At 35.3% G+C, this 71796-nt stretch overlaps 6 protein-coding genes across 9 annotated transcripts; 1 reads left to right on the forward strand and 5 right to left on the reverse strand.

The window, feature by feature from the left end:
• Nucleotides 1-1986: 1986 nt before the first annotated feature.
• On the reverse strand, nucleotides 1987-10550 carry LOC112028350 (long chain base biosynthesis protein 1). Its single transcript, XM_065773460.1, is given in 15 exon segments — nucleotides 1987-2391; nucleotides 2468-2595; nucleotides 3081-3222; nucleotides 3405-3500; nucleotides 3589-3729; nucleotides 4403-4577; nucleotides 5475-5607; nucleotides 5727-5799; nucleotides 5889-5982; nucleotides 6390-6481; nucleotides 7721-7737; nucleotides 7740-7814; nucleotides 7917-8147; nucleotides 9933-10013; nucleotides 10161-10550. Coding segments are annotated over 13 exon segments (1491 nt in total). The 5' UTR covers nucleotides 8071-8147; nucleotides 9933-10013; nucleotides 10161-10550; the 3' UTR covers nucleotides 1987-2220.
• An 11622-nt stretch (nucleotides 10551-22172) lies between these two features.
• LOC112028332 (kinesin-like protein KIN-4A) lies at nucleotides 22173-34327 on the forward strand. 3 transcript variants are annotated; one of them, XM_065773461.1, is made up of 26 exons: nucleotides 22173-22614; nucleotides 23794-23940; nucleotides 24018-24167; nucleotides 24651-24904; nucleotides 25335-25522; nucleotides 25610-25734; nucleotides 26065-26101; nucleotides 26921-27012; nucleotides 27144-27254; nucleotides 27524-27637; nucleotides 27882-27975; nucleotides 28140-28291; nucleotides 28642-28740; nucleotides 28820-28933; nucleotides 29035-29151; nucleotides 29236-29316; nucleotides 30460-30531; nucleotides 30809-30902; nucleotides 31141-31172; nucleotides 31263-31360; nucleotides 31444-31542; nucleotides 31723-31944; nucleotides 32114-32276; nucleotides 32663-32833; nucleotides 32914-33222; nucleotides 33799-34327. In XM_065773461.1, exons 1-25 carry the CDS (start codon nucleotides 22495-22497, stop codon nucleotides 33124-33126), a joined length of 3159 nt encoding a protein of 1052 aa, XP_065629533.1. In that variant the 5' UTR covers nucleotides 22173-22494; the 3' UTR covers nucleotides 33127-33222; nucleotides 33799-34327. The 3 variants fall into 3 exon arrangements, with proteins under 3 accessions (XP_065629533.1, XP_023916767.2, XP_023916768.2); XM_024060999.2 differs by having other exon boundaries at nucleotides 22174-22614; nucleotides 28176-28291; XM_024061000.2 differs by having other exon boundaries at nucleotides 22175-22614; nucleotides 28179-28291.
• Nucleotides 34328-34680: 353 nt separating this feature from the next.
• On the reverse strand, nucleotides 34681-42369 carry LOC112028401 (uncharacterized). Of its 2 annotated transcripts, XM_065773463.1 has the most exons (3): nucleotides 38808-39203; nucleotides 38083-38461; nucleotides 34681-35065 (listed from the first exon to the last, which is right to left on the reverse strand). In XM_065773463.1, exons 1-2 carry the CDS (start codon nucleotides 39054-39056, stop codon nucleotides 38090-38092), a joined length of 621 nt encoding a protein of 206 aa, XP_065629535.1. In that variant the 5' UTR covers nucleotides 39057-39203; the 3' UTR covers nucleotides 34681-35065; nucleotides 38083-38089. The 2 variants fall into 2 exon arrangements, with proteins under 2 accessions (XP_065629535.1, XP_023916854.1); XM_024061086.2 differs by lacking the exons at nucleotides 34681-35065; nucleotides 38808-39203 and adding an exon at nucleotides 42037-42369 and having other exon boundaries at nucleotides 37700-38461.
• Nucleotides 42370-44090: 1721 nt separating this feature from the next.
• LOC136067513 (uncharacterized) lies at nucleotides 44091-45873 on the reverse strand. The gene is made up of 3 exons (XM_065773491.1): nucleotides 45298-45873; nucleotides 45026-45215; nucleotides 44091-44899 (listed from the first exon to the last, which is right to left on the reverse strand). The coding sequence occupies exons 1-3, from the start codon at nucleotides 45871-45873 to the stop codon at nucleotides 44091-44093; spliced, it is 1575 nt and encodes a 524-aa protein (XP_065629563.1).
• Nucleotides 45874-51735: 5862 nt separating this feature from the next.
• On the reverse strand, nucleotides 51736-57376 carry LOC112028400 (probable inactive receptor kinase At5g67200). The gene is made up of 2 exons (XM_024061085.2): nucleotides 55499-57376; nucleotides 51736-52429 (listed from the first exon to the last, which is right to left on the reverse strand). The coding sequence occupies exons 1-2, from the start codon at nucleotides 56913-56915 to the stop codon at nucleotides 51861-51863; spliced, it is 1986 nt and encodes a 661-aa protein (XP_023916853.2). The 5' UTR covers nucleotides 56916-57376; the 3' UTR covers nucleotides 51736-51860.
• A 6533-nt stretch (nucleotides 57377-63909) lies between these two features.
• Nucleotides 63910-65828, reverse strand: LOC112028407 (uncharacterized protein At4g06744). Its single transcript, XM_024061097.2, has one exon. It carries the CDS (start codon nucleotides 65567-65569, stop codon nucleotides 64250-64252), a length of 1320 nt encoding a protein of 439 aa, XP_023916865.2. The 5' UTR covers nucleotides 65570-65828; the 3' UTR covers nucleotides 63910-64249.
• Between the last annotated feature and the right edge of the window lie 5968 nt (nucleotides 65829-71796).

The following is a 71796-nucleotide window of genomic DNA, read 5'->3' on the forward strand; positions in this document are numbered from 1 at the left end:
TTAATCTCTTTCTTTAATCACACAGTAAAATGAGCATAATTAAATTTACCTCGTTAGGAGTCAATGGGATTTGGTTGATTCTATCCCTTGTTTTTATAAATTTTCTTTTTTTGAATCTGAGAAAAACCAATGAAAGAAAAAATTCAAGTAGAAGAATAAGAAGAAGAAGAAGAAGAATCAGTTGCCCTAATAGTCATATTTTTTCTCTCATACTATTATATCAACTAATATTCAAATAAGATAGAGAAATAATAGAGAATCTATTGAAAAGTGTATTTGAAAAAGTAGGTAGGTAAAACGTAAATGTAACTGTTTATTCTCCAAACAATACAAAAATTTAGAGAATCTACTAGAAATACTCTTATTATTTTTTTATAATTTTTATTAGATAATTTTATAATCACGATGGTGGTGGTGTGATTTGAACATTGGACATCTTTATTAGAAATATTAAGAGGTGCATGTTGAGCTACAAAGCCTAACGATAAAATAGCTTCTAACGTGACAGCACACTGTCATTGGGCCCTCCAATGCACCATAATAACAATTTTGCCATTGAAACTCAAATTTCATGACTTGAAAACACTAAAATGGTGTTCCCGATTTTCATCGCTCTAACCCAATTTTTTTTGAGTTTTGAGTGATGAGAACATAACTCAATAATTATGTCAAACAACTGTTTGTGTTGTGGATCTTACATGTTTTGAGTTTTAGATGATGAAAACTAAGTTATATAACGTAGTTTTCACCAATTCAAACACCATATTAGTCATTAGATGTTTGGTCCAATTCCATAAGAAACCAAGAAAAGAGTTTGCACTTTGCATAGAGGAACTCGTAAGTCGTAACTCGTAACCAAGTATCCCAAAACCCACCCATAAATATTCCTTTACTAATAAGACCACATTCTAGGCATGATCATGATGAACATTTGCAGTGATGCACATGTTCTATCTCTACTCTCCACCAGACTCTCTTCCATCTCTATCTCCTCCATACAAATATCAAATCCAAACAAATCATCAAAATCATCAAACAAATCCTAGATCTAGATCTTAACTCATCAAACCCATATAGTTTTCTTAAATCTAAATCTCAAACCCATTTACAAAACCATATCATCAAACCCATATACGAATCTATGTGAATCATCAAAGAAGAAGAAGAAGTGATCAAGACGAAAAAGAAGCAGCGGCTATAGCAGTAGAAAAAAAAAAAAAAAAACCCTGGAACCTTGGAGGAACAGAGCAACACCAACGCTGCTCCAAACCCAAACCCAAACATGAGAGCTGTTGAGGAAGAAGAAGATGATGAGCTTGAAGAGCGAGAGATCACTGTTGGGGAATTGTGTTTTTTTTTTTTTGTTGATTGTTTACATGTTTGATAGGAATGAATTAGCTGAAGATTTGTGGGTGTGGATGAATATTTTATTTGAATAAATGTGCATAATAGACAAACTGATGTAGGTATTTTGTAAAAATGAAAGTGTAAAAAAGAAAAATAAGTTTTAGATGTGTAAATTTACAAAATTTTTGCATCTACTAATGCAGATGCTCTTACTAATGAATTTTTCCACCATCCATTATAAGATTCAATCAACTTCAAACACTATATTAAGCCTAGTTGAATTTTTTCTCGCCATGTATTGATTACCCAAAAAAGAAAAACGCCGCCATCATACACAGGCCTTTCCTTTTCAGAACATCAGTGAAGTTGCTAATTGGTAACAAAGCATTTTGAAGACGGGTCCCAGCATGACCCGTCTTCAAAATGCTTCCAGAGGTGACGCTTATATCATCTTTTCCTTATCTTGAATAAAGCAGTTAGAGAGGTTCAGAAGAATAAATATTTAATCTCTACAATTTTTACATCCCAAAAATGTCCACAGTACAGTGAACAAACACTCAATTTTTTTTCCCTTTGATAGGTAGATAATGGAGACAGGTGGAGTTTGAACTACAAACATGTGACAAGACACCCAAAGGATGCTATTAAAACTATGGCTTATATTAAAAGTACTCAAAAGTTGCATGAACAAAATTTGCCATTCTAAAAATAATTGCACAGGATTTACTACATAAATTATCAACAATGACAGGCCGTAGCCTACATTACAAAAATTGTCTTAAAATATGAAGGGCATCTAAAAGAAACCTGATGAGGTCCAGCAAGAGCGGACAGAGTAGAGATTTGACATGCACCACTCAGTTTTAACTAGTTTTAACTCTTGAGCACCAATGCTGTAACTCTTTTCAATGATTCGGCTGCCTTCTGCAGATCAGATTCTGAATGGGCCGCAGAAACAAACAATCTGATACCAACGGGCAAACGGCACTTATCAAGTGTTGATCTTTTGGAAGCCACCACAAATACGGAGTCTTCCTTCAACACCTGAAATCATACAACAATTAGGAAATAAAAATTGCAAAAGGTATGAATAGAAAATGGATAAAGCTATTTTACTTACACGGTCAGCAATGTCCTCAAGAAGACTTAAGTCATTTTTCATTGATCCTGTTGACTTCTCTAATTTGAGAAAAACAATGGGTGATTCAGGATTACTTGCTATCGAGAGGCCAGGTATATCTGACAGTCCTGCAGTCACCGAATATATTTTGAACTAAACAGTATGAAAGCAGCTTTAAGCAAGCATATCTATATTTATTAATTAATTTTTGGTTGACTTCATAAGTTTTAACAAGAAGGTAGGAACATAAAAAATTGGATTTTGATAGATTAAACAATTGTGTTTTCAATGGCTGGATGCAGCACCATGTATTCAAGGCATATATCTAAAGTAAGCAGACTTGTTTTAAAAGGTATAATTCAGAGGTAAATACATAAAAATATTACACATGGCCATGCAGCCTAAAGCAACCAACTTTAAGCAACGGACAATAATGCCCTATCAATAGTTGTTTCTTGCACCTATGCCTATAATGATTAAAAAAAAAGGGATAAATGGTACTATTATAAAGCATTACTGAACATAAAATTCTTCAGCTCCCAATGTATGGTATTTTTATTCTTTCCAAATATATCCAACATCAGTTAGCAGCGAGGTAGAATTTAGAACCAACCTTTCCATAAGAGAGCAGTGTTTGCCTTCAGCTTCGTTATCAGACCAGGATTTTCCTCCAGGACATCAATAGCGGTTATTGCAGCACTCGCAAGATATGGGGGCAAAGAAGCAGAAAAAACGTATCCGGAACTGCTCAATCGCTGCCAAAAATTAGCGCACAGACAGACATTAGCACTTAAAACACTGGACAAGAAATCTATTATTATAAAATAAGCATTACCATCTAGAATAGAATAGTATAAAACTTTTGAATTGTGTATACATCCAATCAGCAAAATTGTTCATTTTACTAGGTCATTCTTATAATTTACTATTTACATACTTGGTGATCAATAACTCTAGCACTTCCAGTGCAGAATCCTCCTTCCGTGGCTAATGCATGTCCCATTGCAGCAGTTACAATATCTATCTTGTCAATCTGCATACCGTATCACCATCAATCACAAACAGAAACTGGGAAATTTATTTAGAAGAAAAAGGGGTTCGGATAAGTTTTCATAACATACTGGAACCCCACAGTACTCAGTGAGACCTCTTCCAGAACTGCCAAGCACTCCAAATGAGTTGCTCTCATCCAATAAAACACGAAACCGATGTTTCTCCTTCAATCTAATGATCTCATCTAAGGGAGCAATTTGGCCAGAATTCTGCAAATTTTAGAAACAGATATCCAGTGCTTTATAAAAAAGGTGGCAGTGGCAAATATGGCAAAATTAGTAGAAAGAATCAGTGTGGATACCATTAACAATGCAAAGCCATCATGGTGTACCATTAAAATTATCATAGTCAATTCTTTTTTTTATTATTATAAATTTGATAGTTACAATGGGGGGAGGCAATTTGAACCCTAGATGTCTACGTTGAAAACACTAAAACGTGCCAGTTGAGCTAAAAGGCTCTTGGCCCAAATGTACAACCCTCTACCCTGAGAAATAAATTAAACAAATCTAATGGGAAGAGAAGAAATTGGCTTCGGAAACAGAAAAGAATAAAACAGCTTAATAGTCTATTACAACTCTCCCAATTCTCTGTGGAACTGGAGAAAAATGGCAAACACCAATTAGAGAGATTGCAACACTTAAGAATATGCTACTGTATTTGCAATTGCCCATCTTTCTTCTACTGACTACTGCCAGAATGTATAGCAGTAATTCATGGAGAAACTTAACAACTACTGCAACATGCAACATAAAGACAATAGTTCAGGGTGCCTCCTATGTTTGTTCACGATGTCTAAGCACATGAGCCAAGTTAATGTGTGAGATGTACACAAATGAAGCAAAGGTGGATTTTTTAAATATATAAAGCACAAAAATTTACCTGGTATACAGCTTCCACAACAATGTAGCGCCGCAATTTCTTAGCCCGTTGATTCTCTGCAGTGAATTTCTCCAGAGTATTTCTTAGAGATTCCACATCATTGTGTTTGAAATACACAATTGTGCTTCTAGAAAGGTAAAGGCCATTTTGTATTCCCCAGTGGACTCCCTCATCCCTGAACAGGAACGACAAGAACCAAATTAAAGTACAGAAACAAATTTACAGCAGAAAACCTATTTTAACAGCCAAAACTCCTAATTTATGCTGAAATCTAGAAGGCACAAGGATATATGTCAAAATTGGCTAAGGTAGGCTAGCAAGCTAATAAGGCTGGTTGCATCAACGTTCTTACATCAACAAAAGAAGGCCAAGCAACGATCACATTTGTAGTTACCTTCTTTTGAAATTCTATCTCACTACGGTCATTTTTAATCATGATTTTTTTTTTTTTTTGGGGGGGGGGGGGGGGGGTGGGGTGGGAATCCATTTAATTCAGAAGTAAAAATTTACACCCACCTTCATAAAATATCTCTTCAACAGAGTTGTGTTTCAATATAATTATATAAACTATATTTCTATTTCCAAAGTAGAAAAATAGTTTTTCCTCCAACAATTGTGCATGGTTTTCTTATAAGGAAAAAGGAAAATTTATTTCTTTAAAAACACCATCTGATGCAGAAGCAAAAATTAAGCAATAATTGGATACATTCACTCTCCTCATTATGTTATTTACACCCACATTAGAGCTAACACTCTTGTCACCCAATTACCACCCCCAGTCATTGCTACTGTCTACAACATTCATCCCATCACAAGCAACTTGCCCCCTCTGAATCCAACCCATCATCATTGATATTTTTCTCACCCCCACAAAGAAGAGCACCTTATGATTGCCCACATAGCCACCAACATGTCTTCAAAAGTGTCTCTTAACAAATTCACAAACATGATTTTCCTCTTAGAATTGATTTTAACACAGTATAATTATTTCCTTTGATTATAAATACATACACAGAAAGAAATCCTAAAGGAACCTAACTTTTATACTACAATCAAGATTATGTATACTCACACCACAACAACGTCTCCTTTTTTGCAGAATGCTGGAATTGCACTGAACATGGTAGAGAGTCCATAAGAATAGAGAATTGAATCAGGAGTTCCCAAAAACTTTGCTATTCTTGCCTCACAATCAAGGTGTACATCTAGTAAGAGGGAAAAATATATAAGTAATCATCAAAAATAAAATATTTTCCATGTGAAAACTTTTTTTTTTGGGGGGGGGGGGGGTGCTCTTGATGGTAGTTTCAAGATTAACTCTTACCAATTGTTCCATAGAACCCACGAGGACCACAAGACCCAACACCATATTTCTCCAATGCAGACGTACATGACTCCTAAGAAAAAATATTGTTATAAATGCTCCATCCCAACAAAGAATCGTAAATGAAAAACAAAATATATAATAGGAACCACATTTCCTTACAAGTAACTTCTCATGTCCTATCAATCCAAGATAATTTGCTGAAGCAAAATTGACAACTTCTTTGCCATTGATTATTGTATGCACCCCTGCAGCACTGCCAGAAGGAGAAGACACAACTCATGAGCAACAATACCTCTTTTTTGTGGTTGATAAGTGCTCATGAGTAACAATACTTTAGACTTTTTTAAAACACTTTTTAGTTCTTATTCAGAACCCTAATGTTTAACTTATGAATAATTAAAAGTCCATAAACACAATTATTTGTCCATATAATAAAACACACAAAAACGAAAGAAAATAGCAATAAAATGTAGTGCTAGGGAAGAAACTTTCTATAGAGGAGAAAAAATATGCATGAAACTCATAACTAGAAAAATATTTCCTCTTAAAGTTCAAGTGGAAAAAAAGAAAAAAGAAAAAAAAGAACAAAACATATAGGTAGAGGAATTATTCTGACACAAATCAAGGAATCCTCTACATAGAGATCGCAACTATACTCACCTTTCCAACACGGGAGGTTCACTCTGCATCTCTTCTGTAATAGGAGGAATGAGAGATTCTGGGACCCATTCATCACATAGCTCATCTATTTCCTATCAACATCAGGAAAAGCTTCAGTGCCAGCCCTCAGTGAAACAGAATTAAGTAAAATCACAAAAGCACACAATAGACATACAGAACCCAGTGACAATTTCAATCCTATGCATTCAACTCTAACGATGATTTCATATGTCACCATAATTCAAAATTCAGCCAGGATTTCAAGCAGTGTCAAGAGTTAAGGTGTAAGTTTAATGATAATGACTTTCCAACATTGGCTAAATTGATATTTTTACTTTTCTTTTTATGAAAAAAAAAAAAAATTCCTTATATTGACTTTAGCAACAAAGATCCAGAGGGTGAAAGAAAGAGACAAAACTCCTGCACCAAAATAAACTAGCTTTAAGCAGCAGTACAACCTTCATCTATGCCAACTACGATAGAGCAGAAACATTGCTAAGCCACATAACATTAAGAGCACTACACATAGGCCCAATCCACTGCAGAAGCCATAATACCACCCTCCCTTCTCCCTTTCCCAACACCCCCCCCCCCCCAACCCCCAAAACAATTAAAAATAAGAAGAAAAATAACACCATATACACCCACCAATAGTTATCCAAAAGAGATTGCAAGACATTGGCAGAATATTAAAAATTATTTTGGCAAACCAATCATCATTAGGGAGAAGTTTTCTACATTTATACCAAAAATGTTCTGAAACACTCTGTTCCACAGAACATGATCAGCAGAATTTTGTGACAAAAAATTTCTTTCAATTTGTAAAGCATACTAATGTGGGAGACCAAGAAGATTTTTATTTAGTATTATTTATGTTTGCAATCAATTGTATTTTTATGTATTAGGTCCTAGTAATTTATTAGGATAATATATTTTAATTTGGAAGAAGGTTATTTTTGTAATAAGGCAATAAGGGCTTCCTAAGCAATTAAAATAGGGTTTAGCAATCCTTTATAAGCAACCTATTGTACTCCCTGAGAAGATAGTTGATATTTTGATGAATTAAAAAAATGGCCATTGGTCTCTCTTTGGTCTGGTGCTTACTCCAGGTCCACCCTAGGTGCTGATTCTTAGTGCTTGGTGTTGACTCTAAGCTAGGTTTAGGTGTTGATCCTAAGTCATATCCACTTATTTTCCTATTGTTTTTAATTGTGTTCTGGTTGTCCTGTCACATTGCTAATCATATCACAGCCATCAACACTCAACACATCTCACTTAAGTATTTTAAAGAAACAAAAAGTTCAAGTATACATCAGAACTGTCACACAAACCTTCTTTGTTAAAGGCTCTTAGGGGGCTTGTAACTTTTCTGGGAAAGTAGGAAAAGGATGACCACTAGAAGAAGAACTTCCACAAATAAATGCCCTTCAACCAGAAGATCAAGGGAAAAAAAAAGAATCAGTTAACCAAACAATTATCAGACAGATGAGGACAAAGACATTTTGTTTTTAAGATTTAAGAAATTACCGCCAATATGCACTCCAAAAACAACAGCTCGAGCAGAAGGAGCATCTAACGCCAAGGTCACCCAATCTAAAGTAGTATTAACTATTTTCAGAACAGCTGATGCCATTTTACTTGATATCTCAAATTGAGGGTTCATAGAGGCTTCATTCATCATTCACATAGACAAGGATAGTAATGTAAGTATAATGTCTTGACACTCGTCACCGCAGCAAGTGGCTTAGAGACCAGAATCTGCATGTAGTTACGATTGTTGTCCCATTGTTATGGCAGTCAAAAGTATTACACAATCAAAAGCAAAATATTATTAACAGAAAAGATGAATAGTATTAAAATCAAAGATGCATACAATGCTACATGGGTATATCATATATGACTGCATATATTGCAACATTTTAGAAGTAACAATCATTTAAAGGTAGATATCTTATATCATCAAAAGTGGTCATGAACCAGCAAACCTTAACAAGGGCGCCATCCAGTTCAAACAAATTTCAAATGATTCTATTCCTCACCCAAAATTCAAATTCCATTTCTTTATCATAAGACAATATTGATTAAAGTTAGAAAACGCAAACAAGTTCCAGTTTCCTAATTTCTGCTCTATCAGACTGCTCAGTTTTCTGCTGGAATGAAAATATAAAGTATTTATTTCCCTTATTTAACAAATAACCTAATCACATCCACAATTATATATTTTCAAGACAAACAATCAACAAGAAACTTGGCAAAATTTTAGACTCCAATTAAACATGCTTCCACAAATCAAAGCAGTATTGTTATAATTCTCCAGTTCCTGCTTCTAATGGTAAAAAAGACAATTTAAAATGACCTGAAACCCAAATGCCTCATTTCATGTTTAATTCTTCTATGATATACATATGAATAAGTGCTTGCATAATACGTAGTCTACTTTCCACCAATCAAAAATAAGTCAGTCCTACTTACAACAATATCCAAAATGATAAGAACTTAAAGCAAGAGCAATTAAAACTCTCCAAAATGATAACCCCCTCCTACCGCATAAAGTTCGCTTCCAGATTCCAAACTTCAGCCTACTTATAATAACTCAGGAACCAAACCTAATGACGACATGAGATAAACCAATATTGAGGTCTCTCAAAACCGCCCACTAATCGCTAATCACCCTTAATTAGCCAAGCCATCAAAATAATGTTTTAGAGGGATAAGAGCCTCCAACTGCTCCTATGGTACATCTTCACAATCCTTAATTCCCTAAGCCAAAACAATAAATCTAGAGAAATGAGTTAAATAACATCTTTCATAACAACTTTTTTCACAATAGCTGTGCATAATAATAAAAATGGTGTCAGTGGTGGACTCAGATGAAAGTAATGTTGTTCCTATCACAACATGCCAAATATTGTATCCCTAACATCCAGGGCCGGCCCTTCCCTTAGGCGAGTTAGGCAATTGCCAAAATTTTAGAAAAGAACCGGGTAGTTTCAAATGAATTACAAAAATAATCTGGCACATCCTTTTAACCAAAAAAACAAAAATTTTGGTAAATCCTATTAAACATTGGTTCTAAACAAAATCATTGACCAAAAATCAACCAGATAAACTACAAATCCGGTCTAAGAGATTAACCACAAAACAAAACAAATAAATCCACTCAAAGCCCTAAAAATTTTACCTTGCTCTCTACTCTCTGCTCTCCGCCTCTCTCTAGTCTCCAGTCTCCACCGTTCAGTCTGTTCTCATCTGCTCAACAGACAANATTAAAAAAAAAAAAAAAAAAAAAAAAAAAAAAAACATTGTTATTCCCAAATCAAGCTGAGATTCTCAATTTAACATCCTCTTTTTTTCAATTTGTTTCGAAGTAAGTTTCTATATTAAGTTTTTGAATTACCAAAGATCTAAAAGACATAAACAACAATATAGTCGAAAGTTTGGGGATACGAACCAAATCCAATCAATTTTAACGCTAATCAATGGGATGGCACATGGAAATGAGTGAAGAGAGATTGAGATTGTGGAGAGAGAGAGAGAGAGAACCTGGTAATAGAGTCGGTTGAGCACGGCACTGACTATTCAGAGCAGCTGATTCTTCCTATTCTTCTACTTGTATTTTTTTTCCTTCATTAGTTTTTCTCGGATTCAGAAAAAAATAAATAAATAAAAACGAGGGATAGGGTCAACCAAATCCCATTGACTCCTAAAGAGGTAAATTTAATTATGCTCGTTTTACTGTGTGATTAAAGAAAGAGATTAAAATTTTATAACCTCCAATACTAGGACGCCACCTGAGCATGTCAAGTTGAATTTCGACGTAGCGGTGTTCAACTCACTGAATATGGCTAGAGACTGGAACGGAGCTGTGAATGTGATTGGAGCCCATTTCCCTCTCCCAAACAGTGAACGAAATGGAGGCAATGGCATGCCGGAAAGCGGTTCAGTTTGCTGGATCTTCAGAAAGTGGTTATCGAAGGCGACTCGCTGGTGGTGATCAACGCCCTTTCACAAGGGCCTGGCTGTCTCTCGTCATATGGGAATGTCATTGATGACATCTTAGTCCTTGCTGGTGATTTTCAGTTGTGTGAGTTTAATCATGTTACAAAAGAATATGTAATGTGGTAGCTGATTTGTTAGCCAAAAAAGCTAAGGATTTGTTGGGGGTTCGGGTTTGCTTGGATGACCTCCCTGAAGACATTCAACCCCTAGTCTTGCTCGATGTTCATTGATTTTGTTTTCCTTCTTCAATAAAAGCCCAGGCTAAACTAAACTATATGGACTCAAGCCCAACGAAATTTGCTGTTGGTCTAGTTTTGCTACTCGGGGCCAGCATTAGAGAAAGCACATATCCGTTTGGGCCTGGCTCACTACAGAGTTTTAGCTTCATGTTTTTGTTTGGTAAAATAGGATCACATACAAAATTAAGATCTTAGAGACCTAAAGATAATAAGTTCCTTTATGATATACATATTTTATATATTTTCAGTTAGTTTAAATGGTAAAATTTTCTACCACTGTTACCTATTGCAATGAAAATGTAAAGACAACTTTCTTGAACCACATTTATCAATTTATTATTAGAGCATCTCCAACAGCATATATAAAAGCAAAATAATCTCTACAATAGAGAAAGAAACCAAAAGAATAAGAGAAATTATAAGATCCACATGGTGAACAAGTGATGTGATTCACCATTCCACTAAAAAATTGCCACTTGTTTAAAATTGTTAGTTAGAAATTTTTTTTTAAACAGAAATTAATTATTGACTCAGCAATTTTAAACAAGTGGAAGTTCTTTAGTGGAATGGTGGACAAGTGACATGATCCACCAGAGGACTTTATAATTTCTCAAGAATGGTCTCCAATGGTTTCTCTAAATCACAAATTCTTTTTTTGCTCATTCATCAAGTCTGATGGGCTACTGTACATTAGTAATTGGATTTTTTTTATTAAAAAATTACAACAACTACTATTATATCAATTCTTTCTCTTTCTTCTTGATTTCTTTTTTCTCTCATACTATTATATCAACTAATATTCAAATGAGATAAAGAAAGAATAGAGAATCTATTGAAAAGTGTATTTGAAAAAGTAGGTAGGTAAATATAATTGTTCACTCTCCAAATAATACAAAAATTTAAAGAATCTACTGGAAATGCTCTTTATTATCTTTTTATAATTTTTATTAGATAATTTTATAATCACAATGGGGATGAGGTAATTTGAATATTAAATGTATCTATTAAAAATATTAAGAGTTGCATTTTGAGCTACAAAGCCTAACGGTATAATAGCTTCTGACATGACAACACACTGCCATTGGGCCCACCAATGCACCGTAATAACAATTTTGCTATTGAAACTCAAATTTCATGACTTAAAAACACCAAAACAGTGTTCCCGGATTTCATCACTCAAACTCAATTTCTTTTTGAGTTTTGCGTGATTAGAACATAACTCAAAAATTATGTCAAACATCCATTTCTGTTGCGAGTCTTACATGTTTTGAGTTTTGGATGATAAAAACTGAGTTATATAACTCAATTTTCACCAATTCATACACCCTCTTAGTCATTAGATGTTGGGGCCAATCCCATAAGAAACCAAGAAAAGAGTTTGCACTTTGCATAGAGGAACTCATAAGTCGTAACTCGTAACCAAGTATCCCAAAACCCACCCATAAATATTCCGATACTAATAAGACCACATTCGAGGCATGTTCATTATGAACATTTGCACTGATGCACATGCTCTGTCTCCGCTCTCCTAAGCTTTTAAGCTTAGAGCTCGGGATAAGGGATTGTAGCAGAGCTTTAGAGGGGCTTGCAGTTGTTATCCAAGACAGGATATGATGGAAGACAAAACTAAAAAGAAGCACAATTAGATTGCCTAGTGGACAGGAGGACCGCATTGATAATCATACCATCAGAATCATATCTCCTCTATGACACTATAATTTTATGTTTTAATGTTCTTAAAATGAGTGCACTGACTAAGAAAACTGCCGCTATTGGACCATAAGATAGTCCAAGTTAGTTATAATTATAGTATCAATAATTATGGTAAATAAAGAAGGATTTGCTTGAGAGAATGATAGAACAAAAGGGGACAGAAAGATGGGAGCTTGGATAAAGAGGACGATTGAGAATAATTTCGTGATGTAAAGGAGGTGGGAGCATGTGATGCAAAGCTCCCCATGGGTAAAAAGTGCTAGGGAAAAAGGTTGTGTGAGAGGGAGTGTTGGAGAGAATAAACTATGAAAGAAAAGCACTGCCATCCACACAAGTAGTAGCATCTCTGAACCTGAGGAATACTTATACAACATTACTTTAGAAATAATCTTTTTGCCAAATTTCATGGTTGCCCTCATGGTCTAATGAGAGTTTGTGTTGGATTACAGTGAATATAAGCAAGTATTGGATGGCCGAAAGCTGATTACACTGTTTCACCATACATTAAAATAAGACTAAAACTAAAAAAAAACGCATATATAAAATGGGAAAAGTTGCCTTATTGATGAACATTGGCAGATTGAGTAATTGACTCTGCAACATAGAAGAAAAACCATTTTACTTTTAGTACGATTCTGTACAATAATGGCTGAAACTAGTTCAAGTTCCGTGCCACGGAGGACACAGGTTGGACATATGTAGAAGGAGCATTTTCAATTCGTTGGTTGGACATATTTACGGAACATAAGGTCATTTCCATCTTAGCACTTTAGTTAAACGACAAAATTTACACACAATCAAGATCTCAAAGAGCTGCCTTTGTAGTTTGTATTCAAAATTTTAATCATTATTTATTGAAACAACATATTAACATTGTTTTAGACCCTTTATTAAGGTTTTCTAAGGCAAATTCAAATTAACTACTCAATTATTTACAGGGGGCAATCTTACCTACTTCCTTAGGTGATTTTTCAATTAAATTCATCCATGTAGTTAGATCGACTGTTCCGTGTAAAAGTATTACATTTAAGGATAACTCAATTCAATCATATGGATGACAAATGTAGTCCATTGATTTGCCATATAGTTGAATTTGATTAGAAAACTTAATGCACAATGTCCAAATCTAAAGAACTGTAGCTATATTTTGTCTATTGCAAAACTGCATTGTCATAAGAAACTTAATACGGAAAATTTTAAAGCGGGGCCTATCAGTGGTTGCTTGGCCTGCATCCAAGCTAACGGTCGGAACATTGAAATCCAATGAAGAGGGAGTTAGGTTGGGGAAAAGGGAACTTGGGGTTGGGATCATTTTTATTAGGTTTTCTTCAGATCTCCCAGCTCTTCCTTCTGACTGAAGGAGTAGTAGAATTGCAGAAAGAATTGGCATGTGGACTAGTGGAGCAGTTTGCTTAACTTGTAGTCTACCACTTCAAGAAAAAGATGCATCAATAAAGGAATGTTTATTTTTATCAAAATAAATAAAAATTTAAAAAAAAAAAAAATGTCAATCACTTGTCCAATGGGAACCACAACTTGAAATAAGTCAGATTATTTTGATGGTCTTATTATTGTAAAATTATTAAATATTGATTATTGGGCTTTCACCCTTGTCTTAAGAAAAAAAAACAAAAACAATGACAGTATGATTTGATACGCATACAATGGTATTTGATAGGAAATGTTTTGTTTTTATTTTTTTCCCTCAATTTTGGGGTGATGATAGTTTTCCATGGTTACTACTAAGTTGGCATTGTGACATGACATTCAGACCAAAACAAATAAGAACAATGATATTTCAGCTGTGACCCACTTAAAAAAGTTTGGCACGCTCCATAATATGGTGGAGTATTGGATTATTGAGTGGGTCTGATCTCCTATAGACATACACCTTTAGTCATGGATTTGTAATGAGTGGGGCTATCTTGCTTGAGCTCCTGTGTATACGCCTTACCTCGTATAAATATGGATAGCATAATTGTATGAAGTGAATAGCATGATTAAACTTTGTATGCTTCTATAGTCCTATGATTAGGACCTCCAACATGCAGCATGTAACCAAAGCAGGCTTGAAATGCAAGCCTACAATGACATAAGCTAATGACACAAAATTCACTCTTACTTTAAACGTCATTGATAGACAGTGCTTGAGCCTACAGATAATGACATTTCGGGCAAAATGTGTTGATTCACTCTTTACTTGAAATGCCATTGATGAATTGAAAGTCCTTGTTTAACCACTTTGCTCGATAGTCCTTGCTTATCTACTATGATCATTTCTTTGAATCCTCTTAATGATCCAACAACTCAACAACCAGCAACGGCTTGCGCTAATAATATATGTACTTAGGGGTGTGGGCTATTGCTCCAATGCCGACTTAACACACACCATGTGCTACTTAAGTTCAGAGTACATGTTGAAGACTTTTACATTCAGTTGGGCACCTCTAGCTTCATTTAAGTTTCTTCTGGTGTGATGTGTGTTGGTGTTGCTCTCTAGTCTCTAGTCATTTTAAATAAAAGTAGGATGGTATACAGGTGTGAATGGAAGTCTCGAACGGAGGGAAAAAAAACATATGAAACTTAAGAAATTAATATAATATAATTAAGTCTAATGAAACTTTTGAATTAAGTAATATCTAATATGGTACTAGAGTTAATGGTGGTGTGTGGTAAAGGTAATCAAGATCCTTTTGTAATCCGAGAGGCCCAAAAAATTAAAAGTTTAGCTTACTTTTAGTACTTTTTTAACTAGATATGCCATTTTGTTTTAAATATATAATGGCAAGTGGTAGTGAATTTTAATCCCTACCTTTTATTTAGTTAGTAAATGATGTGACAATCTTTCATTAAAATAAAAGGAGATTCTTTCTTAAAAAGTACTGGAAATAAGCCAAACCCAAAGATTAATTTTGCCATAATGTTAGTGTTAGATACCCACCAAAGCCTCAATCGGAGGATGCTGGGTTCCTATGTGGATTAAATGGTATATTAAGAGCACCTTTGGTACGCTAGAATATATTTTGTAATAAAATAGGTATTTGTCCCATAAATTGAAAGATAACTATTCCTTTGTAAAATAATTGTAATAGTTATTTCTTAATGCACATAATAACTCTAAAAATTACGATATCTGAAAACATAAACACTCTTTAACTATGTACATATAACATAATAATTATAAAAAATCCTCAAAACATAGAATCTTTCTCATGACAAATTATTCTTTTTTTTAAAAACAATCTTTCACACTCTTTGATACTTAAATAGTTTTGATAAATTCAATAGTTATAATAATTTGAAAGGGAAGAGGATTTGAACCATGGACATTTTTGTTAAAAATACTAGAAGGTGCTCATTAAACTACAAAACTCTTAGTTATACGTAAATAGTTATCATAATCCATCTCTCGTATAGTCACACTATCCATCTCCATCATAATTATGATTTATCCAACGATATCTACCCCCAAATTGTAATGTTATCCATCTCTAAAGCTCCATCAGCAACCACAATTTTAACAACTATTTGAAACATCAACTTTTTTTTTTACCATTTGAAACCCTCCATTTTAGTTTCCAAATCACACACATGCTCAGTTACCAAAAGAGTTAATCTCCATTTCTCATACCGTCATATTGTCCCTCTCCATCATAATTATGATTTAAACAATGACGTCTGCCCCATAGACTGCCGCCATGTTATCCATCTCTCTAAACCTCCATCATCAATCACAATCTCAACGACTATCTAAAACATCAACCTTTCCTAATTTTGTGTTTACGCAATTGGGATACAATTTTTTTTTTTCCAAGTTGATATACGTATTGGTTTAAAAAATGGACAATGTGGTAAAGATTAAAATTATTCAATTTTTAAGATAATTGAACCATAGAACAAGAATAAATATAATTGCATAAGCAAGAATTTTAGAAATGCAATTTATGAAATATGGATTTGATGTTTTATTTCAATTTTACAATCAAATGTACAATTAGAAAAAGTTATTTCATTACAATTTTTTTTATTTGTTTGTTTATTTATGGGTTTATTACATGTTTAGTCCCTAACCTTTATGCTATATGTCAATTTGGTCACTAACCTTTAAAATGTGTCAAAATGATCCTTATTGTTAAGTAATGAATGGAAAATGCTGACATGTCTAACAACCAAAATAAAATATTATGATTTTTGCCGCATAAACTGCCATGTCAGCATAACCTTAAATAATCATTGAAAGATAAAATAAAAACAATTCCCAAATAAGTGAGTAAAAGTAACACAGGATGTGAAGCAAAATTTGGGATAAAAAATTCAAAATCCCTAACCCACAATTGTAGAACAATTGGTTTGCTTTATGTTTTGGTCCAAAGATTAGATAACGGTCAGGCTCGACTGTATAATCTCTCTCTCTCTCTCTCTCTCTCTCTCTCTCTCTCGGTGTAATCTCTCTCTCAGGCTTTTATCTCTTCAGTTTGAGTTGGTATTTTGATTTTTGGTATAACTTTTTCAATTTTCTCGATCAAATGCTTTAATTTCAACTAATTCCTTTTTCTTCCTGTTGGGTTTAGAGATTGTATAAACTTGGGCTGAACATGCCCTTGAATCATTATAATTTCTTTTACGGTCTCCTTTTTCTTGCCATAGACACAGAACGACTTGGTATATTGCAAACTATCATTGTTCTTATTAATTATTATGCGATTCTTATAAATCTTAGTGCTAAAAATGGTTAAGCAATGTATAGGATGTAATTTGTGGTATAAACAAACTTCATTAACCCTTCACTGGTAGAACTTAACACGAGTAAAGATTAATGGTTGTTTATCATGAATCTTTACTTCTTTAGCGCCATGATTTATTCTTCATAATGCGTGAAACCAATAAATCTACAAAATTAATACTATAGATTTGCCTAGAAGTTTAAAACTACAACAAAAAACAATACCAGCTCAAACTAAGAGGGAGATATTATACTAGCAGATCGGTGACATCGTCAGCCCTTGGCTCTAGTTTTCGCAATCGGTCATCGCTATCAGGCATCACCCTCAGCGTCACTGGTCACCGTCGAGCTTCACTGTTATCCCTAGACCAAAATGTAAAGCAAACCAGTTTTTCTACAATTACAGGTTAGGGATTTTGAATTTTTTATCCCAAATTTTGCTTCACATTCTGTGTTACTTTTCTCACTTAACTGGGAATTGTTTTTCTTTTATCATTCAATGATTATTTAAGGTTATGCTGACATGGCAGTCTATATGGCAAAAATATTAATATTTTATTTTGATCGTTAGACATATCAGTATTTTCCATCGATCATTTAACAGTAAGAATCATTTTGACATAATATCAAAATGGTAGAGACCAAATTGACACATTTGAAAGGTCAATGACCAAATCGACATATAGTGTAAAGGTTAGGGATCAAATATATAGTTTATCCTCTATTTATTTATTGCTAAATAATTAAGGAGAATGATAGGAGTAGGAAAACATTTCTCACTTAATTTGGAGAGAAATTATTCAAATTTCTCATATATCTTTTTATTGAATGTGAACTTTGAAAATATAGGGGGTGTTTAGTAGAGGAGTTTGAGTAATGTTGTTTAAGTGTTTTTGATATACGTGTGGGTAAAAAAATGTGTGAAAATATGTGTAAATGTGTTTAAAATGCATAAAAGTGTGCTTGAAATGCCCTACGAAACGGGCTGATAACCGTTAGATTGTATGTTTTCTTGTAAAATTTCAAAAAGATCAAAGATCAATAACAAAGTCATCAATCAAATATTTAAATTTTAAATTTTTCTGGTCTAAAATCATGCATTAAAATTAAGTATATATTAATCGAATAGTAAATAATATCTGATTTAAATGAAATTTTACATGCATGTTAAGAATATAGAGAACATGTCATCCAACAGTTAAATTTTCAAAATTTCACATCCAATAACAAAGATATATGGAGAGTTTGAAGAATTTTCCTCCAAACTAATTTGGAGAGAAACCTTGTCTGATAAAAGTAGATGTAGTCTAAAAGATACCTAAGTTACCTTGAGAGTTTTGGGATGGGCTTGAGACTTACACGATTACACCTATAAAACCGTAATCTACTCCCCTCATTCTTCTTAATTACTTAGCAAAAGAAAATGAAACATTTTATAGAAAGTTTAATAGTGACTTTATAAATCTCTAAACAACCTCTTTTATGTTTATTTATTTATTTTATAATCTCCTTTAAATCTAGTACTCCCTCCATCCCAATTTGTTTGTTATGTTTAAAAAGTCAAACTTTTTAAAGGAATATCATTTATTATCTTGTTTGCCTTATAAAAATGTATATGGATAATTACAGTAAACCCACCTAAGGTTTGGCCCATTTGCGCTTTGCCTACCCGTAGTTCAAAACTTATCACTTTGCCCACCTGAGGTGCCTTATGTTAGAGATCTGTTACCCACCTCTCCCTTTGCCATTAGAAAAACACATTTTTAGAGAAAAACAAACATAACAAAGATCAAAAAGTTAGGGTTTTTTATTGCTTAAGAACTTCTTTGAGAACATGGGCCTAGGCTTTTGCTTCTGCCGCCGCACCGTTCCTCTTCGGCTCTTCAGGGTTTGCTTTCGAAGGTTTAGGTTTTTCTTATAGATATAAAAGAAATGCCTTTGTACTGAAAGGTGGGTAAAGACTAAAGATACCTCATCCCAAGGGTTCTACAAGCTAGGCTATATAAGATAGGTAAGATGGGCGAGGAATGAACTACAAACCAACAAGAGTTGAACTGAAAGCCGTACAGAATCCAATCTTTCTTGTATGGGGGGACCTTAGATTTGAATAGATTAGTTAGATTGTCACTTGCTTCTTTCCTTTGGCAGTGGGATCTAACTACGAGGGGTTCGGTAATGTAAGAGCTAAGGCAAGGGTTTGAATTCCCTATCTCCATGTAACCTCAACTCAATAAAGTTTCAATCTTTAACTGAAACATTTTCAAAAACTAATTGGGATATCTGATTCTGTTTTGTTCTATAGCTTCACTATAATATCAATGAAACGAAACTAGAAACTTTATGCTCTATTTGTTTTGGCTGCAGAGTTTGCATTAAATTTTTTTATCTGGGTTTTTATTCTATTTAGTTTTAGTGTTTGATTCAGAGTTATATGCTTGTTTACTTCTTAGGTTTTGAGCTCTTGCTTTCCTTTGGCTGAAAATTTTGCAGTAGATTTTGATAAGGATGAGTTTTTACTGATCTTGAATCAGTTTCTTGAGAAAATTAGGGACAAAGTTGGTGTTTCCATTGGGATTGAATCTTCTGAAAGTGGATATACTCGAGCTTGGATTGAACGGCTAGGGTCTTTGATGGGTAAAGATGTTGCTGGTTTGGTTTTGGATGGGTGTGTGGATTTTGAAATTTGGGATTTGGTCGAGTTTTTGATTATTAATGGGGTTAGTGATCATTCTTGTTATTCGAATTTGGTCAATAGACTTGTGGCGAAGAAGAGGTTAGACTTGTTATGTCTTTGTATTAAGCATGCATCGGATTTGAGGGCATATGAATTACTTGCCATTTTGAAGTATTTTCTTTGTCCAGCTAAGCATTAGCATGGTGGATCTGAGGAAAGAAACAACTCAGAGTACAGATTCAAACTAATACATGTTTGAATAACCCATTGGACAAGAGAATAGTAATACTGTTGATTTGTGTTTTGTTCTCAAAGAAGTTCTTAAACAATAAAAAGCCCTAACTTTTTTATCTTTGTTATGTTTGTTTTTCTCTAAAAATGTGTTTTCCTAATGGCAAAGAGAGAGGTGGGTAACAGATCTCTAACGAAAGGCACCTCAGGTGGGCAAAGTGATAAGTTTTGAACCACAGGTAGGCAAAACGCAAACAGTCCAAACATCAGGTGGGTTTGCTATAATTTTCCCAAATGTATAAGTTCACAAAACTACATTTAAATAAATTTATCAGCTTTTAAAAAAAAAAAGTTATTCTTAATGAAGCAACTAAAAAGGTGCCCCAATTAAATTGATTTTTTTAAATATTAGTTAGTTTTCTTTTCAAATAGTTTTGAAAATAAAGTAGGGGTATAATAGAAACATTAGTAAACTAATAATTTTTATTTTTAGAAACAAGACAATATTTTGGAACATCCAAAAATAGAATAGAGGACAAACAAACTAGGACGGAGGTAGTAATACATATTTTCATTCCTAACATATTTTTATCCAATGACAAAATTTATGTACAGTACTTTAGTTGCTCTTTTTTAGATTTCTCTATTAAAATTCAATCATGTAACTATTTAACTAAAAAAAATATTTTTTCATTTTATGAAAAAAATATCACATGACAGAATTTTAAGCAGAAACTTAAAAGAACAATAGTGCCTAAATTTTGCCCTTTCTGCAATTTTTCAAGACTCGTCCCACGGTGGACCAACGTAAGTCCTTTCATATTAAACGTTATCTTTACATGTTAGTATGAAATGTTTGATACATTTAACGTGTGTAGACTTAGAGTCTCCCCACATGATGAGGTACTTCTGATTAAATTTATGTTACGCTACTGAAAGCTGCAAAATACAAGGAGCCTATTTATTATAACAGCCACAATATCTGTAAAACGTGGGCCATCCAAAAGTTCTGACCGAGTTATTGTGGGGTCCACCTTGTTGTAGACACTAAAACACCATGTGATGAGAAGAGACCACCAGCTGGCTATGTCTACTGTGTGGGTCTCTCTCCATCTCTCTCTCTCTCTCTCTCTCTCGCTTTACTTCTCTTCCTCTAGCAGCTACCTTCCCCTCCTTTCACTTTACAATGCTACACGATAGACATTCCCGAGTGCAAGGTAGTGTGCCCCCAACCCAATTCCCTTTCCCACCACATCTACAACCATCTTTAAAACAATAATTTCTATATACTAAAATCTATTTAAAGGTGGTAATAAGTACTTTTGATAACTAATATTTCTTAATCTTTTTCAACCAGATTTTTAGATTTCAAATTTACTTTTCTCATGTGTACATCACGTAACCCACTCTTTTATTCACTAAACAAAGAATACAATATTTGTCATTTTTTTTCAATTATCAATATAATCTATTGTAATTGATGCATCAGAACAACAGTGATGAACTTTGATAAAGGTAATATTACTAGGCAATTACAACAAATCTGCAAACTGTTATGAGGAAAAATTGTGTTTTCATTATTTGATAATTCAATAGTTGAAAAATGGAAGATTTGTATCCGGACATTTCTATAAGAAACACCACCTATTGTCAATTGAACAGCCATTCATTTGACAAAAAATATCATGTATTTGACATTTACTCGGAAGAATCACAATTATTAATCATGACAGTGCTTATCAAAAAAAAAAAAAAATCATGACAGTGTATCTTGCTCGTGCCGTGAACATCTCCGTAATCCTATTCGATTCCTCATCACGTGCCTTATGTGCTGTGCTGCTAATCCTTCTTTATTTTATTTTATAAACTAATAAGCACCATTAAACCAAAAAAAGAGAGAGAAATATGAAAAGGAAATTAAAAGGGGTAAGATGGTAAAAACGGCGGGAAGGAGGGGACTAAGTGGGAAAGGCAAGAGAAAGAGAGAGAGAGACAGAGAGAGAGAGCCGTTGTGAAAGGAAGGACAATTTCGGAAAGAGGTGTCATAAAAGTGTCACAAACGCAACCGTCAGGGCTGGTGTGTAGTGAAGCTTAAGGAAAATGATAGTGGTTGTTGTCTTTGCAGTTACCTCCTGATTACCCCAACTACCCCTCTCTCTTTCTCTCTAACTATTTTTACTTTCTTTCTCTACTCCTACTTCTACTAGCTTTGTAATGTAACAAACTCTCTCTCTTTCTCTCACTCTTTCTCATACACACAGTTTTCTCTTTCTCTCTCTCTTTCTCTCCTTCTCTTCTTTATTATATTTCTTTGCTTCTTTTTCTTTCTTTCGCTCACTAGTTACTGCATCGCTTTCTATTCTTTCTGAGAATTCAGAGAGAATTCTCAGACAATGAGAACGGTTTTCCACGGGAATTAAAATTCCTTCAGGAACTTTATTTATTTCTACTTCTTTTTCTCTCTCACTCATTTTTCCAAATTCTCTCTAAAATTTCTTTTTCTGTCTCTCTCTCGCTTAGCTTCCTATGGAAGCTGGAGGAGAAGATTGTTGCGTGAAAGTCGCGGTTCACATCAGACCGCTCATCGGCGATGAGAAACTCCAAGGCTGTAAAGACTGTGTCACTGTTGTGTCTAACAAACCACAGGTACACAGAGACACACTCTCACACATTCAGTGTGTTTTTTCTCAGTTTAAATTGAAACGGTTGCGAATTCAGTGCTTGTCAATGAATTTTGGTTATTTAGCAGAGAATTCAGGAGGAGTAAATCTAGGGAGATCTGGATCCATATATAGTAGACTTTGCATGCGTTTCTTTGATTTGAAGTCTTTGTGCTCTATATTCTGATTTTGGATCGGAGCTAAAAAGTTAATTGAGTAGTACTTTACCATTGCAATTTGTTTGGATTTTCTGAAAGCTTTTGAGTAGTATCATGTTCTAGTGGCAATTTGGTAAATCAAGGTAGTGTCATGCGCACACTTTTTTGCATTTTTGGCTTATCCTGGCTTTAGAGTTTGAGGTTATAACTGGTAATGAATTTCTGTGAGGAACAGTAAGAATACAAGGAAAGTTAATTCTTTGATTTTATGGGGGGCTACATAGATTCTGCTCTGCTTGCTAGCTATGTCACTTGTGTATTTTTATTTTTTGCAATCAATAATTTCTCAATTTGGATAAAAAATTTGCAAATATTCTTTTCTTCTGCTAATTCTGTAGTATATGACGAGACGAATGAGCTCCAGCTCAAATTGCATCTCCTTTGTAGGTTCAAGACCCACTGGGTGTGTGTTTAACTTAGTAAAAAAAAATGCAAATCATATATTACTATTAAGGGATCTGAGACGTGATTGGTAGGCAGCCTTACCTTCTTCTTTTTTTTTTTCCTTTTTCTTTTTTAAGTCCAAGAGTCGAACCTGCAACATATTGCATTTGGTGGAAGGCACTGTCACACCAAACCTAACCTCTAAATCGAATACTATGAATATCTCAGCTTATATCTTTAAAAATAAATAAATAAAATGAACAGCAAAAATATACTATCTTGTTTCTTGTTCCTTGTGGATTTCTATTTGTTGGTTCAAGTTGATATGCATTCTTTTGTATGATAAGTACGGACTTGATTGGTTGGATAAACAAAAGAATTTTAACTGTTGGTAAATGGGAAATTGCAAGGAAGATAATTGATAATTATGTATTATGTTTTATCTACATGACTACCTGAGACATACATGGCTAATATAGAATTTGGTACATCTATGGTAAGACTGCACTTTTCATAAATGTATTTTGACGCGGGATTAAATGCCGGTTGTGGATGTGGTGCAGGTACAGATTGGCACACATTCCTTTACCTTTGATCATGTCTATGGAAGCACGGGTTCTCCCTCATCTGCCATGTTTGAAGAATGTATTGCTCCACTAGTTGATGGTCTGTTCCAAGGATATAATGCTACGGTTCTTGCTTATGGTCAGGTAAAGCTTGCTCAAGCAACACTCATATGCTTTTCCATCACCTTTACTTTGTGGTTGACATTTTCTATCTGATGCAGACGGGTTCTGGTAAAACATATACCATGGGCACAGGCTTCAGAGATGGTTGCCAAACAGGAATAATCCCTCAAGTTATGAATGTTCTGTTCAGCAAGATTGAAACTCTAAAGCATCAAACTGAATTTCAATTGCATGTTTCCTTTATTGAGGTCTGTTGAAGTACTTGTTTCCTTGTTTGTCTTAATTAATTTGAAATTCCATAAGTTATGATCAGTAACATTTCCTCTCTGAGAGAGAGAGAGAGATATATATATATATATAATATTTTTTTTTTTTTGTATTTGCTGCAGATGTATTTGTCCACTACTTGTGTTGTACTAGAAAACTATATGATATTAAAATAACAATAAAAGATTTCACATTATTGGGCTTAGTTTATGTAATGCACCAATGAAATTCCACCTCTTTTTTTTTTTTTTTCCAATTAGATAGGTTTTAAGGTCTCTTCTCTAATTTTCTATTCCTATACATCTTATAGTGCAACTTTCTCAAACAAGTTTCAAAGAACCTTATCAATTTTTAATTTTTTTTAAAATGCTATGAAATGGCCTATCATTTTCCTGAATGTAACTTCTGAAGCTATTGTGCCTTCTTAAAGCAAGCATCTGACTAAAAGATTTCAATGTGAAAAGATTCTAAAAGAAGAAGTACGAGACTTGCTGGATTCCACTTCTTTGAGCAAACCAGAGACTGCAAATGGGCATGCAGGGAAAGTACCTGTTCCTGGGAAACCACCCATACAAATTCGTGAATCATCAAATGGTGTGATTACACTGGCAGGTTCTACTGAACTCAGTGTAAGTACATTAAAGGAAATGGCTACTTGCCTCGAACAAGGATCATTGAGCAGGGCAACTGGGAGTACAAATATGAACAACCAGTCAAGGTTAGTTAAGCATCTCCCTTCTTTCTAAATTATGTTTTCACAAGTTCACCTGTATTTGAGGGGGAAACAGAAAACCGGTATGACCTTAAGTGTTCATCAGTAAAACCTGTTACATGGCAAGTTTCTCTGGACATCTTAATATAATAAAACATCAATTACAAAATATAGTTGGAGAAAGAAAATGCCTAGTTTCACTCAATGAAGTCTTATTCACAGGAGTCAGAAATTTAGGTTTACTATACACATATTGGGACATATCTAGATCTTTTTTTCCTCTTATATTTTGCCCTTTTGGCCAACTATTCAATATTTCAATTCAGCCTACCAACCTGGATTTTAGGGCCGCATTGCATGTAAAACTCTTTTTGTTCAATCTGCAGTCTACACGATTGGTTTAGTGACTTTTTTCATTATTTGGTTGTCTTTAAAGCCGTTCTCATGCCATCTTCACCATCACATTAGAGCAAATGCGCAAGTTCAATCCAGCTATCTCTAGTGATAGCAGTCTTGATGAGACTCTGAATGAAGAATATCTATGTGCCAAATTGCATTTAGTAGATCTTGCTGGATCAGAGCGAGCTAAAAGAACCGGTTCTGATGGTCTACGTTTTAAGGAAGGTATGTGACAATGTACTTGACATGTTTAATCGAGATGTGCCTTCTGGTCATCACAAAATCACATCAATACTTCCATCTTTCAAACAGGTGTTCACATTAACAAGGGCCTTCTTGCCCTTGGTAATGTTATCAGTGCACTTGGTGATGAGAAAAAGCGCAAAGAGGGTGTTCATGTTCCATACAGGGACAGTAAGCTTACTCGGCTTTTGCAGGTTCGATGTGTTTAAATGTGCAACTGTCATTTATTATAATAAAGGACATTAAAGATGTGAAGAATTGGACTTTGATGCCTTTGTTTTGCTAGATGAATCTCATAGCAACTCCTTAGTCTGATTGCTAGTCATTAATTTCGAAGAGAGCATATGAGATCCATTGATTTATTGCGCTATTAGTTATCACTTTGAAAATAAAATGTATGAATATGTATCTGAGTGAATGTGCAGCGTATTAGATCATTTCTGGTTTTATTATGCTTTGATTTTATATATGTTCCTTGTTTATTTCTTTTTATTTAATTTTACTTAGCTAATGCATTTTGACAGGATTCACTTGGTGGTAACAGCAGAACTGTTATGATAGGTAAGTTGCTTATTGTTCATTTATTTGATTTCTCATGGGCAATATCTTGCTTTTGGCAATGATGGTGACCTTATTCTCTTTCATAGCAGTTGCCTGAATGTGATTTTGTTTTATATGTATAAAAAGAAAATGAAGGTATAAGGGTACAATATAAACATGATAAAATAAATTTTTTTTTTTTTTTTTAATTTGATTTCTCATGGGCAATATCTTGCTTTTGGCAATGATGGTGACCTTATTCTCTTTCATAGCAGTTGCCTGAATGTGATTTTGTTTTATATGTATAAAAAGAAAATGAAGGTATAAGGGTACAATATAAACATGATAAAATAAATTTTTTTTTTTTTTTTTGTTTCTTATGAAAGTTTCCCCTCAATAAAATCTGTATATTGGTGCAATAATTGGTCTACGTATATCAGTACATTATATTAACTTTCTCTCATCCTATTCCCAAAGTGTGACCTCCAAAACCTCACAGACATGTCATGTTTCCAAGTAGCTAGATATAAAGATTTATCCTTCACATCTCTGGCATTGCTCATGCCCAAACAATCAATGACACTTCAGTTTAAAACTCTAGTGTGTGCACTCTGGCATCACTTTTGTTATGTCCAGAAAATGCTTTTCAGCATCTATTAGATGGTTGTCAGGTTTTCAGCATCATTAATAAGATACTATAAAATAACTACTGTCTGTATGTTGCATTTTTGTGTGTTCTAGTTTTCTTATATCTCTTATATTTCCCTTCACTTTCCTTCCAAAACAGTATCTCTGGGTATCATGTTTTCCTCATATCATCAAAATTTCATCCTTTTTCAGCCTGCATTAGTCCTGCTGATATCAATGCTGAAGAAACCCTTAACACTTTAAAGTATGCAAATCGTGCTCGCAACATCCAAAATAAGCCTGTTGTAAGTCTTTCAGATTGATTCTTTCTTTCTTCGTTCTTTCTGTTTTTCCCCCTCTTTATGAAATTTAGATACATGTTTGTTACCATTGCATAAGTGCAATCATTTCTCTTCTGTGTTTTATCATCGAGCAGATCAATAGAGATCCTATGTCCAATGAGATGCTAAAAATGCGTCAACAACTAGAGTATTTGCAGGCTGAGCTTTGTGCTCGTACAGGAGGATCCTCTTCTGATGAAGTACAGGTACTTTGCATCTTATATTTTGATTAATTGTTGATTACTACAATTCAATGACCACGTTTTTCAAATATATTCTCAAAGATAGTTGATAATTAATGGAAATTAGTTCATAAAAATAATCATGAGGTTTTTAACAAAAAATGTTACTTGGCTTAGTTTGACTTATATTTGTGATCTCTTGTTGATCCTAGAATGAACTTTACTATTCTTTCTTCCATCTGCCCTTGGAGACAATGTATATTTCACTAAAGTGAAGTTACGTTATTGTGTAGGTTCTCAAGGAAAGGATTACTTGGCTTGAAGCTGCTAATGAGGATCTCTGTCGGGAACTTCATGAATGCCGCAGCAGATGCACAGTTGGAGAACAATATGAAACAGATGTTCAAGTACGTTCTAGAAACTCCTATTAATATTTTTTTTTTGTGACTTCTAGTCTTTCTCTACTGTCATTTATGTCTCTGAGATGTGACTATAATAATAATAATAATAATAATTATTATTATTATTATTATTATTATTATTATTATTAACACTGCACCCTAATGTTTTGGTTATGAATAATTGTTACTACAAGACTGGGCTTTATATATCATCTGGATACATATGTGAACCTAAAACTTCATCTTCCAGGATGGTAATACTTGCCCTATAAAAAGTGATGGTCTTAAAAGGGGCTTGCATAGCATGGAGTCATCTGATTATCAAATGGGTGAAACACTAACAGGTATGAGTCTTCTCTAGTGTGAGATCTTTTATCAGCTCAAATTAAGTTTAAACTTCATTTCTGGTTTGTTGTATTTGTTTTACTAGCTATTTTATCATCGATCTCTTCCCCTCTCCATCTTGTTCTCTCTTTCTTCTTTTTTGACATAGTTTAAGTTTGCTCAGTTGGAACCATTTCATCTAGGCTAAGTTGCCAATTAGCAGGTGATTCAAGGGAAATTGATGAAGAAGTAGCAAAAGAATGGGAGCACACACTTCTGCAAAATACTATGGACAAAGAATTACATGAATTAAATAAACGTTTAGAACAGAAAGAGGTATGCATTTTGTTGTTATAGTTACATGTTCAGCATTAAAGTGTCCTCTGATTCTCCCATATGGATTCATCTTTTATGGATAAGTGTAAAAGAGAGGAGAAAAACATGATTGTAGCATTCGCCTCTATTTTTTACTGAAAATTTTATGCAGGGGAAAAGCATATATGAAATTTCTCCCTTATATTGATTGGCATTCTCTTTTTATTAGATGAGATAAACACACACACACACACACACTTACTACTACGAATCTGCGTCTATATTGCTTTATTTAAGCATGCAGATGGAACAGATTTCACATGACATGTTCTTGTAGTTTATGTGTCTCTTTGGGATCTATGTCTGTGCAGTCAGAGATGAAACTTTTTGGAGAGTTTGACACTGTGGCCCTCAAGCAGCACTTTGGAAAGAAAATCATGGAACTTGAGGATGAGAAGAAAACAGTGCAGGTCAAATAGAACTTTTTAGAATATGCATGGTTTTTTTAGAAAACCAATATTTACTTGTTCACATGCTATATTACTGCAGAAAGAGAGGGATCGTTTGTTGGCTGAAGTTGAAAATCTTGCTGCTAATTCAGATGGACAAACACAGAAATTGCAAGATATCCATGCCCATAAATTAAAATCACTTGAGTCTCAGGTGAAGATCGATCGATCTCTCTCTCACTAATGCCATTTCTTTTAGAAGTTACTCCTCATAACTAAAATTGTAAACATCTTTTTACAAATCATAAACACCAGATTCTGGATCTCAAGAAGAAACAGGAGAGCCAGGTTCAGCTTTTAAAGCAAAAGCAAAAAAGTGATGAAGCGGCAAAGCGATTGCAAGATGAAATTCAGTCCATAAAGGCACAAAAGGTTGAATCTCATTTTGGTCTTGATTAACTTTACATTCTTTATCCTATTATTTCTACTATATTGGGCTACTTTTTTAACTTCTAGGTTCAATTACAACAAAGGATAAAACAAGAGGCAGAACAATTTCGGCAGTGGAAGGCTTCTCGAGAGAAGGAGCTGCTGCAGGTACTTCTTCTTACCTTTTAAAAAACAAATGTGTTTAATTTATCAAAGAGACACGCTAGTCCACCAACTCTTGTGCTGTTTCCAGAAAATTCTTTTTGGAGCCAGAGGTGTGGTCTATGAAGCTTTATTGTTGCTTTCAAGGAAGAAAAATTGAGCGTGTGGTATTTGAACTCATATGTGACAGAACTTGCAATTTTATTTGTGTTTTATGTCATAATTGAAATACAATTTATAACACACATGACAGTTTTTGCTACTGAATTGGTAGATGTGGCAGATTAAAAGTGTTATTCTCATACTATTAAAGTCTACCAGCTAGTTATGAGCATAAGTTCTCATTCTAGATTCAGCTATTATAAATTTCATGTACTTATCAAAAAAAAAGCTATTATAAACTTCATGTTCATGCAGCCTTGTTATTAGCCTGCAATTAAATACACTCATGATGATTTAAGTGTGGATGGTTTCAGTTAAATGCTGCTAGAATTGAATTATAGAGTTACACCACATCGTTGTTGGAAAATTTTATTTCTCATGTTGATGGCGCATGATGATGACAACAAACTTGAAGCACACAATGCTGGCCTCCTGTGTGTGTTGCTTGGTGGGTGGGTGGCTTTTCATGAAAACAGTGATGAAATGATAGTTTTAATGTAAAGTAGATATATTTTGCTTACTTGTGGACTGTGGGAACCCTTAACAATTGAAAAGGGAAGAGTAAATCTTAGGTTGATGTGAGATGAGGGTTATTCTACTGTAAGACAAAAAAATTCTGTGGCAATATCAATAAATAGAACTATTGGTTAAAGCATCCGTTTTTTTTTAACTGCCACTGAAGATTTTTTGGAAAATCCCAAATGACACCTCTACCTCCCATGAGAATGGGTTGTGGACAAGGTCATGGGTTCACAACCCATGGAATGTGTGAGTTGCTTGCCAACTAAAGAACAATCCCTATAGTAGAATAGAAGTTTATATGAATTTTTCTACAATGCCTTCTTTATGACATTCTTTTCCCCTTTAAACGTACAGGTTTCCATTTGAGTATGCTTTCAGATTGTAATGATATATAAATTTTATTGCATTGACTATGTTATTATTATTATATACATCCTTGTGCTTATGATACATTTGCAAATTCAGTTACGTAAGGAGGGAAGGAGAAATGAGTATGAAAGGCATAAGCTTCAAGCTTTAAATCAGCGCCAGAAAATGGTGAGTATTTTGCTGTTGCTAGCTTGTTATTTATTTAATCATGCATCTCTAACAAAAAATCCCATTTAACATTTGGTAAAAAACTTCCATAAAATTGTGCTCCTATGGATATCAATTAGTTCAAGTAGTCACTCCCATAAGGGAAAAGGCAAATGTGAAACAACACCCGCAAGTAGTTTTCCTATTGTGTCTGTAACATACATATGTAGCAAAGTTAATTTCTTCTATTTCTATTTTTAAGGGTTGATAAAAACCTTATGTGTGCGTGTCTGTTCAGGTTCTTCAAAGAAAGACGGAAGAGGCTGCCATGGCCACCAAGAGGCTAAAAGAATTACTAGAAGCTCGAAAGTCTTCTGTTCGTGACAGCTCAGGTATGTTTTATTTTAATTGATGACAAATTATATCTTTATATAGAGGCCCCTTATTTTTAAATTTTTTTGAAAAAATGTGCAACTCCTCTATGTAACATTAAAATGTCAGCTTTACCCTTTATCAGAGCATATGCATTCAATAGTTAAGAGTAAAGCCTTGAAGGTGCGTGTGTGGGGTTTTTAAACCATGGACCGTCCCTTTTTTATTCCAATTTTCTAATTGTGTATCTTCTTCCAGTTATTGCCAATGGAAATGGAACAAATGGGCAGGTAATGATCTTTGTTTTCTCGCTTCTTGGGATATGCATTTGAGGCTATCCTATGATATAAAACCATCCTAATATAAAGTTGCATCTTTAGAGCAATGAGAAAGCCTTGCAACGTTGGCTTGATCACGAGCTAGAAGTCATGGTGAATGTGCAAGAAGTTCGTTATGAGTATGAGAAGCAAAGTCAAGTGTAAGAAGAATATATATTTTCAGTTAATAATTATATGTAATATGTAGTGATGGCCTATATAATAATTATGCTGCAATCTCCAGGCGAGCTGCACTGGCAGAAGAGTTAGCCATGCTGAAGCAAGCGGATGAGTTTGCCTCAAAAGGTCTTAGTCCTCCGAGAGGAAAGAATGGAATTTCTAGGTAAATTTTGTGCAATGAGTTAGTTTAATTACTCCTGAATTTTTTTTCTTTGGTATAATATGGAATTTAATAAACAAGATAGTATGAAATATATAGAACAGAAAATCCTTAAAATCTCTCTCTCTCTCTCTCTCTCTCTCTCTCTTCTGGTGTTTTTATTGCTCATTCTTTCTTGTTCAGAGCATCCTCCATGTCACCAAATGCGAGAATGGCCAGAATTTCTTCACTTGAGAACATGTTGAGTATATCCTCCAATTCACTTGTAGCTATGGCCTCGCAACTTTCAGAGGCAGAAGAGCGGGAGCGTGCCTTTACTAACCGTGGACGTTGGACTCAATTGCGCTCAATGGGAGATGCAAAGAATTTGCTTCAATATATGTTCAATTCTCTTGCAGACTCTAGGTACTTTCTTTAACATATTAATGTTCTCAATATTTTCAATTTATCATCATTCACTCTAATTGTATAATGAATGTAATAGTAATATGGGTAATTTTTTTGAATAATGGTGTTTAGGCAGAATTTCATTTCCTTATCTAAATTTTAAGTATAAGTTTGCACGTTTCTACAGATGCCAATTATGGGAGAAGGATATGGAAATCAAGGAAATAAAAGAACAACTTAAAGAACTAGTAGGACTATTGCGGCAGAGTGAGACACGAAGAAAGGAAGTTGAGAAGGAACTAAAATTGAGAGAGCAAGCTGTTGCAATTGCATTGGCTACATCAGCATCGGTGAGATTATCTGTTGTTGCGTCTAAGTTTTCTTCACGCATGAATGTAATGACTTTACAGCCTAATTGTTGCTTAGAACTGAAGTTTGAGAAGTGAATGATTTTGAATTTGTAATATTGACACCCATATGCATCATCATAAATTGGTTAAGTAATCTTGGAGGACGTTGGTTAAGTGACTTTTAAGCAGCCTTTGGAGTTCTAAATTTAGCTTTACTACTAAAGTAATATATTATTAATTGACACGTAAGATTTTGGGTCCTTTCTACTGTTTATGAAGCTATTGTTGATGTTCTCATGGTTTCCTTAGCCTTTGCTGCCTACAGTTTATGAACCTAATCTTGAATGCTTTTTTTATTGATATAATCATTTTTATTATCTCTTCAGGCTGGGCTTGAACAGGTGAACTCACAGAATTCCTTGAAACAATTTGCTGATGACATGAGTGGTCCCTTGTCGCCAATGTCTGTACCAGCACAGAAACAGCTCAAATATACACCAGGCATTGCTAATGGCTCGGTCAGAGAATCAGCAGCATTTATAGATCAGACGAGAAAGGTTAATGTTCTGACCCTTTAATTGTAAATTGCAATCTGCTTTCCTTTTGGCTAAGAAAGTTGAATTTGTTGTTAGTACAGATGGTTCCAATTGGGCAGTTGTCAATGAAAAAATTGGCAGTTGTGGGACAAGCTGGGAGGCTCTGGAGGTGGAAGAGAAGTCATCACCAATGGCTAGTACAATTTAAATGGAAGTGGCAGAAGCCATGGAGACTTTCAGAATTGATTAGGCACAGTGATGAAACAATCATAAGGTCAAGGCCTCGTCCCCAAGCTCTACAAGATACAATGTAATGCTAAGGTCACCGGCTTTTGGTTGCCAGTATTCATCTTTGACCTATAACTATGATCCAACACATAGCACGGGGATAGCATACAAATAAAGTGCAGGTAATCTTTCTCAAACTAGCACATCTTTGTGAAATATCTACAAATCCACATCTATAAAATTTACCATTTTGGAAAAAATAAAAGTGATTAGAACAAATTATTCAAAAACACTAATACCCAAGTGTATAACACTTCTAGGTCCCATAGACATAATTGTGTCATATTTTTTATGAAAAAAAAACACACACACACACACACAATTATGTCCTTGGGACCTAGAAATCCTTGGGACATGATTATGTCATTACAATAGTTAATAGTAACAAGCACGGTAGCTATGGTAATGATCACATCACTGTAGTTTTAAAAAGTGCCAATAAATATTAGTCTTAGCTGTCGAATTGGAGAATGGAGACCAGCTTGTTCAATGAAATGGCCAACTGGAAATTTAATATGCTTCCAGGAAAGGTTAGGTAGATTTCCAAATTTACTGCTGGTCATCAACATGTGTGTCCAGGTCAAGTTTGAAGGAAGGTTGAAAGATTGTTTATATTTTATTTTTTTGGATAAAGAAGTTGAAAGATGATGGCATCAATAAAACTTAATATTTTTTTTTGTTGGTGTCTATGGGTGCAGTGTGCTGTAAGTGGTTGTCAAGGGATATCTGCTTATAGCAAGTCTTGGATGAGTTGATTTTGAAAAAAGTTAGCTTTGTAGTATTGAATTCTTTTGCGGTGGGAGCATCTTGTAAAGCTGTGTTGATGCTACCAATAATACCCAGATAGTTAAAAAAGTAAAAGACACCAAAAGCTGAGATGGTCCAAATGTTTGACGCATTGGTGAAAGGGTATTTTGCTCGAGGTGTCGCCAGTGTTTTGGTAAAAATTTCTCTACATAACAACCATACTTCAAGGAAGGAAAAATTCTTTGATCAAGTTATATAAATGTGTATTAAGGCTTTCTTTTTTCTTTTCTTTTTTTTCTTTTTTTATTGTAATTTACTGGCTAATTTGTGTTTTCTTTTTTTATTGTAATTTACTGGCTAATTTGTGTTAGTGCTTAACTGTTTAGTGTGTTTGTATGTAAGCACAATATTGATATTGTTGGAAAGAATTGAACTCCGTCGAATTTCTACTACATCACAGCAAAAGGAATTCTTTATACAGATTTTTTCCCAGTTCTTGTCTAAAGTTTATAGTCAATTTTATTAAAAGTCATTGAACCGTCCACGCAATTTGTACTAGAAAAAGAGGAAATTATTGGCTGAAATTATTATGCTTCTTTTGCCTTTTTGCTTAGACTTTAAATTATTTAATTCGCTTTCTTTTCTTAATCAAATTTTGTGCGAATTTATTAGTTCCCTTCAGCTGTTGGGGGCCAAATCAAAAACCGAAACTCAAATCAAACCCATCCTGCAGTAAGACCAATCTCAAATGTTGTATTCCATTAGTTTATTCGCCAATGCACCTTCCATGTGTATAGTTTTCCAAGATCACATGATTAAATTTAATCCAAATATAAAGTCCACAACGAAGCTGTATTTAATTTAATTGAAGAATTCAAGATACAACATTTAAAGAAACATAAGTTTTGCCCAACCCACAGTCAACAGCACTGTCAAACTGAAGGCAAGATACACATGGGTTCAAAAGGCAAGATATGGGACCTGTTGCTATCCACAAAGTTACGCATTTTTATTCTACACGCACTTTAATAATCTTTTTCTGGAAAACACATCAAGCCCGTAGACCCCGCTTGCAAAATCCAGGTCCTTAATTAATTATTTAATTGTCACTTCCTACCCGAAACAGATGGGCTACTCGGTTATTATAATTTCAGTTCTTCTCTGCGTTAAATTGTATTGAGTTGTATAACCATTGTCCATCCTTCCAATTTGTGTAGACTGCAAAATTGAAAAGTTATTTCCTTTCTATTACAAAGTCCAAAAGACATATGCACGTTGAAATGATTTAATTATCATTCGTTTTAATTTAGAGAGATACTCAAGGTATTATCAATTGTGAAACTAATATGCCAACTTTTAAACACAAAACAGAATACAACTAAAAAACCAATAAGTTTAAGGAAACGATATTAACTTGGGCCAGATGGAGATTGGCCCTCGAGTTCAAAGGATTGAAGAACTGTATAAACCATCTTAGCATTGGTATCTTATACCGGGAAATCATTGATACCAAAATTTACTTTTTAAGTTACCAATGTAGCACAATTTCGATAACTTCCCAAGTTAGTTTGAAACAAGGTTATTGATTTCACTCGATTCCGACCGAAAAAGATTTGTACTAGTAAGTTAACCGATACGAAACACCCCCCTCCCTCCCTCCCCACAAACCCCGCATGCAGCATGCCTAAATTTCGATCTGTTCCAACCATTCCAATCATTTTTGAGTAAGTTTGAGTAGTATTTAAGATTCTACTGGTGCGCATTTAAGGTCTACTTCACTTACGTTCCTTTTTTTCCCCCTCTTTCAAATCTAATCTCTCTCTCTCTCTCTTCTCTCTCACAAGAGACTTGTGAGGAAGACCCATCACCATTGCCCTTCACCGTCATCATGAGGGAGACCTAGCCTTAAAGACCCATTATGTCGTTGTGAGAAGTCTCTCTCTCTATTGCAACTTGGTTTTTGGTGATTTTAGGAGGTAAGTTTCATATCCTAGTTTCGATTGAGCTATTGAGATTTGAGTGTTGATTAATATGTTATTGATTTATGGTTTGGATTTTGGGTTTTGATTTTTGAGCTTGATTCTATTGAGATTTGAGTGTTGATTAATGTGTTATTGATTTATGGTTTTGATTTTGGGTTTTGATTTTTGAGCTTGATTTGATTGTTTTTTAGGGTTTGGTATTTCACTATTTGTGGTTTTTCTCATAGTTAAATAAATAGTCCATACAATGTGATAAAATATGGATGTTTTTTTTTAGTTAAACTTAATGATAACCTAAAACAACATGTTGAAATAAATTGGTATTGAAATAATCTGTTCCAGCAGGCAAATCAAAACAGTCACTAAAACGAAAATTTTTTTTTTCACTAAAACGAAATTGATAACTTAAATTTGAGAAACCTGTAGCAAAACTGACGGAATCCTTAACATTTTCCTTCCATTTACTGGGAGTAATTTAATTAGTAATAACAAACTTTTGGACTATTCAAATCACTCAGCAGTGCACCAAACCATTCTAACAACAATTATACCCGCTTCTAGTTCCTAGAAAAATTGGGACCCTAAAAACTGATCTCCCACCCACCAAAGATGTTTCCCACCTCGATTCATGGAAATTAACTTGGATGGTACTTGGCTGGTACCATCCAAATAACATGAGGACAAGGGTCTCCAGATTTGAGAATTATAATTATCTAAGCTTGAATTGGTACGGTTCCTTTAGCCAAAAAAAAAAATAGTATGGTTCAGCAATGGGTTAATAATAACATGAGTTGAGATGAATAGGAAGCAGAGACCAACTGCAGTGACAAGGATTTTGAGGAAATCTCGAAACAACATGGATCAATTTTTCTCCCAGGTGAAAAATATATATGATTCACTTAGTCAAGGCTAAAATTGTTGTAGTAATTTTACTCGAATGCACAAATTAATAATCGGCTTACATATTAGCTAAGAGTCTTGTCAATCAATTGGTTGGCACCTCCTGATGTTTCAATGGAGACATCCCGGTTCAAATCAATTGAATTATCATAAAAATAATCAGCTTACAAATTACAAGTAATCAACGAAACTAAAAACTGATCTCCCACCCACCAAAGATGTTTCCCACCTCGATTCATGGAAATTAACTTGGATGGTACTTGGCTGGTACCATCCAAATAACATGAGGACAAGGGTCTCCAGATTTGAGAATTATAATTATCTAAGCTTGAATTGGTACGGTTCCTTTAGCCAAAAAAAAAAATAGTATGGTTCAGCAATGGGTTAATAATAACATGAGTTGAGATGAATAGGAAGCAGAGACCAACTGCAGTGACAAGGATTTTGAGGAAATCTCGAAACAACATGGATCAATTTTTCTCCCAGGTGAAAAATATATATGATTCACTTAGTCAAGGCTAAAATTGTTGTAGTAATTTTACTCGAATGCACAAATTAATAATCGGCTTACATATTAGCTAAGAGTCTTGTCAATCAATTGGTTGGCACCTCCTGATGTTTCAATGGAGACATCCCGGTTCAAATCAATTGAATTATCATAAAAATAATCAGCTTACAAATTACAAGTAATCAACGAAATTATGCACAAGTGCTAATGGCCTGTAGACCAACTGACATGCCTACCCCCTTGTGTACGCCATGTGGGGTGGGGAATCCCCCAGCCCCTTTACTAGGATGGAGAAGAGAATCTTTTTGTTGTTTTGGGGGGGGGGGAGGAGGAGAAGAACAGATGTACAAGCGATAATGAGACATTTGACAAATTTGCGATACTTAGTTTCAAGTAATTGTCATGTGTACTTGATAATTGGAATAACAAGTAAAATAACCACGACCAAAAAAGAGGAGAAAGTAGAACACTGCCAGCCCTTATGGTTTGGCCATCGCTGCCCTTTATCTTAAATGTCAAAATACATATAGATACACTAACCTCACATATCACCTTGGCCAAAATTATTTATAAAGGACAATTTAATGATTACAGAATTACAAGATTCTGGACAACTCTTACAGGGAAAGAAGTTTTAGCAATTCACTCATCAACTGATGTATGACTTCTAAATCCTAGATCAGGCATTGAATGTTTTGCATGTAAATGACCACCGCCTAGCATATGTGGCCATCAAAAGAGCAGAGATCAAAACCTAATACAACATTAAGTACAAGAGAAGTAGGACACCCATATGGCATTCAGAGCATCAAATCGAATAAGCACAAAATACCCATTCCACATACCTGGGCATCAGGTTTGGCAACACCAATAGGCATAGTGCTCGTCTTTGCGATGGTTACTAACAAGACCCCCACATTGTAAACAAATGAAGCTGCTCCCATCTGAGAATGCATCCAGAACCACTTGCATTCTGCCACTTTCTGCCAGAATCGAAGTCCCCTGAGCATCTGGAGAAATTGATGGCCCACCCACATTGGTTATAGTTACTGATGGTTCAATTTTTAAAGGCTGGGCCTCAGCAATTGCACACTCAGCAAACAAACAAGCCAGTTGATCAGCAGCAGCATTTTCTTGCAGCCTATTTCTATAAAGTTCACGAGCACGATGCAGAGACTGAAATACAGCCTCATCACCCCCTTTGGTTCTCATTGCCATTATGACCTGTTCCAGAGACTAGATAAGTACTAGATACTGAAAATTATCTGAGGCCATTATTATGCCTGACATAAAAATATTTCTGTCTGCCTTTTATTGTATTAATTGCCATCATCAAATATTTTAACATATAACACTAGGTATCAATTAAACAAGCAAAACAAATAAATAATAGCAACTGTACAAACTATCCAAGATAAGAACCATACAAGGCTATGAAAACAAGAGTCTCACCAACTTTCAAAAAGAATCAATATAGTATTGTGACAAGAAAATTGGATGCATTCATACAAAAATATATATTCCTTCTCCATATCATCCAGTTTGGTAATGCATGAAGTTTCTCACATACCCCAAACAAAGGTGAAAGAATTACTTTGCCACCTGATACACATGCACTGCATTTTAGACCTTTGCTGGCCACTGGCCCATAAGTGGTCAAGGTGAGAAATGAGTGAAGCATAACCAAGGACATGATAGATCTTGACAAACTCCAGAATATTATCCTTGATAAGAAACATAAACAAGTAAAGAACACCCCCCAACCACCACCACTACCAAAAAAAAAAAAAAAAAAAACCTCATATTTTGACTTTGCCATTTTAAACAGTCTATTACAAGGTAATGTAACAAGAATGCTACTATCTTTTGTCACGTCAAACGGCTCAGATGCAAGTTATCCGCGCTTAGTAATGTTTGGAGAGGCCAGAGTCAGAAAATTCAGTATCCCACCAAGCATTGAGATTGATGTCTGTCTTCTGCCATGAAGTGGATGTAAAACATGGTTATAATTTCTTCATAATCAATTCACAGACGGGTGGAAAACTTGCTGACTAAGTAATTTGGAAGAAACAAGTTAATTAAAAACTCCTGATTAATTGATTTGTTAGGAGACAACTGACAGATCAAGACGAGATCAAGATATACTCTTATCAACAATTTGATGGTCTAAAATAAAATTGTGAATTTGTGATCCTCTTGAAGTAATGGTTTATAAATTTATGCAGGAAAAAAAATTTCTCCAAGATATTCATGGACAAAGATAGTTGAAACCACATTTTAAAGAGAGGAAAGGGGAGGGGAAGTATGAAGAGTAAGATTGTAGCACCATCTTAGCATAGAAGCTCTTCGACTTCTAAGATCTTTAGATGCCAAAATGAACTTGGCTGTTTTTAGACCTGAATGGTGGGGGACAAAGTGTTGACCCTCAAAGCTTTACCTTGGCAACCATCTAAGATTTCTGCAAACATCATGGAACCTATATTACCCCATAGTGTTGAACAAATTCATGCATCAAGCATAGATACAAACAAAATCATCCTACAATGATTTAACCTTTAACGTTCGCATTTATATGGTCCTTGACATGTAGCCATTGTAAGTGAATACAATAAAGGGCCTAACCACCAACATTGTAACCATAACCCTACCACTGCACAATTCACCATTGACCACTGAATATTTACCGTAACACATAGGAAAATTATTGCCAAATTGCACGTAAATTTGTTTTAGTACGACACTCCTTTCAACCATTTATATAAGTGTCTTCTGCTAATGCAGGTGCTTCTTCTAGATGCATCTATTTTTAGGGCAAAGTGTGTTGGTGTGTGTTCCAAACAATTGGTTCTCCTTGGCTTCCACGTGTGCTCCTACTTGCCTTTATATATTCATGTGGGCTTTGACTGGTACCTTTAGATATACGGCCTAGTATGGAGCTTGGGCTTTATATCACACATGCATGTCCTAGCCCACCCAGTCTCGTCTCGTGCACATGAATCCAATTGAGCTTTGCTTCGGTCCACTTTATTTTCTTCCTTTTGAAAACCTTTTAGTTTGGGCCTATCATTCTTAGGTTTAACTAGCCACTTGTTACCATTGGAGGCCTTTGGCCCTGTTTAATATTTGCTTGACCAATTCAATAGCTTTTCTAACACACGTCCAAACACACCATCAAACAACTTTACTCTGCCTTTCTCTACACGCACGTTCTGTTCTCCCCCAACAAATTCTTTCTCTCTCTTTCTTGTGGAAAGAAAAGGCTGTTATAAAAGGTTGATCTTGAATCTTTGTGTGTGAAAGTGCATCCAACATGAAGATAGACACTATAGTTTAATCCTAAAGGTTGTTTGGCCAAGAAAAATTGTTTCAAACTGAATTTTACTTCATAAAATTGGCTGTTACCATGCGCGTCTGCGCATAACTAAAAAAAGCAATAAATGGGTGAACGCAGGGGTTTCCCCTGGAGGCACGAATCAACCTTTAAAGACAACGCTTTTGCATGATTCTAGATTGTTCCAAAACTTTGACTTCAGTTTTTGTTCTTCTTGTTAATTTTTTTTTTTTTTTTAAATTTAAATTCATTTCTTTGCTAAAGAATTTGTGTTCTCAGAAAATATTTCAACAAATTGCACATTCCTCTTTAACTATGGTGCAGTTGCAAAGTCCTCATAAACCATACGACAAAGAAATTTCCCCCTTTAAATATTGATAATTAGGACTGCTCAGAGACCTGGTCCACCTGACCAGACCAATCTAATCTGAAGGAATTTGGGCATTTTCGACCATGAAAGAATAACAAGTGTGAGGGTTTAATTTTCTTGGGTTGCAAGTCGGACCTCACTCAGCTAACCCGACTTGCCTGACACCCATTACCAACCCCCCTCCAATTTCCAATTTTCCCCTTCTTCCTTTCTCTCGTCCAAGACCTCTAGTCCTCCTCGACTCCTCACATTCACCATCAACAAACAGAGGGAGATCTATGGTTTCTGTTTTTTCAAGTTTTAAAATTCGTTTATTCTATTATTGATTTGATAGATTTATGCAATTTTTGTAACTGATAGTCTACCACAGTATATTTCCTGTATACCTGGGTGGCTCATTTTTTCTGATTTATATAATCTTATTACTTATCAATATATATATAATTTGTTTAACCACCACCAGTTTGGCTCCTGATCACTAAGTCAGAAACAAAGTGCCAGACGGCTGCAACAGCCAACAGGGTTACTGTCGACAATGGGTGAAAGAAAAGCTTGCTGAATAGGTAGGTCTAGCGGTGAGTTGACACCAACCCCAATCCTACTCAACCAATGAACACCCCTATAAAAAATTTTTATTTTTTATTGGAGTTGCTTTTCAATTTTTGTATTAAATTTCAAAAAAAAAAAAAAATCTATGGATACATTGGTCAATTTTAAAGTCTACGGATACATTGCAACTGCACCATAGCTAAGCAGGGAAATTGCAATTAACCCCAAATTTTTATTACATACATCCAGATTTTGTTATGGTACACTCTAAACTTGGACCTTTCATGCTTCAATCGATTAATGGATTACAAAATTGCTAGATGCACCACACAGAAACCTAAATAAAACCTAAGTTAAAAGATATATATCCAAAATTACTTTTTAAACTATCAGTATAATCACAAACATAGTTAGTTGAATGACATCTAATTAATAAAAATAAAAATAAATCAATCAATCAATCAGAGAAGAAAAAAGAAACAGCAAATAATAATTTAAAGCAAGTTCTGCTCTATAAATCTGAAATAGCTAAAAAAAAAATTATATTACCGCCTGGAGAGCCTGGGAAGGTTTTCCTTGATCGATGAGCTGGCGAGCCAATGTGAGAAAGTCTATAACAGCGATGTCGTTTTGTGCAGTACTACTACTAGTGTTGTTGTTCTGCATGGTGGTGGCGCTACTCTCTCCTGTTTCCATCATCTCTGTGTCCTTGCGCTCCATTGCGCTCGGCATTTAAAGAGTGAGATTTGGGGAATTTTAATTTTAAATATAGATGGATAGATAGATAGTAGACTAATAGACTATATTCATTAATTATATAGTATGACTATCTGGATGATTCTAGGAATTTCTTTGCCCCTTTACCTTTTCTGCTCTGTTTTCTCTTTTTTCTTTTTTTTTTTTTTTTCTTTTTTAATTCTTTCTTTCTTTCTTTCTGGCAATTTCCTCAGCTTACTGATGAAACGTGGATTGTGGTGTTTGCTTGGGTTTGGAAATTTGGAATCTGGGCTTGATTACGAGATTTCTAGTGGGCTTAAGGCTCAACCTATTACATCTTTATATATGTTACAGTCGGCTAATTTTGGGCTTTTCGGGTTGTTCTATTCTGTTCCCTTTTTAAGATGAGCTGGAGCAGGAATTAATATTGCCAATGGGTTTACAGCCCAATGGCCCGTTACCCTTCTTCTTCTTCTTCTTCTTTTCTCATTTATTTATTTATTTTTATGTATTGATTTACTCTATCATAGGTTTGGTTTTTCTCAATCACCATGAAAATTTATAGCTTTCTTTTTTCACCAAAATAAAATTTTAAATAATAAGAGACGATATATAATTTAAATTTATAATTTATATATATATATATAATACAGATTATATAAAAAAAAAAAAAAATATTTACCTTCTTCATTTAAAATCTAATGGATAGTGTTTTTTCTTCTTCTTTGGCTCACAGCAAGCCACAATAGTGGATGGCTACAACCAGTATTAACGGCATTAGTGACCTCTTGATAGTATCGTCAGAGGTTGGTTGTGGTGGTGGGGATGTATTAAGAAATTTAATTTTTTTTTAAGATAACTGAAATAAAAATGGATGTAGAATCTATAATTTATATAAAACCGAAAATGCTAGACTTATAGTTGGCATCATAGTATTTTGCTAACTAAACTTTTAAGACCTCGGAATTTACAAGTCATTCTCCCATATATATATATATATATGTAGGGTTAGGATTTGTGGCCCAAGCCCAAAAACAATGAATTTGTAGAGCGTGGATGATAAAGCTAGGTTGGTTACGGAATTAACAATGATTGATTAAAACCCCTAAGTATAAACCAGCAGAAAGATACACATAAAAACAAAATGAACTGGAGTCTGAAGAGGTTTTATGATAAATTCAGTAGTGATTACAGTTCTTAGAGTTACAATAAAGCTTCTCTCTCTTTTTTCTCATCCCTTTTCTCCCTCTTCCTTACCAGGAGCCCTTCTTCTTTATATAGCATCCTCCCCTATCATCTCTATCATCTATTTGTTCTTTATCTAGGTCCCTACTTGAGTGTATGTCATGTCAGGTATCTTCCTTAGATTTTTGTGAGTGGCAGTAGCTGAAGTTATACTGTTTAGGGGTCTTCTCCACATAAATGTGGCCAGAAAAGTTGTTGCAGTGCATTTAATACGGTGGTGGCAACTTTTCCTTTTAGATATTTCTCCATTCTTCTTTTCTCCAAGTGTGTCCAAAGCTTATCCAGACTGCTGAAATCATTAGTAAACTCATTCGAACCCCCCCCAGATATTTATATGACCAAGAATCTTTACATCCAAGGAGAATGATCTCTTCGGAACGCTGATGCTCTCTTCGGACGGATCTTCTTCGCTCCTAAGTATCCTTCTTTCGTGCGAAGTACCCCTTAATAATTTTAGCCTCTTCGAACATGCAGTAACCTTCACATTGGGCTCTAGGCCCACTACATAAGGTTAGGCTTTTCCCCCTACAATATATATATATATATATACACATATATAATTGGTTTTAAATTTTATTCTATATTTAAACTCTCCATTAAAATCTTGTCACACCATATTTTCTTTAAATAGTACTATAGTTTTATATACNAGCCCCTGAAGTGATACGATATGACCCTTCCCAATTGGGTCCTAACTTCCCCCAAACTGGGTTTTTTGCAGTGCCCACAACTTTCCTGAATACCAAATTACTAAGTTCTAGAGGCCTTAGCTTTACGTTGGCATCATAGCCTTGCCTGAGCTTTTGTTGGTAATGTGCTAATCGAACCATTGCATTTTCTCTCCTTTCCTCAATCAAATCCAAGCTTCTTTCTAGCAGCTCATTATTGCTTGTCAGACTGAACGAGCTAGTTTTCAGAGTTGGGAATCTAGTCTCCAGATGGATGACAGCTTCAACCCCATAAGTCATTGAGAAGGAGATTTCTCCAGTAGATCTGTGAGGCGTAGTTCTGTAAGCCCAAAGTACGTGTGGCAATTCTTTCACCCACTTACCCTTCGCATCATCTAATCTCTTCTTTAGTCCATTAACTATGACTTTGTTGACTGCTTCCGCTTGTCCATTCCCCTGGGGGTAGGCAGGGGTGGAGTATCTGTTTGTGATTCTCAGTTCGCTACAATAATTTCGGAATGCTTTGCTATCGAACTGTAGGCCATTGTCCGAGATGAGGGTATGAGGAACTCTGAAACGAGTAATAATATTCTTCCATACAAATTTCTGCACATCTACATCTCGAATGTTGGCTAGAGGTTCAACTTCAACCCATTTGGTGAAATAGTCTGTGCCGACCAGAAGGTATTTCCTGTTTCTTACGGCTTTTAGGAATAGACCCACTATATCTAAGCCCCATTGAGCAAACGGCCATGGACTAGATAGTAGGTTGAGGACTCCACCTAGTTGGTGTATGTTTGGCGCAAATCATTGACATTGATCGCACTTCTTAACATACTCATGTGCTTCTTTTTGCATGTTCGGCCACCAATAACCTTGAGTAACGACTCGGTGAGCTAAAGACCTACCTCCAGTGTGACTCCCACAGATTCTTTCATGCAATTCCTCTAGTAGCAATTTAGCCGCTTCAGGATGCATGGATAACAGGTACGGTCCTGAATAGGAGCGTTTGTATAATTTCTGATCCTCGGATAGCCAAAATCTGGTTGCATTCCTCCGTAATTTTGTCAGCTTCCCCCTTCTCTTTAGGAAGAATATCTTCTTTCAAGAATTTAACTATCGGATTCATCCAGCAGAGCCCGGTTCTAATTTGGTGAACTTGGATTACATCTCTTCTTACCTCGGTAGGCCCATGCAAGTCCTCGACGAGGATAACTCTCGGTAAATTTTGCGCCGAAGAGGTAGCGAGTGTGGCCAGAGAGTCAGCATGTGCATTACCACTTCTGGGGATGTGCAGCAAACTAAAAAATTCAAACTCCGATTGCAGACATTTAACTCGACTCAAGTATCCCTGCATTCTCTCATCCTTCGCCTCAAACTCACCCTGTACTTGACGCACGACTAACCTTGAGTTCGAGAACAACTCTACTGCCTTTCCTCCTATTCTTTGGACCATAGCCATTTCCATCAATAGGGCTTCATACTCCGCCTCATTATTTGTTGCCAAGAAATCGAGCCTTAACAACTTTTCAATGATGATTCTCTCGGGGGATATCAATACTAGCCCCACTCCAGAACCTTTATGGTTTGCTGCGCCGTCTACATATACTTCCCAATGGGAGGGGCCTTGTTGAGAAATCATGCCAATCGATTTTCTATCCATGTCCTTCTCTGCCGTTACTTCTTTTAAACTAGGTTCCGTGAACTCGGCCACCAGATCTGCAAGGATCTGCCCCTTGACTGAAGTGCAAGGCATGTCTTTGATAGCAAAAGCCCCTAGGATAATGCCTCATTTAGCTATTCTTCCTGTGTAGTCAGCACTTCGAAGTATAGATTTAAGCAGGAGTTGTGTAAGCACGATAACCGTATGTGCTTGGAAGTAATAAGGCAATTTTCGTGTTTCGAGTACTACTGCCAAGATAGCTTTTTCTAGCGGCAAGTACCTGATCTCAACCTCATGTAAAGATTTACTCACATAGTAAACTGGCCTTTGCACGCCTTGATCCACTCGTATCAGTACTAGACTTACGGCATAAGGTACCACAGCAATGTAGGCAAATAGGACTTCATCTGGTTCAGGACGGGGCATGATTGGTGGCCGAGCCAAGTAGTCTTTGAGTTGTTGAAAGTCCGAAGCACATTCTTCAGTCCATTCGAACCCTTTCCACTTGTTGATCAGTGAGAAGAAAGGTTTACACCTATCTGCAGACCGAGAGATGAACCGATTCAGGGCAGCTGTCATTCTTGTTAATTTTTGAACCTCTTTCGGATTCCGAGGAGGCTGTAGATTTTGAATAGCTTTTATCTGATTGGGGTTAACCTCAATTCCCCTATGTGTCAACATGTACCCCAATAATTTGCCTGACCCTACACCAAATGTGCATTTGGAAGCGTTAAGACGGAGCTTGTGCCTTCTTAGGATTTCAAAAGTGTTATCAAGGTCCTTCACATGCTCGGAAACGACTTTGCTTTTCACCACCATGTCATTTATATAAACCTCAATACTTTTGCCCAGCTGTGACTCAAACATCCTTGTCATCATTCGTTGGTAAGTAGAGCCTGCATTTTTCAAATCGAATGGCATCACGTTATAATGGTAATTACCAATAGGGGTAATAAAAGCAGTCTTCTGCTGGTCATCTGGGGCTAATGGTATTTGGTGGTAGTCTTGGAAGGCATCCAAGAAACTCATCCGAGGATGGCCGACAGTGGCATCTACTAGTTGATCAATTTTCGGCATAGGGAAGGGGTCCTTAGGACAAGCCTTATTTAAGTAGGTGAAATCTACACAGACTCGCCATTTCCCACTCTTTTTCTTCACCACCACAGTATTTGCTAACCACTCGGGGTAAAAAACTTCTTTAATAGCTCTAGCCTGTTTGAGCTTCATTACCTCTTCCTTGACCGCTTCCGCATGTTCCTTAGATGGATGCCGAGGAGGCTGCTTCTTGGGGACAATCAGTGGGTTGACCTTCAGATGGTGGCAAATAAATTTCAAATCCACTCTTGGGGCTTCGTAAGCACTCCAGGCAAATACGTCAAGATTTCTCTTAAGGAACTCAATTAGCTTTTCCTTTTCTGGTAGAGGCATTTGAGATCCGACTCAAAAGTACCTTTCGGGATTGTCCCCAATTACGACTTTTATTAAATCCTCACATCTAACGCCTTCATCCAGATCTTCGACGGGCAATACCCGACTTTTTAACTGCTATAAATCTCTCTCGGCCCTGGCTGATGACTCAATTTCGGGCTTGTGCTGGATGGCAGCCACCAAGCATTGTCTGGCCGAGGATTGATCCCTACAGATTTCACAAACTCGCCCTTCGGATGGATATTTAACTTTTTGATACAAAGTAGAAGAAACAAACCCTAGCGTATGTAGCCAAAGCTTGGCTTCAATTGCCGTATAAGGGGAATACATATCTACAACAATGAAGTCCACCTCCACTACTTCTGAGCCAGGCTGTATAGGCAGTCGTATCTGGCCCTTCGAGGTGATGATTCTTCTCGCGAAGCTAACTAGGGGAGAACTATATGGTGTTAAGTCATCAGGTGTTAGGTTCAGCCCCCTATAGAGGTCAGGGTACATTATCTCCACCACACTACCCTGGTCCACCATCACCCTCTTCACATCATACCCTCAAATTTTGAGGGTGACTACCAAAGCGTCATCATGAGGTTGGATGGTTCCAATCTTATCTTCGTCCGAAAAGCCTAAAACCGATTGAATATCCGATTTAGCTCTCCTCGGATCTTGGCCAAAGTCTTCCACCGGTAATCGAGCTACTGACATAACCTTAGATGGTCAGGACCCTGTTCTCCCTGGTGCGGTGAAGATGACGTTGATAATTCCCAATGGAAGCTTTGAAGAATCATTCCTTTAGGGCTCAGAATTCATCAGACCTCCTCGGCCGCTGGAGTGATGTAAGAGGTGTCTCAACTTACCTTCGCGGACCAATTGGTCCAAATGATCCTACAGACTTCCGCACTCTTCTGTGGTATGCCTATGATCTTGGTGGTATTGGTAATAGAGATTGTGGTTACGCCTTTCAGGGTTCCCAACCATCTTGTTTGGCCACTTGAAGAAGGGTTCATTCTTAACTTTTTTCAAAACCTAATGCACTGGTTCTTTGAATACAATATTGACTGCTTGGGCATTTGCTGATCTTAACTGCCTAGCAAAATCTCTCCGTGGCTTGTTGTTATTGTAACAATCCGACCTGAAATCCCTCCTCTCCTGGGGGATAACCTTGTGCTTACCCTTCTCTTGTTGTTGATCTTCTTCAACTCTTTTATATTTTTCAATACAGTCCATGAGCTGACGCATGTTAGTAACGGGTTTACCAGACAAGGACGTCCTTAAACCATGGTCAGTAGGGAGGCCGAGCTTGAACGTGTCAAGGGCCATTGCATCAAAGTTGCCCTCTATATCATTAAACACCTCCTAGTACCTGTCCGAATACGCCTTCAGGGTCTCACCCTCCTGCATGCTTAAAGATAGCAGAGAAGACAAAGGTCTGGCCACTCTTCGACATGTGACAAAACGTGAACCAAATGCTTGAGTGAGCTCTTTGAAGGAATTGATGGAATCTACTTTCAGATTATTGAACCACCTCATTGCAACCGATCCAAGACTGGAGGGGAAGACCTTATACATCAGAGCTTCATCTCTGGAGTAGACAGCCATCCTTTGATTAAAGTGGCTCACATACTCCACAGGGTCCGTTTTTTCATTATAAATGGTAAAGGATGGCTGGTTAAAACGCCGAGGAAGTCTCGCTCCTTCGATCCTGTGCGTGAAGGGTGGCCTAGAGATTTGATTCAAGGCTTTGCTCATAGCGTCGTTCCCTACACCTCCTCGTGATGGGCTTCGAGGTTGCCTTTTGTGACGATGCTCCTCTTCGTAAGAAAAGGATTCGCTGATTGGTGCCTAAGATCTATACTCGTAAGTGACATCTTGCTCGTCACCCCAATCCTCATCAGAATGCAAAGAAATACGTTTTCTCTTTGCATGGCGCAACTCCCTCTTTAGCCTCTCAATTTCCAGTTGCATGTTGTTCTTCTTTGCATGAAACACGTGACTTCCTCCATGCGGTTGACTTCGCTTAGGATGCGTAGTGTGTACGCTGCCTTCACGATCTTGTCTCTGCTCTAAATTGAGAAACGGGTCTATGTGTTGGGACGCCCCAGATTCTGTTGGTTGTTGCCCTGGTTCAGCCATTATCAATTGTTGCTTCCACTTCTGCTCAAGCTCTCTCCACAGACGGCACCAATTGTAGGGTTAGGATTTGTGGCCCAAGCCCAAAAACAATGAATTTGTAGAGCGTGGATGATAAATAGGTTGGTTACGGAATTAACAATGATTGATTAAAACCCCTAAGTATAAACCAGCAGAAAGATACACATAAAAACAAAATGAACTGGAGTCTGAAGAGGTTTTATGATAAATTCAGTAGTGATTACAGTTCTTAGAGTTACAATAAAGCTTCTCTCTCTTTTTTCTCATCCCTTTTCTCCCTCTTCCTTACCAGGAGCCCTTCTTCTTTATATAGCATCCTCCCCTATCATCTCTATCATCTATTTGTTCTTTATCTAGGTCCCTACTTGAGTGTATGTCATGTCAGGTATCTTCCTTAGATTTTTGTGAGTGGCAGTAGCTGAAGTTATACTGTTTAGGGGTCTTCTCCACATAAATGTGGCCAGAAAAGTTGTTGCAGTGCATTTAATACGGTGGTGGCAACTTTTCCTTTTAGATATTTCTCCATTCTTCTTTTCTCCAAGTGTGTCCAAAGCTTATCCAGACTGCTGAAATCATTAGTAAACTCATTCGAACCCCCCCAGATATTTATATGACCAAGAATCTTTACATCCAAGGAGAATGATCTCTTCGGAACGCTGATGCTCTCTTCGGACGGATCTTCTTCGCTCCTAAGTATCCTTCTTTCGTGCGAAGTACCCCTTAATAATTTTAGCCTCTTCGAACATGCAGTAACCTTCACATTGGGCTCTAGGCCCACTACGTAAGGTTAGGCTTTTCCCCCTACAATATATATATATATATATACACATATATAATTGGTTTTAAATTTTATTCTATATTTAAACTCTCCATTAAAATCTTGTCACACCATATTTTCTTTAAATAGTACTATAGTTTTATATACACACTGTCATAATAGTTTCCTATTAATGATTATTATAATTAACAAAATTCATATTTACAAAATATATACATATACATATATATATATATATATATGTAGGGTCTCAAGTTGTAGCCCAAGCCCAAAAGATATGGGATATGAGCCTAACAAGCGTAATACAATGAATTTGTAGAGAGTATGTGAAAGAGCTAGACTGATAGTGATTTAAGCAACGTCTAATACAGGTTCTAAATGATGAACAAGTATAAAAACACACTTGAAATTCAAATAAACTGATGTTCGAAAAGATAAATTAGTGTTTGAAAGGCTAATACAATTCTTAGAGCTACAGTGACTATTTCTTTTCTTCTTCTTCTTCTTTTTTATTTTTTTTATTTTTTATTTTTTTTATCGTCCTCCCCTCTGTAAGAGGACTTTTACACTTATATAGTTTTCTTCTAGACTATCCTAATCGTTCATTTGTTTTTCATCTAAACATTTACTTGAGTATATGTCCCGTCAGGTATCTTCGTCAGTTCTCCATGAGTGGTGGTAGTTGAAACTGCACTGTTCAGGGGTCTTCTCCACATTAATGCTACCAGAAAAGTTGCTGCAGTGCATTTAATGTGGTAGTAGCAGTTTTTCCTTTAGATATTTCTTTGTTCTTATCATATTTATACGTGCCTGAAATTCATCCCTATCATTGGAATTGCCAGAAAAGTCACTCAAACCTCTCAGGTACTTGCTTGGTCGATATGCTTCATATCCGAGGAGGACACACTCTTCGGACTATATTCTTTAATCATTTCCATGCATATTTATCCCACCTAAGATCCTTCTCAATCATTTACTCCTCTTTGGACATACCTCAGTCTTCAAATAAGGCCCTAGGCCCAAGACATAAATTTGGACAATATACATACACATATATATATATATATATATAAATTTATATTGTTTAACTTTCTCATGTATTGTATGGGTTACTAACTTGTTAGGATTAATTAAATAGATAGACATATGGTGAGTTCTTATTTGTAAAGCATAAAGTGGAGTAAAAAGAGTGACATAGAAGATTTAGATTTATAATACTACAACTTCAATGAAAGTAGAATCCTCAATTTCATTCCAAGTATTCCACTTTGTGCTCTATTAATCATACCATGCCATATAACTAATTTATTATTATTATTTTATTTTATTTTATTTTAAACTTGGGTTAGTTTATAAAGAAAGAAAAAATAGATGTATTATAGGTTATTATTGGTTGAATATAAAGTGGGATAAAAGATTTTCATTACCGTTAGATTTATGCATGACTGCTAACTATGTTCATACCTTTACCAAACCTTATTTTTTCTTCTTTTCAATTTTTTAATTTAATTTTTTTCTTTAGAAGTAACAATAATGGAAGTAGTCTACGGAAGAAAAAACGTGCTCCTCAACAACGATGATTTGAAAGGCAAGATAGGGAATGAACACAGAAAATAAGTAAGTATATGTGGTAGAAAAATGCAAGGAAAAGTAGCATTGCATTTGTTGTTATCTATATCTTTTATCTCTATGCATGACTCATCTATTGTACGTAGAAACAATAAAACTAGGACATGGCAGTAGGCGGGTCCAATAATTCACTATCCTCCATTAATACAGTCTCTTTAATCTCCTGTAACATCTTCAATACCTGCCACATAGTGGGCCTCTGCTCGGGTGAGGTTAGGCTACAAGCTATAGCCACCTCAAGAAGCATTTCCATACTATTGTCTTCCCCTCCATCTTCCCTTGTGGACCTAACCCAATTTACCATATCATTGGGCACCAAAAATGGATGCTGTGATGGAGGTTTGCCTGTGAGAAGCTCTAGCAACAAAATTCCAAACGAGTAGACATCGGATTTTGAGGTTGCTTGGTGATTGGAATTGCGAGTTTCGGGGGCTTTATATGCAGTGTTGTCTTGGTCATCATCGGCGGCTGGGTTGGCAAGGATGGAGAGGCAGTAGTCCGTGACACATGCCTCGAAGTCGGGGCCAAGGAGGACATTGGAGGACTTGAGATTGCCATGGACAAGCCTCCATGCTTGGTGGATGTAGGAGAGGCCTTGTGCTACATCCTCTGCTATTTTTAAGCATGATGTCCAATGAAGTGGCTTTGCCCTAGTTGATTTTGAACCTGCACATGCAATTTTTAAACGTACTACATCAAAGAGGATTTTATTACTAAAAATAAAATCAAAGACAAATTTACACATTTTAATGCAATTCATAGTCTCAACTAACAACTCTATGCATTAATTCTAATTAGCTTAATTGATAAAATCTTTTATCACAAAACAAAGGACCTAAACTTGAATCCAATTATACAATAAAATCAATTAGTGTCTTGATCTAACCACAAAGAGCAATCACCATAAAGCAAATGTTATAGATTGAGTTTTTATACATATAATTTTAATCTCAATTTCATATGTTGAAGTAACACAACATATACATAAAATTTTAAGTTGAACCATAATTAAAAAATATTTCAAATTATAATAATATGAAAAATAAACATATGTTTTGTACATTGCTTGAAAGTCAGTTAAAATCTGAGAAAATATACACAAATTGCACAATATTTAATATTCCAAATTTGTTGCCAATATCTTATGAAATTATATTGATACGACATAACTATGCCATTCAGTTGGAACATAGTTTTTTTTTTTTTAATCTAATATGTACAGCCATACTTTTTAGGTTTTTGTCCTCAATTTCTCAATCAATTTGTAATATACTTGTGCATATTTTTATTTATATATCCTTAATCAAATGAATCTTATTTATAGTGCAAGTACATTTCTTTTTTTTGAGGAACATTTATTAGTGCAAGTACTAAAACCTCGGCCGTAAATTATTCCAGGTTAGCCTATGGTTAGTTACTATATAAATCATGCATGGGCTCTATTGTAATATGAACCGTTCATATAGTACATATGTAACTGTCAAATGTTTTCTATTATGAGTATAGGTCATATCTCTCTCAAAAAAAAGAATATAGATCATCTGTCCAAACAATGTTAATTCTTACTACTAAACATTGTTAATTCTTATTTTTGCTCTTTATTCATACTCTATTCTTTCTCACACATAATCACAATTAACAATTTTAACACTCATGAAAGAGTGTTCCATCAACAGTTAAGATTGGCCTTTATAAACCCGGTTTAAAACACAAATATTACTATTTTCATTTGTATATTCTAATAAATATTACTGTTTACTAAAAAAAAAATAATAATAAAAAATAAGATTGGCCTTCAATATTTAGAAAGCCTTATTTAGAAGATATTAAATTTTGTAAGGATGTGGTATAGAACTCATGTTTTATCCCTCCAATCCCAACATACTACATCATCTTATTACATATCTACTAATAAGCACAACTACACTCAATCAATTCTAATACACATATAAATCCAACCAAATTAGGAGTTTATTAAGATATTACTAGGTATGGTAAGATGTAATGAATTTTAAGTAAAATATTGATATGACAATTTTTTATTGAATAGTATGAAACATAGGTTTTATACCCTATTCTTACCAAATTGAGACTCAAAAAAGTTTAGCTGTACCACTAGGAACGGAGGGAGCCCATTACAGATCACCTAGATTATCAAATGAGATCCGCTTTGCTATAAATGAATGTTAGAGCATCCCGATCAAAGCTCTCAAAAATTTTAGTAATTAGTATCTTAAAAAGCCACTCTATCAATTTTAACAACTTATTTTACAATATATCCAATATCAAGGTTTTATTTTTTTACCATTTCGTTTAAAATAATATAAACTACTAATTAAAATAAAAAAAAAAAACAACTACACAAACCACCTTTTCCACCACAAGCATTAAAATAATAATTTTTTTTTTAAGATTGGAGCTATAGTAAGCTTTCAAGGATGAAAGCTCACTGTAGCTAAGTTGCTATTTTTTTTTTTAAAGTTTAGCATGTTTGTTGTAGCTTGTTTTTTGATGCTTTTTACAAATTTGATGTTAAAATTTAGCATTTATAGTCTTTACCATTTTTAATGACAATGCTCTTACAGGAATCAGGTATGGGTCCACTGGAATAGTAACAGTTCAATACCTTCAGGCCCATGTAAGTTCATAATCGTATATTGAGGTGGGTCCCACGACGCCAACTACCAAATATAATTCCTAAATTCCAGCTATGACTATTCCTCATGCAACCCGACGCGAACAACTGCGCGTGGGACAAGCAAACTCAGACACTTACTGGGGTCATGTCAGGAATTTCAAAATGGAGAAAATTCAAGAGGCTGTATCCTGTAGGTCCCACTCCCATACCCTACCCCACAACAAACAAAGTCTTGTATCCACGCGCTCTACTTTAGAGCAGCTAGTTCTGGTAACATGCCAACATGGTGACCATGGTCTCAACGAGAAAGATACTTTTACAAAATCAAAATATTTTTTAAACGTCAAAATCGAAGTCCCAAGGTAGTCATCAGCAAGATTCTCGGTTTTAAGATACCACCAAAATCTAGTCCTATCTACCATCGATTACAAATAATCATGTCGTTATATATCTTAATCTCGTTCCTGCTAACTAATAATAATAGAGAGGTCCCTACAGTTATTTTAGTCTCTAAAATAGATGAGAAAAAAAAAGAACTAATCGGCTTATCAGTGTTTAAAGACTAAGTAACTTTCTACCTCTTTCAGTAAAAAAATAAAAAATAAAAAAAAGATTAAAGCTCCGTTTATATACAACCTATCCTAAAAACTGATTATTACTTAAAATATTATAATAAAATAATTTTTAAATATATAAATAATATTTAAAGTTTATTTTTAATATTTTTTAATATGTAACAGTATATAAACAGTAAATATTATTTTTTCAAAGTCAACAAATGCGGAAAAAAAGGAAAAGAAATTGCGCTTTAAAAACGCAGCCAAGGCTGGATTAATTGCTATCCAAACCCACATTAAGTAACTTTAACAACCAAATTAGTCACAAAAAAAAAAAAAAAAAAACTTTAGACATTGTTGGCGCATGACTAACCTACCTATCGGTGTCCTATCAATGTTTAGGGATTAAGATAGTTTAACGGCCTAAATTGGACAGAAAACCTTCATCGACGTTAGTTCAAACTTCAAAGTATGTTAATGAAAGTTTAAACAGTAATAATTTTAAAGATTGTCAATTAAGAAAATAAAAACAGGACTTACCGTGAATGAGAGAGGAGAGACTGCCATTGGGCTGGTAATCATAAACCAAAAGCCTTTCTTCCTTGGCGTGAAAAAAGGCCCGAAGTGGAACCAAATTTGGATGTCTAAGCCCACCCACTGATTCCATGTGACGCTCAAATATTTCCTTACTTGTACCCGCTAATTTCCCAGCGTCCAATCTTTTAACACTGACAATCAGACGGTTATCAAGCACTGCCTTGTAAGTGGTCCCAATGGTCCCACGCCCAAGCAACTCAGCCGAGCCTCTCATAAGCTGGTCCAGCGAGTACAGCTGCGCCTCACCCGCACAGAATACTAAGCTCCCACTCTTCGCCGCCTGCATCCCTTGCGCTCTCTTTACCTTCGCCTCCAACTCTTTCTCTTGCTCCATCGCTGCTAGCGCCGCCGTAGCATCGGCTACCTCCGAAGCCGTCGCCGGAGCCGCCGACAAAGCCGACGCCGAGTACTCGCTCTTTTTCTGGCTCCTCTGTTTCTTAACGGTTATAACGAAGCAAACAACCGAGACGATCAGAACCGCCACGCCGGCCGAGAAGCCGATGATCACTTTGGTTCTCTCGTGCTTTTTTCGTAACGGTTCGTGACTCAGCTCGACGCCGTGTACTTCCGCGCTCTCGCCTAACGAAATATGCGGCGGAGGCGCCGCGTTCGACGGAGACGGTTGTTGTGTGAAAAAGGGAGTGCCAGGCTGGCATTCCTTGTTTATAATCTCGCCACAGAGAGTAGGGTTTTGTGAGAACGAGGAGGAGCCGAACCGGACGAGAGTGACTGTAACCGGAATCGGTCCGGTTAGGTTGTTACCGGAGACGTTGAAGGTTTGGAGAGTGGTTTGGTTCAGTGGAGGAACCGTACCGTTGAACCGGTTCCACTCGAGCCGGAGGTAGTAGAGCCGGTCTAGTGTGGCTAACCAAGACGGTAACGCTCCGGTGAGGTTGTTGTATGATAAATCTACAGTTCTGATGCGATGGAGCTTCAGGATCGACAGTGGAAAAGAGCCTGAGAAAGAGTTGTGGTCGAGAAAGAGGGTTTTGAGGTTGACGAGTCCGGAGAGGTCAGGAATCGGACCGGTGAGCGAGTTGTTTTGCAAACTCAGGATTCGGAGCTGGTCAAGCCGAGTCAATGTGTCTGGAGCTAAAGTACCAACTAGATCTAAGTCCTCGAGGACGAGACGAATAACTCTCTGCTGCACGCATTTCACGCCTTGCCATTGACAGAAACGGAAGGTCGTGTTTGGAGAGAAGGTGTAAAGTTTGTTTTTCGAATCGGCTTTAGATTTGAAAGATAAAAGCGCTTGCACATCGTTTGGTTGTGAATAAGAAGAAGAAATTACTAAGGTGAAGATGAGTGAGAAGGAGATGAAGAGAAGTTTAAAGGGTTGAAGATGAAGCATTGCCAGCATTATAAGAGAAACAGTTAGCAACAATGTGAAAATGGGAATGAAGAAGTTTGGGTGTTTTTTCTCTTTGCTATTTTTCTCAGTTGAGAAGCTAAAGAGTAGCACAAGAAGAGTGTGATTTGGCCATATTTTTCATTTGCCTAATAGACAAGGAAAGGGTTTAAGCAGAAGGTGACAAAAGCATGTAATAACTGAGTAGCCGCTGTCGGACTCTGCAAAAATCAGAATCACGTGAAGCCAAAGGGAAACAACAGAGTGTGACTGTGTTGAGAGAGTACTGTAATTTTTTATAACTTCTCAGCTGTACTATTTATGTATTATTAACTGTTACACTGTTGAGATAATTTACTACTAGCAGGTTGGCTTTGTTGATTGCTCATGGACTTTGGCTGTCACGCCACGGAACTTATTTGCTTTTAACGTGAGAGAGAGAGAGTGAGATTGTTGTTGGCTTTTGAGGAGAGACTGTCTCCCTTTTTTTTACTTTTTTGGGTTTGGTTTGGATTTTATTTAAGGTCCTTTTCGTGTGCTTGGAACGGTGTTCTCTGTGGGTCTGTGACTTCACAGTTACGTGATTTTGAGAGATGCTTTGACCTGAAATTTAAGATGTAATATGATTACATGTTTGATTAGCATGCCTTTTTTTCTTGAAATTTGATTACATATTACAAACGTAATAGTGAAAGTATACCCAATACTATTCAAAAAAAAAAAAAAAGAGTATACCCAATAAGTCATAACTACAGAGTTTTAAAGATGCAAAAATAATCGAAGTGATTTTGTAGTCTGATCACTATATTAAATTTGAGCTGGTGTTCAGAGATTTATACGGGCTCAAGAATTTGATGAAGCCCGACTTCTGATTTGTCGATGATTTTCATATCAAACCCAAATCCACAAATAAATTAATAAAATGGGTAAATTTCATTAACATATTATTAGGTCTAGACTTATACCAATCAGATCCAAACTTTTCAAAATTAACTAATTTGGTCCCTAAAGCTAACTTACTTAGAAACTAAGTTGACTTTAGAGACTAAATTGGCTAATTTTAAAAAGTCTAAAACTTTTTTTTTTGAGGAAACAATAATACTTATTAGAACATAAAAGTAGTATATAGAGTTTTTTAAATAGACTTATAATATATTACATAACTAGAATACCATTACAAAATGACCTAACCTTCATAACAGTAGCTTAAGGTTATAAGAACTGAAACTCTAACACACACAATCTGATTGGCACTAGCCCAAATCCCAAGATATGTTAATAAAATTTACATTAATAAAATTTGTACACATGTAGTTTATACAAATATCATTTCTCTTGTGTACTTGGTAAGCTAGTCTATAATTAACCAGGATGCATGGCCCATAATTTAGCTCTTGTGCATAGAATCTCGTTGCCTAGAACTTTCTCACTGAAGCTAAGGTCGACTTTTACTATCAAAAAATGGGCTTAGTTATACTTGATGAATTCCAGAATCATCTGTGATCACACACCCCATTTCAAACCCACTCATATGAAAAAGAAAAAGAAAAGATGGGCTTAGTTTAGCCTGAACTTTGAGAATAATTTTCAGCGGAAGCCCAACACTGTAAATCCGTAGGCCTAATAGAATGTTTTCAGGCCTTGGGCCATCTCAGAACTACGATTTTTGGAGAAACAGTTAGCAACAAGGGCTAGTCTATATGTTGGACACGCATAAGTTGGCTTGTTCAAAATTTTTAAGAACAAAAGGGCGTTTGGAGATCAATCCCATTTTGCTTCATCCGATTCCTACAGTTAAAAGAGGTATAGTTGTTAGTTTGAATTGGTAAAAACATTGTACAATTGATTTCAAAAAGAGGTTTTTTTATAAATGTTCTTTTTTAATAGCTCTCATTTTTAGTGGTTTTTTCTAAAAGATGCCAGGAAGAGAGAGATGGTCACTTGCATACATACTCTATTAAAGAATAAAAATTTTCTTAGTTCTTTGTCCTTTCCTTTAAAAAAAAAAAAATTGATTACTGCCAGTCTTACATTTGAGTAAAAAAAAAAAAAAGATTTTATGTGATATTATCATTTTTTACCATATCCTAAATTTTTGACTACTGCCACAATATTTAATTATGACAAAATCTAAATGACAATCTTCTCAACAACACTCATTTAATAAAACTAGATTAAATGACTAATTTACGAATAAGATATTATCATTTAGCTAAACCCTTTCTCTCTCTCATTTTCTGTGCTTTCTAGAATTTATATTTTGTACACCTAAGTAGTGACATGTACGTATAGCAGCTATTGAAAAAAAAATTGATCAAACAATTAATCAAAGAGGCTTATGATAAAAGATTTCACCTGAGTTGAATAAAAAGAGAACAAGTAGAAATGATAATGCGGTGGAGCGGTTAGACATTTTCACTTAAATAGCAAATCTATTCCAAGTTTCTAATACTTATAATACTACTGTCCTGGTCAACTACTATTCTAGTATTTTTAGAGCAACTAAAGTATTCTACTGGTATTTATAGAGCAACTAAACCAATTTTCCATTTAAATACATGATAATTGATAAGCAATGCACATTTGTGTCAGATTTTCAAGCTAAAATTCTATTATTGCCTATTAATGTGAAATTAGCCGCAGCCAAATGATTGCAAAGTAGGGTATTCAATTGATCATCTTCCAACTTTTTCTTTGTCTTTCTCCTGGTGACTATTTCATAAAGCATTGGTCTAAACTGTAACTTTGTAACTGGTAAGTTCGATCAATGAGATTATGTAATTTTTTTGTATACATCTTAATGTTTGTTTTCATTTCTTTAGGGAAAATTGAATTTGCTATGTCAATGAATGCATTCTCAAGCAAGACAAGTAGAATCAGTATTTCTCCACACAAAAAAAAAGAAAAAAAAAAAGAAAAAGAAAAAAAAAAAAAAGGTAGAATCTGTAGATAACTTTATTGAACCTTCTGTAAAAATTTCCCATACTCTGATACTCACCATGGTATTCAAATTTCAAAAGCAGATGTGGATCCAATGATATAGACCCAACTAACGGAGTGGTATCAGACATTGACATGGGCAGCACAACAGTGCACGGATCCAATGATACAGTGAACTAAATGCTCTGGCTCGACTTGATCAGTCGCTACAAACATGTTGGACCTTGATTTATGATTGGGTTCTAACATAACCCAAGTTTCAAAAAGGGGTTTAGAACCTTTTTTTTTACCCAAAAAAAAAAAAATTTCCATTCCATTATCGTGGGTATGTATATATATAGCCTAAAGTCTTCCCATATATATATATATATATAAAATAAATAAAAAGGTTGTCTGGCTTATAGATGGGCTTCATGCAAATGGTGGTCCGTGGACTGAAGTAACATCCATGATCCATCCACTGTCCATCCCTTCCTCTATGATTGAATTGACATTTATATTAGAATTCTTGCCGACAATCTATTTTATAACTAATGAAAAGGGAACCATAATTTGTCTTTTTTAAGTGTTCAAGTGACTATAAATAGTTGGATTCATTTTGCTTCAGAAAAAAACATCTTCCTTCGAAACCAAACACAGCAATACCGTATTTTAAACACCCCAGTACTGTTGGGATGGCTAACTATTCGATCACTTCTTTAAAGATACTGGTCATGCCGTCATGGTCCTCCAATAATGTGCGACAATTGAAGCCCATTAAGAAAGTCAGAAAGTAGGCATGGTTGGAGATAATTCTCACACAGATTTAGCATCACTTTCCATGTATAGCTATGCCTGTACGTATATATCTGCAGCACTAAACAAATAAAGCATCTGAATTCTGAACTTCAAAGGCATAAAAAAGGTATAGTAAATCGGCCCACGGACTCTAATTAATCAATTTCTTAATAATAATCGTGTATAAATTATAAAACAACACACGATAATAAGACTCGGTTTGGATAGCACGGTTAGTTACTGAATTCTGCGTTCCACGTTTTGCACTGGGACCCACGCGCACTAGCTGGAGAGGAAACGCAGGTCTGAAAACGCAAGTTTTCAGCAAAGCACACCGTTTCATTAAACTCTCTCTACATACCGTTTCATTAAACTCTCTCTACGCACCGTTTCATTAAATTTTCTACGCGTGTTGCAAGAGCTGAAACAAATATCTCCACAAGCCTCTTCTTGCACGTTCTGTTCATGGATTTAGCTGATTTGGGAACTCTTGCGCGTCCTGTTCATCACAGAAGCTGAGAATCATCTCTGATCAAAACGGTGCGTTGCCTCTCAATGGCCAATTCCAATCTCCTCAAGCTTCCTGATTTTTCTTTCCAACTACCGTGGCAGAAATGCCTTCAATCCTCTTCAATGCTATGTCCGAAACATCTTCAATGTCTTGCACCTACCCACCAACCACGAAGTTATCAAAACAGAGCACAGCAATTGATGAACACAAACCCATTATGCAGAATTTACAGAAAAGATCCCCTCTGTTCAACAAATGCTCAAGCTCACAAGCTTCTCTCCGCTTGGGACATCGTTGCCACCACTGTCAGTGTCTGCATTCATAGGTAAGTGATTTTATCTTTCATGCTGTCTCATCTGTGCTTGTCCATGAGGCTTCATAAAATTGTGGTTTTTTGTATTCAATAATGTTTGCATGTGGTTTTTTTGTGTTCAACAACGTTTGTTGTGGTTCTCTGTTGTGTTTTCCATGAGTGTAGTATGTGGGTTTCTTTATCCTTCGTGTAATGCCATTGGTTCTTTGTTGTATTTGGATATGTGAGTTTACTTTGCATTTGTCATGTGGGCATGCCTAACTGATTATTGATATGCACCTGAAGTGTTTGTTGAAATGCCTCAATAAAATATATGAGTATAGGAAGTTGTAGGAAAAATGGTTAAGCAAAAGAAATCGATGGACAGTGGTTGTAAAGATGAAAGAGCTGACTGGAAAGACCCTAAGGAACTAGAAGCGTTTTGTCGGTTCTGTGCTGTGCAAGTCATGGACGGCCAGAGGAAGGCCACCGGATTTTTGTCCAAAATTGGGGTGAATGAAGTGATTCGGTAGTTGGGTGAGATGGGAAAAGTGGTGACTTGGGTGCAAATTAAAAACAAATGGGATAATCTGAGAAAAAGGTGGAAGACTTATAACAAGTGTATGGACAATGAGAATGGGTTGGATTATGATGCTGGAACTGGGATGTTTGACGCACCTGATGAGTGGTGGAACCGAAAAATTGCGGTTAGTTCTGATCAATACATATATAATACATATATAATTGTGAAAAACTTACAGTCTAAAACTATATTCTCTTGTGTTCTAACTACTAGTTGTCCACATGTAAGCATGTCCTGATGCAAAAACCTTTAAAATGTATGGTTTGCCGAATCGTGACCTATTGAACAGCATGTTTGGAGGCACGGTTGCAACAGGGAGAAATGCATTCTGCACGAGTGGTCCAATACCAACAGAAACCAACGAAGGGTCTGGGGACTCCGCTGATAGCGTAGAATTTGTTGACCCCCAATGTGAACCCGTTGTGAACGTTGACACAATGGAGGTTGAAGGTCCATCATCGTCGAGGGCAGGACCAGCAGTGAATAAGGGGAAAGGCTTGGCAACTAGTGTCCACATTTTCAAGCCAATTTCCAAGAAACCAAAAAAAAAAGCGTTCAGCTGCGCAAGAGATGTCAGACTCTTTGAAGAGCATCTCAAATGTTCTTGTTGAAAGATCTAGTTTAAGTGCCCGTACACCATTTATTCCCATAGCAACTGCTCAGGTTAAAGCAATTCTGGACATGGTGTTGAGTCTTCCCGGGTGTACTCGGGTCATTACCTTCATATGTTCAGCACCATCTACTTCATGGAAAAAGAGCAGGCTAGGCACATGTTTCAAGCAATTTCTGATAACAAGGAAATCCAACTGAAGTGGCTAGAAAAAGAGTACCAAAGGCACCCTGAATATCAATGACGGAGTGAAGGAACAATAGATTGTCTCGATAGGGTTGTGTAGGCTTGGTTTAGTAATCAAACTGTCAGTGTTGTACCTATTGCACTATTATTTTTCTTTTCTTTTTTTATTGGTAGAAACTAATGCTTGTTATGGGTGTGTATGTAAGACAATGCTCATCACTCTTATGTGTTTGAGCTATATTTATATATTTTTGTCCAATGCTTCTTTTATCTGACTTTTTTGTATTTTTGATGGTTATGCACTGTTATTTGTAGTAAAAATTTGATGATGGTTGTTTTTTCCTTGCTTTGCGACCAATGGTGTTTTCTACCATTGGTGTCATTTTGCCTTATGTTGGTTACTTATTCTTCTTCTTCCTTCTTTTTTTTTTTTTTTTTTTTTTCATATTGATTTTGGTTAATTATGTTTTAGAATGATAAATGTTGGGTTACGTAGAGCTTAGTTTTGCATTTGATTCGGATTATGATCCGATCAAATATAAGTGTTATGATTTTTAATTGAAGATGTTCTAAGGCTTAGTTACATAAGCGAATACCTAATTTTAACTTATTAATAATCCTCTGTGTGGGATATAAATATCTTTATTTTAAATTAGGGTTTTATATATTATTTTAAGAAAGAAAAATTGTATTGCAACTTCGACAAAGTTATTGAACGACGTAATTTTTTGTATTATGGATTATCTTGTGTGTTATTTTTTTCTTTATGTTTTTGCCTTTTATAGAATATAGATATGAGAATTTGTGTATATCCTCAACAATAGGCTCTTTTGGTCTTTTCGAGCTGGACCATATTGTTGCTGTCGGAGAATGTAGTGCGTTGGGGTAGTTGAGACCTGAACTTGGGAGGTCGGCAGCAAAGAAAAGGCATTGTATGCACAAATTTCTAGACCAGATTCTTTGGAAAAGAACCTTTTCTTCATTGGTATGCTTATGAGATACCCCACTAGTTTCTGCGTTCTCATTATGTTCTTCTTTCCCTTTTTTCCAACCCTCTCCTGGGTCAGATAAACAAAGCGAATGACTCATTTGGGTTCTCTATAATAGTAAAATTGCAAAAGGACGTCTTCTTATTAATTGGACTACGACCAAGTATACCCATTCATATCTACGACTTAAACATATTCAGTATTTTTCATTACATTACAGGAAGTAAATGATGATTTATCATCATTCACACAAATGAGAGTTCCATACTAAAAAGAGAAATAAAATAAAATAAAAATTTAAAACAAACGTTTCAATGAGCATTGACAATAACAAGCTCAAGGACTCATGGTCATCGTACACAATGCATAAACCTATCACTTATCCGGGGTTTTAGAAAAGGTAGTAGGTGGAACGCTGAAATATTTTTGGAGAGACTAATTTTTGGCTCAAGGAGTACTCAAGGTGAAGGAGCAATTGAAGGAATTGGAGAGCCAAAGGGAGGAAGCTTACAGGGAAGGTAAGTATAATTCCCCATGTTGGAACACATCCTTGGGTTCATGTAGAACTTCGCACATTGACGTACTGATCTTTGAAATGGAAGATCAGGAATACAATTGTTACTAATATCAAGCACTCCTCTCTCAATTAAACTCCTACATAGTGGCCCAACAACCAAAAAATAATTATTGGACAATGACAAACTTTCCAAATTCTCTAGCTTACACACCACTTCAGGCACCATACCATACAACAAGTTCCCAGCAAAATTCAACTGCTCCAACTTCTCAATGCAAGCCAAAGAGAATGGTAAAGGACCAGTCAATTGGTTGTTGCTAGCATCAAATAGTGTGGCCTCTTTTAAAAATCCTATCTCATAAGGCAAACAACCTGTGAGCTCGTTGTTTGACAAAAGGACCTCAGTTAGAGAGCCCAAAGCTTTAGCAATGCCATTTGGGATCGGACCAGTGAAATTGTTGTTGGCTAGAGTGAGTAAAAGAACATGGGAGCTGCCTAGATTATCAGGAAGTGCCTGCATGAAATTGTTGTTGTTGATAAAAAGGACGTCAAGGTTTTGTGTGAATATTTGAGGTGGGACTGACCCAGTAAAGAAATTGAACCGAAAGTCCAAGAATGTTAAGCCGTTCATGCCTAGAACAGCACTTGGAAATGGACCAGAGAATTGGTTGTTGCTTATGTCAAGCTCGTAGAGATAAGGGAGCTTGGAGATGTTTGAAGATAAAGTTCCTGAAAAGAAGTTGGAATTAGCATGGAAGAGAGCTATGTCAGGAAGCTGATCAAGAAAGCCATCAAGAGTAGGGGCGCTAAGTTGAAAGCCATTGAAGTCTATAGAAGCTAAAGCTATTGCAGACTGGTTATCTGGGGGCTTGTCACAAAAGAAACCTTTGTACTTGCATATATCTGAGCCTACCCAGGATTTAGTAACGCCTAGAGGATCTGAGGTGATTATGGACTTGAATCTTTGGATTATAGGATAGACCACAGCAAGCCTTTTGTCTGCAAATACCGAAGTTCCATCTTTTTTAGGTAAAGGCGGTTGTGCTTGAGAGGCTGTAAGTTTCTGACAATGGAATGAGCTGGATATACCGTGAAATTCATTGTTGCAGCCTTTGCTTTGGCTTCTATCTCTGCCAACAGTAAAGAAATCCAGTGTTTCTTTGTTGGTACTATGTGATAGTGATACTACAGTGTTGAGGATCAGAGAGGCAACAAGAATACAGAAGGTTGAAGCTGTAGCTTTGGTGGATATGCTGCTCATCTTTTCCTACTGATTTATTTGGGCTTTGTTTGAAGGTTTTAAGAGCAAAAGGTGAAGAGCATGGAAAAACTCTACAGAGAGAAAGAATAATGATAAGAAGAAAAGGAGCTAGCAACATAAGCCAATACAGAATCATCTTGAATTGCTTTTGTACATCCATGTTTATTTTTCTACAGAATATCACCTCCATCTAATGTATATTCCAGAAGAGTGCGAGACTTTTTAGAACCCACTTTGCAAGTTACCGAAAGTAATCATACAAAAAGTAGTGGAATGTAAAAGAAATAATGAAGAGAAGATGAACATGCTGAGTATGATTACTCACTAGACTTAAGTATGGGTAATCATACTGAAAAGAACCTTACTGGGTAAATATCATATTTCATGACAGTCTATGTTTTCTCATTTTCCTGATGTAGATTCAATCCTAACATGAACATTTTCCACCTTTCTATCTAACAAAATTTTTACCTAAACTTGCAAAATCAGCATTCATATTATTGTATTTAGTCCAACTGATTAAGTATTCTTAAAATAATTTTGTTCTTTTAATTTCCAGTACAAAGGACAAGGGTACTTTTTTCTGATTTGTTATTTTTTTTTGTGTATGTCCTTAGTTTAGCTAATATTAATACTAATTTTGGGTTACAGAAAAGCAATTGTTATTTTTATTATAAGGTCGGCAGGCAATCCTTCCTTTCATATTCTATAGCCGCTTTTATTAAGTGGGTTCCCATTTCCATATCATTGTGATGACTACTGCATAATTGGGTCCAGCTGGTATCATTGTCTGGACCTTTTCGAATACACTAACGGTGAGGGCTTAAATACATTTCCTAAATGCCAATGGAATGAAGGGCTGCATATTTTTCTAACCTAAGGCAATAAGATCAGACTCAGGTGCAACATTTTCAATTGGAAGCCATGTCAATATCAATACCGGATCCAATAATATAGTTAGCTAGGTTACTATTTGTCATTATCCAAACAAGAATTAGTCAAGTTACAATTAGATGGTCATAATTGTTTTTATAACTCAATTTAAAATGGTAAACAATAGATGTTAGATTTAATACACGTTCACATAACACATACTTATCCATTCAATTTACTTGATTCTAAATATCATACAATAGAAATAAAAAACTTCTATAAAACAAAAAACAAATGATCGGCATTGTTTGCATATCACATGCATGCAAAAATTGGCTTTTCCCAAGGGACATTGGAGTGCATGATATCATTGTTGAAGGAGGCTTGCATTTTCTAATCGTCATTACTCATCATTGTTTGTTCTCTTTACATGAAGATATCAATGAAATCTTTTTAGGGTCCAGGTGGATTCAAATCCAAATAACTTATAGCAAAAACTTTGCTAGTTAAAGTTAAGGTGTTAAACTTGCATGTCACAAAATATTGTAATTAACAAAGTTGCACATTCTCTAACTTTGCATGCTTGATACATAGAAGTATTGCTGAGGAGCCGTGATTCCCTAGGGTTGAAATGGCATGTACACTACTTAGGCAGGGTAGATATGCAATAAAACAATGGACATATCTAATTGCACACTCAATTTCAAACATGATGCTATGATCGATCTAAGTTGATTTGAGTTGTTGACAAAAAGTTATGGTCATTTAAACAAGTTTAAACAAAAATATTCACCACTCACAGTCAATCATATCAATATATTGTAAAATTGATTATGTCCCTAAAATTATTAGATAGCTATACTCCCACTTTCACTTTTGTGTCCTTCCATTTTTCTACCTATCACCCTCCTATAAATAGTACAAGTTTGGAGCAAGGAAAACCCCTTCCACTATAAAGAATATTCTTAAGAATATACAACTTATTTGACAAAGAGCCAGTGACAAACTATTCAATCATTCTTATCAAAATTTTATCTACTTGTTGTACCTATTTGTAACTTTCAAATATGATTTAATAATGATAGTATCTAATCCAATAATTTGAATCTTTTACTTTTATTAATCCAACCTTTAAGGGAGACATGATCCTAGGTTAGGTAAATCTCCACATCCAATAACCCAAAGATTAGGTCATAATTGATTGTTTAACAATCCTAAACCAAATTATACGTGCGAGTGCGATACAAGTATATGTGCAATACAAGAAAAGTAGAGTGAGCCTAAAACTCATTGGACTTGTATACTAATTACACTAAGGGTCCGTTTGGATACAACTTATTTTTGCTGAAAACTGAAAACTAAAAACATTGTAGCAAAATAATTTTTAAATATGTGAATAATGCTGTAAAACCCATTTTTAATGAAAAAATGACTGAAAAGTGAAGTTTCTAGGACGTGTGAACAGTGCACAGGTGCACTGTTCACGGCAGAATAGTCAAAAGTTGCGGCTTGAAAAAAAAAAAAAAAAAAGAGAAAACACGCGGAAGCAAAACGCAGACATGAATCCAAAAGTTTGGATATAGCTTATTTTTGCTAAAACTAAAAATAATGTAACAAATAATTTTTAAATATGTAAATAGTACTGTGAAACTCATTTTCATTTTTTTTTTTCTGAATAAAGTGGTTGTAGTTCTGTGAACAATGCAGAAACAATGTATGAACAGTAATTTTGTCCCCCTAAAGCTCGCGTGCAAAAAAAAAAAAAAAAAAAGTGCTGAAACGCAGACGCGCGTTTCAGCCCAATCCAAATGCCACCTAACATTACAATCTAGTATGCCCATTGCCAGTAGTGGACTTAGAGCATCTCTAATAGGGCTAGCCATCTCCAAATTTTGGAGAAAAAAGTCACTGTTCATGCAAAAAATGAAGTCCAACAGCCTCTCTATCTCTAAATTATTTTTTTCTTTTAGAGTTGCTACAATAGCTCTCCAGGCTTGGAGAACACTATAGCAATTACTGTAGCGTTTGCAAATATTATTTCTCATTAAAATAATACAGGTTGAATTAAAATTTTTTTTTCTCTTTCTCTTTCTCTTTCTTCTTCACTCCGTCTCTCTTCTTTATCTCAACGGCTACAAAACGCAAAATACAATCCAAACACGAAAATAATTTCTCTCATAAACCAAATGAAAAAAAAAAAAAAAAAAAGAGAAAAGAGAGAGACCTGTACATGAGCAAAAGAATGAAATCAGTCTCAATAATCATAACTGATTAAAATATTTAATTTTCACTCAATAATCATAATGGTAACAACGGAAATATTCTTGATCTTTTTTCTCAAATATCTCTAAACTTAGTCTCAATCAAACATTCACAACAACTACAAACACAACAATAATTTCTTTTAAACATCTCTAAACTCAAGCATAATCAAAATACAAACTAAAAACACAATGTTAAAATTAATCAAATCATAACAAAAAAAAAAAAAAAAAAAAAACAAAACAAAGAGACAGAAGCCATTTGATTGACCCACGGTGGAGCAAAAAAGAGACAACGCTAGAGAGTGCTCTAGAATCCATCTGACCCACAGTAGAGAGTGTGCTAGAATCAAGTAGAAATAGAAAAAATAAAATAAAATAAAATAAAAAAGAAAAAAAAAGAGCTAGAGAAAGAATGAGAGAGCTGGAGATAGTGACAGTGTGATCCGAAATGTCCTAGAAAAAGAAAAAGAAGAGTAGAGAGATATGGGAGTGGGATAGGTGTGTGGGGAGAAAAATCAAGAGAAAAGAAAAAAAAAAAAACGTATGGATGATAGGAAGAAAGAAAGGAAAAATACAATTTAGAAATGCTTTCCCAATATTTTCAAAATAAATTTTAAGTAACATATTGTTATGAGAGATGCTACGTTTACAACAATTTTACAATATTTTTACAACAAATCACAAGTGGTTAGTTGATATTGGTTTAAATTTAAAACTAACACTAAGATTACTTTTTTGCCCCAGTAATAATAACCAGTAACAACCTGCCACTTAGGATTTGTTGTAAAATTGTTGTAGACATATCATTTCTCTATTGTTATTAGCTAATATTAGTGAGTAAAAATATAATTTCAGTGGTGGGTTCAATTTAAAACTAATAACAACTTTCCACATAAAATTTGTTGTAAAAGTATTGCGTAAAATGTTATGAACATAACACTTTTTATTGAAAAATATAGTTGTTAAAAAAGAATAAGTGATGATTAAAAAAAGAATAAACAATGAATGAAGAAATAATATTTAAATAAGATAGAGAATAGGATAGAAAGTCTATTGGAAAGTGTATTTGAAAAAGTGAGTAAATAAGAGCTAAATGCCACTACTCATTCTCTAAATAAGCAAAAATTAGGTAAAAATTTAAAGAGGCTGCTAGATGCCCTCTAAGAGTTTAAGACACCATTCCAAATCCAGAAAACAAAGTGCGCTGCATTTCCTGCTCCATTAACACAAAAATGCAAACAAAATCACGTACCAAAAGGATGAGAAAACACAAAAGTTTTATCAATTTTACTATAAAAAAATTTATGTTGATTTGATCCCCATTAAATGAGGCAGTTAAATTTAGCCCAAAAAACCAAGTCAGAATGAATTATCGGGCCCAACAAATGGATTCAGTCATCGCGTACTTTCAAAATTTGGAAACGGGCCTGGGAAACTGGGGTCAGGGGCCATCAAGTTAAGAGAAATCTTTAGATTAAGCCCAATACTTCAAAATTATCACGTTGGTTTAATCTTCTTTTGGTTCAATGCAGATACTAATTTATGTTCTTATTATTTAGAGCATCTAACACCATTCCAAATCCAGAAAACAAAGTGCGCTGCATTTCCTGCTCCATTAACACAAAAATGCAAACAAAATCACGTACCAAAAGGATGAGAAAACACAAAAGTTTTATCAATTTTACTATAAAAAAATTTATGTTGATTTGATCCCCATTAAATGAGGCAGTTAAATTTAGCCCAAAAAACCAAGTCAGAATGAATTATCGGGCCCAACAAATGGATTCAGTCATCGCGTACTTTCAAAATTTGGAAACGGGCCTGGGAAACTGGGGTCAGGGGCCATCAAGTTAAGAGAAATCTTTAGATTAAGCCCAATACTTCAAAATTATCACGTTGGTTTAATCTTCTTTTGGTTCAATGCAGATACTAATTTATGTTCTTATTATTTAGAGCATCTTCAATAGTGTATGTATAAGTAAAATATTAGCTATAATAGAGAATGAGACCTAAAAAAATAACTCCAACAGATTCTCTATACCTTTTTTTTTTTTGGGCTTATGAACAGTTGCCCATCAAGTCTAATGGGCTACTGTACATTAGCTATTGAATTTTGTCTTAAAATATTACCAACTACTTATTATATTAATTCTCTCTCTCGTCCTCTGGATTTCTTTTTTTCTCTCATTCTCTTCGTTGCATCTTTTTTTTTTTTTTTTCTCATTCTCTCCGTTGCCGTTGCTTCTTTTTTTCTCATAAACCAAATGAAATTAGAAAAATTAAAAAAAAAGAAAAAAGAAAAAAGAGAAAAGAGAGAGACCTGTTCATGAGCAAAAGAATTAATCCAAACACAAAACACAAAACAAAATCCAATTCTTAAAATAAAGTTGAATCAGAACAAGAAAAAAAAAAAAGAAAAAAAAGAAAAAAAAGGCCAATCTGACCCAAGTCGATTGGTGGGGAGGACGACGAGCGGCAGTGGAGATGCTGGAGTGACAGCTAAAGCGGTAGTGGAGATGCATGCGGTGGAGGCCCAAGCCTCTCTCTCTCTCTCTCTCTCTCTCTCTCTCTCTCTTTGATGTGAAGTGCTGGAATGTTCTTGAGGTGAGAAAGAAAATAAAAAGAAGGGGGGTTGTGTGTCTTGTGTGGAGGAGAAAAACAAGAAAAGGGAAAAAGAAAAAAAGAAATGAAACATGGATGAAAATGAAAGGAAAGGAAGAAAAATAATATAAAAAATAAAAAATCATAATTGAAAAATACTACGACAATATTTTTACAATAAATTTTAAGTAACAGATTGTTATTAGTTAATATTGGCGAGTAAAAAAATAATTTCAGTGATGGATTCAAATTAGAATTAGTAACAACTTTCCACATAAATTTAGTTGTAAAAGTATTACGTAAAATGTCGTAAACATAACACTTCTCATTGAAAAATATAGTTGTTAAAAAAAGAATAAATGATGATTAAAAAAAGAATAAACAATGAATAAAGAAATAATATTTAAATGAGATAGAGAATGAGATAGAGAATCTGTGGAAAGTGTATTTAAAAAAGTTGGTAGGTAAAAGCTAAATGTCACTGTTCAT

This window comes from Quercus suber, unplaced genomic scaffold, assembly GCF_002906115.3.
Source record: "Quercus suber isolate HL8 unplaced genomic scaffold, Cork oak 2.0 scaffold_75, whole genome shotgun sequence".
Taxonomy (NCBI): Eukaryota; Viridiplantae; Streptophyta; class Magnoliopsida; order Fagales; family Fagaceae; genus Quercus; species Quercus suber.

Excerpts from the sequence above, each read along its gene's own strand:
- LOC112028407 (XM_024061097.2), bottom strand. The coding sequence starts at position 65,569 with ATGAGCAGCATATCCACCAAAGCTACAGCTTCAACCTTCTGTATTCTT.
- LOC112028400 (XM_024061085.2), bottom strand. The coding sequence starts at position 56,915 with ATGCTGGCAATGCTTCATCTTCAACCCTTTAAACTTCTCTTCATCTCC. Across the intron at positions 52,430-55,498 it reads TCTCTCCTCTCTCATTCACG|GTTCAAAATCAACTAGGGCA; the intron begins GTAAGTCCTGTT and ends TTGCATGTGCAG.
- LOC112028401 (XM_065773463.1), bottom strand. The coding sequence starts at position 39,056 with ATGGCAAAGTCAAAATATGAGGTTTTTTTTTTTTTTTTTTTTGGTAGT. Across the intron at positions 38,462-38,807 it reads TTCTTTCACCTTTGTTTGGG|GTCATAATGGCAATGAGAAC; the intron begins GTATGTGAGAAA and ends TCTCTGGAACAG.
- LOC112028332 (XM_065773461.1), top strand. The coding sequence starts at position 22,495 with ATGGAAGCTGGAGGAGAAGATTGTTGCGTGAAAGTCGCGGTTCACATC. Across the intron at positions 29,152-29,235 it reads AGTCCATAAAGGCACAAAAG|GTTCAATTACAACAAAGGAT; the intron begins GTTGAATCTCAT and ends TTTAACTTCTAG. Across the intron at positions 29,317-30,459 it reads GAGAGAAGGAGCTGCTGCAG|TTACGTAAGGAGGGAAGGAG; the intron begins GTACTTCTTCTT and ends TTGCAAATTCAG.